At 38.0% G+C, this 72,089-nt stretch overlaps 1 long non-coding RNA gene across 1 annotated transcript; it reads left to right on the top strand.

The window, feature by feature from the left end:
- LOC110262903 lies at positions 24,448–48,565 on the top strand. The gene is made up of 5 exons (XR_002347915.1): positions 24,448–24,533; positions 36,368–36,372; positions 37,915–37,925; positions 38,153–38,157; positions 48,555–48,565. It is a non-coding gene; the product is annotated as an uncharacterized LOC110262903 (long non-coding RNA).

The following is a 72,089-nucleotide window of genomic DNA, read 5'->3' as shown; positions in this document are numbered from 1 at the left end:
TGGCCATAGCCTTAGCTATGGTCACGGTTTTGGCCGTGACCATAGCCTCTATGGTCACCCCTCACCAAAATCGTGACCATAGCCTTATCTATGGTCACGGTTTTGGCCGTGACCATAGCCTCTATGGTCACCCCTAACCAAAACCGTGACCATAGCCTTATCTATGGTCACAGTTTTAACTGTGACCATAGCCCCTATGGTCACCCCTTCCTTAAACCGTGACCATAGCCTTATCTATGGTCACGATGTTTCGCCGTGACCATAGCCTCTATGGTCACCTCACCTTGACCGTGACCATAGCTTTATCTATGGTCACGGTTTTCACTGTGGCCATAGCTTATCTATGGTCACAGTTTTTACCGTGACCATAGCCTGTTTTATGTTATGAGATTTAATTTTTTTAAATCATAATCACATCCCAAAATGATGATAATCACAAAATAAATCTAAAAATGAAAAATTTGAGAAATCCAAATCATAAAAGTTTCGTTAAAAATTAGATATTCATTACAACACTAATCAAAATAGAGTGTAATTTATCCATTACATATAATATCGGATAAAGTCTCTTATCAAAAAGTAAAGAACACATCAAAATAATACATTTAGATAACCAAACTCATTATAAGACCCATCCCATCTTATACAGGGTGCCACAACAACTAGTCAACTCCTTTTGTCTTTACGAGTCCAAAAAAATTATCCTGTATACAAAATAAAACAAAAAATTCCTCATAAAGAACATTCAAGAGTAGGTAAACAAAATAATCAATTAACAAATATTAATCCTAAATTAATACAAAATACAAAATAATTTCTATATTAAACTTCCTGTCTTAAAATGAGACATAATCAGCTTACCGGACTTACGATTAATCGAGAACACAGAGCAGCAACTCTAATATCCCTTCCAGCAAAATACAATCTCTTGGGTTGCTTTAAGCAACAGATAAATAAATATTATCTCTTGGGTTGCATTAAGCAACAAATAAGCAAACAAATACAAATTTTTTATTCTTTTAAAATTATTAAGTTCTATAATTTAAATATAAAAAATTATTCAATATTATAAGATTAAGTAAAATTTTTCATTAAATCATTATTAAGTTATTAAATCATTTTTTATGTTATTAAGTTTTAAATCTTTTTTTAATTTAAAATTAATAGTATTCAACTTAATTTTTTATTTATAAAATTAAATTTAAAATTTTAATATTTAAAATAAATCATATAAAATTATTATTAGTTTTTAATTATTAAAATTTTTAAAAGATAAAATATTTAAAATTATAAAAAATACATAAAAATTTTAATTAATTTAAACTCAAATGATTAAAATTGTGACTATAGACCACTTTAGGTCACCCCCAAAACCATGACCATAGACCATTTTAGATCACCCTTTTGAAAAACCGTAACCATAGACACTTTTTGGTCATTGTAAAAAATCGTGACCATAAACCCCTTTAGGTCACCCTCAAAACCGTGACCATAGACCCTTTTAGGTCACCCTTCCGAAAAACCGTGACCATATACCCTTTTTGGTCACTGTAAAAAACGGTGACCATAGACACCTTAAGGTCACCCCCAAAACCGTGACCATAGACCCTTTTAGGCCACCTCCAAAACCGTAACCATAGACCCTTTTAGGTCACCCCCCAAAACCGTGACCATAGACCCTTTTAGGTCACCCTTTTTTGAAAAACCGTGACCATAGCCCCTTTTTGGTCACTGTAAAAAATCGTGACCATAGACCCCTTTAGGTCACCCCTAAAACCGTGACCATAGACCCTTTTAGGCCACCCCCCAAAACCGTGACCATAGACCCCTTTAGGCCACCCCCCAAAACTGTGACCATAGACACTTTTAGGCCACCCCCAAAACCGTGACCATAGACCCCTTAAGGTCACCCCCCAACACCGTGACCATAGACCCTTTTAGGTCACCTTTTTTTGTAAAACCGTGACCATAGCCCCTTTTTGGTCATTGTAAAAAACCGTGACCATAGACCCCTTTAGGTCACCCCAAAAACCGTGACCATAGACCCTTTTAGGCCACCCCCCAAAACCGTGACCGTAGACCCGTTTAGGCCACCCTTCAAAACCGTGACCATAGACCCTTTTAGGTCACCCTTTTTTGAAAAACCGTGACCATAGACCCCTTTTGGTCACTGTAAAAAACCGTGACCATAGACCCCTTTAGGTCACCCCTCAAAACCGTGACCATAGACCCTTTTAGGCCACCCTTTTTTAAAAACCGTGACCATAGGTACTCTATGGTCACCCTTTCCAAAAAAACCGTGACTATAGCTTTTTTTTTGTCACCCTAAAAAACCGTGACCATAGAGGGTCTATGGTCACGGTTTTTTACCGTGACAAAAAAAACCGTGGCCATAGACCCAAAATATTGTAGTGAGAGAGGAGAGAACCTCTCTCTCTAAAAACTACATCTAAATCTTAAAATTGTAAATATGAAAGCTTAATTAGGAATGGATGCATTCTCCCACTTTATAGCCTCTAATCTGTGTTTTCTGGGCCGAGAACTGTGTCAGAAACAACCCAGAATTCGCTGGTTGCGAATTCAACATGCTGAATTTCCGTCACTGCGACACGGCCGCATGGAGCACGCGATCGCGTCACCTAGCATGAGAGAAACTATGGCATATTATATATCAAATCGAAGCCCTAGACGTTAGCTTTCCAACCCAACTGGAACTGCGCCGTTTGGACCACTATAGCTCAAGTTATAGCCGTTTGAATGCGAAGAGGTCAGGCTGGACAGCTTAGCAATTTCTCCAACTTCTTGTATTCCTTCCACTTTTGCATGCTTTCTTTCCATCCTTTAAGCCATTCCTGCCCTGTAATCTCTGAAATTACTTAACACACATATCAAGGCATCTAATGGTGATAAAAGAGGATTAATATTAGAAATTATAAGTCCAAAGAAACATGTTTTCAATTAAAGCACATAATTAGGAAGGCAAATGTAAAACCATGCAAATAGTATGAATAAGTGGGTAAAGAGTTGATAAAATCCACTCAATTAAGAACAAGATAAACCACAAAATAGTGGTTTATCAACCTTGCCACACTTAAACATTAGCATGTCCTCATGCTAAGCTCAATAGAAGCTATAAAGGAGTGAAGAGGAATGGTAGAATGCATGAAATGCAACCTATCTGTATGAATGCAACTACATGCAGAATATTTCTACCTACTTAGTTAAAAATAAATAAGTTTTCCAAGACAAACATAAATTAAATTTTACTATTTCAAATTATACAAAATAAAGTACAAGTAAACTTGTAAGAAGATAGCTCATGAAAGCAGGGAACATAGAATTTAGCACTGAACCCTTACTGGTAGTGTATATCACTCTAACTCTCAAGTGTCTAGGGTCAATCACTCTACTCTTCTCTAATCATGCTTTCTAAACTTTGTTCTTTATCTAACCAATCAACATTATTTGATGTACCAATGCAAGCATCATGAGGTCTTTTCAAGGTTGTAATGGGGCTAAGGTAAAGGTAAGGATATATGTATGGCCAAGTGAGCTATAATATGAATCTTTAATTAACCTAAACTTTCACCTAACATACATATACTCTTTATAATTTTAATTCATGCCTAGCTACCCAAGATTCCCACTTTTACATCACATACTCATGTATCAACTTTTTCTTTTTAATTTATCACATGTGCATTGATTTTTTCATTAACTCAACATTGGGGTAATTTTGTCCCCTTATTTATTTATTTAAACTAATTATGCTGGAAATATAAATTTTTATTTATTATTAATTTTTTTTTATAAAATAGAAAAAATAAGCATAACTTATCAATGCACATGGATTTTTAATTTTTCTAGTCTCACATGAGTAGGTACCCAAATTCCTAATATTTTATCATAACACATTCCTTATTAACCAATGTTCCCACAGTTTCCCCACACTTAGTTGAGAGACAATCTCTATCTTAAGCTAACCAAAGATTCAATTGGGGTATTTAATTATTTTTCCGCTTAAGGCTAGTGATGTGGTAAAATATAGAATAAATGGGATTAAAAGGCTCAAAGTGGCTAACAAGGGTGACATAAAAGGGTAGGCTTATTTGGGAGAAGTGAGCTAAAACAAGTAATGCCCTCAATCATATGCAAGCATGTAAATATACTAAATAGTGGACATATAGAATGGAACAAAGCAAAGATTGCAATCATAGTGAAGAAAACACACAAGAATAAAATTCATGGTTTAAATAGTGTAACCATGTAATTAGGCTCAAAATCTTACGGGTTGTGTGTTCTTAGCTTTTTAAACTATGTTCCAAATACAACTTCAAACAAATTTAATAAAAAAATTTTCAATTTAAATTAGTGAAATACTATAAAAATTTCTTGAAAAAGAAAATATTACTTCAACCAAGTAGTAACTAAATGCATAGAATCAAACAAACATGCAATCAAATATGAAAATGCAACAATGAACAAACAAAGAAAATAGAATATTGGTGTTGAAAAGAAGGTAACTAATGTAACAACCCTGATTTTCGAGTACGCGAGATCTTTTCAAAAGGCACGGATTTCTACGGAAGATCAGTAAAGAGAACACCTCTTCTATATCAACAAGTATCTCGATACTCATTGTCATTATGTCATCCTTAAGCTAGAACCTTTTCTGAGGCAAGCTCGATAACGCGGTCACGAAGAACCTAGTTTTCGAATTGTATCGGTTGGCAGTTTTGATTCTGATTTTCGTAAATAGTCTCAGTTTGACGAACCGGACTCGATTTATGAGAGAAGAGAGATAATAGGATGATATTATCATTATATTAGTATTAGAAGCTTCTTGAATAATATTATAAGGTTACCTGGTCAGTTTTAGTTAAAAACAGAAAATCGGTTTAACCGGGTTTACGGTTTACTGGTGCAGCTTAGCATCAACACTCTCTGATGAATTTAGCAATGCTAAGGCCTCATTATACATATACTATTCTCATAATAAATATGTTACTAGTGTCATTTATGCTAGTAGCTCAGAAAATAATTTTTAGAGATGTTTTTACGAGTGTTCCGATACACCTAGTTTTAGTAGTTGTACACCAGAGAAATTTTAATATTATTTTAATCCACCTCCAAGACAACCAATCACAACTCACCTTACACCCCCAAGACCTCCAAGGCTGTCTCATTTCATCATTTTGGCCGAAAATAACAAGAGAGAAAAGAGAGAAACTTTCATGAACACTTAATCTTCAAAGCTTGATTTCTTCTGAACTAAAACTCAAATCAAAACTCCGATTTCACCAAAATGATCCTCTCTTCTTCCTCTACATAACCATTGACTTATCAAGGCTGGAAATAAGGTGAGATGGCTGTCTCCCTCCCTCTTCAATTCAGTTTTCAAGGAAAACCATGCAAAACATGTGTTTTCTTGATGTTCTTCCTTAGGAATCGTGCTTAACTTGACTTGAGGGCCAAGAACCGTTAATTTTCAGCAAGTCCAAGGTGAGATATCTCTTCCTAACATACTGAGTGAGATTTGGTCAGTTGAGAGTTTTTGGATTTAAAGTTGTTCTTGATGTGATTTAGGAGGAAAAAGTGCTTAAGGACCACCTGAAAGTTTAACCGAATTAGGAGCAGCAAAACCAGGTAGGGATTGACGAATTTAATCTTGATTGATCATGTTTGAGTTGTGTGATTATGATATGGTTTGGCTGTGCTTGAAATTGATTGTTTGTATGAGTAATTCTTGTTGAAATTTTGGTGAAAATTTGATGAAATTTGATGAAATTCAAGCTATGAATGTGTGTTCTTGTGGCTGCTGGAAAACAAAACCCTAGAGCTTAAATTGAGGCTCAATTTGTGTTGAAATCATGTAGAAAAGATGGGGTTTTAGTGGCTGCTAATTTATTATGAATTATAGTAAAAATCGGTTGCTGAAAAGACTGAAAAACGGGTAAAAACAAAGAAAGAATCTGAAGAATTTATGAAGAACATGAAGAACACTTTTAGTGTGATGGAGAACAATGAAGAACACCTTTTTGATTCATGAAAGGGCAAGGAAGTAATTAATTTGGTGTTTGGGGGAGTTATTTTGTAATTTCTGAAAGTTAGGGTGGTTAAAGTAGAAATATTAAAAGTTACGGGTGGTAAAAAGTGAATTTTTAAAGGTTAAAAGTTAAAGTGGGGTAATTTTTGAAAATATATTAATAAAATAATAAATAATAATAAAATATTAAATAATAATATTTAATTAAAAATAATATTTTAATAAAAATAATAAAATAATACAAAAAATGCAGTTTTCTGTAAAAGTTTTAGAAAGACAACTTTAAGTGCAGAATCTCATAATTACCTTCATAAAACACTTAGGGAGTGGTAATAACATGATAGTGAGGCAAAGATAAAGGAAAGATAAAAAGTTAAAGAAAAGATAAAAACCAAAGAAAAGTCTGTAAAGTTTTAATGACAGAAATTAGTGAACGAACTAGGGCAACATAGTTAGTCCTTGAGTTGCGGCTAGGGTTAGGTATAATATTGAAAGTTAAACTGTTTTAGTATAGACTTAATGAACCTATACCTGGGACAGGCTAACTATTCATACCGAAATTTACATAAGCTTTAAATACAAACAGAGAAATCAAAGCAGAGTAAAGAAACACAGAGAACAGAGTAACCAGAGAAAAGTAAAGAGATACAGAGAAAAGAGTAACTAGAGCATAATAAAGGGATACAGAGAAAAGAATAATTAGAGCAGAGTAAAAAGACAAAGAGAAAAGAGTAACATGATAAAGAGAAATGGTTTGAGTTGAAATATTGTAAAAGTAAGAGCTATAGAGTTTGTATAGCATGATTGAACAGATAAAGAAAGAGGTACTGCAGAGAAAGAAAGAGGTACTGCATAAGAATGTGAAAATGATGATGAATAATGAGAATGATGATGAATGATGATAATGAGAATGATTATGTAAGAATCTGCTGCAGAGAGGCAGTCAGATAGATGGTGGTACGACCACTGAGAACGCTTTCCTGGGATACCTTGCTATAATGCTTTGCTGTAAGACAGAGGTTGCTTACAGAGGTATCGAGATTAGTGTGCTCCTGTAAGACAGAGGTTACTTGCAGTGAGTGTGTTGTTGCTCCTGTAAGACAAAGGTTGCTTACAGTGAGTATGTTGTGCTCCTGTAAGACAGAGGTTGCTTACAGTGAGTGTGTTGGGTGTATATCGGCTAATAAGTGTCGCCTTGCAAGACAAAGGTTGCTTGTAGTGGTTACCCTGCAAGACAAAGGTTGCTTGCAGTGAATATTGCCAACAGGAAAGCCTTATCTAGACAGAGGTTGTTGGATAACGTCGGGAGCGGGTTAGTAACCGACAGATGAGCTCATTACCTGCGCTAGGGCTAGACATGCATCATACTTGGTTGCGCATTTCCTTTGTTATGATTGTGGTATGAATGTATGCTTTCCTTGTTTGTATTCCATTCTCTGCGCTTGTTTTATGTTTTTTGTATTCTTTTGTTTGTGTTCTGCTTTTTGTTTTCTCTAATTTCTCTATTTATCTGCATCTTCTGTTTACTACTTCACTATATTCTGCTATTCATCTGTGAAATAACATAGAATTAATGAACGTAACTAATAACCTCGGCCCTACTAAGAACTCCCCAGTTCTTACCCCTTCTCTCTCCCTTCCCCCTTCAGATGGAAGTAAGAGTACCTTACCATAGTTCGCTGATGACTGTTCGCAAGAAGAGGATTCTGATCTAGATAGTCTTCTGAGTCTAGGGTGAATATCGTTCTCTGATTATATGTATATACTGTGAGACCAGCCAACGTCTGCACCCCGTTCGTATGCGCACTTTAACCTAAATCCTGTGTACGAGATTCCTATTGTGTGGCTACTTCATGAGGTACCAGAGAGACGTCCTGTGGAAAAGTCTGATCGTGCAGAGGAGTAGCAGATGATGTTCTATCTTTTGATGACGTTCCACCTTACTTGAGTTTTGAAGACCTATAACGTACTTTCCCTCGCTTTAGTAGTTTAGAGGGACTAGGTGAGTATAAAGTCTGGGCTAGCCTAAGTGCCAGCTTAGGGACCTCTTGAACAGGTCAGGGCCTGGGATGCTGTATGTATATATATGTATATAGATATTATCTAGCTATATCTAGGGGTGTTCTAACTAAAGGTCTATACTCTAATAAAGGCTGGATAACTGAATGTTGCTAGCTACTTGTGATGTATTTATGTGTGGTTGCTTATAACTGTTTTATCTATTATCAGCTGTGAGTTGATCATGAATGATTCCGTCTATTAATCCAAATGTTTTCAAAAAAAAAAAAAGTACCTCGCTAACTAACTACGCTTTTAACAACGAATCAGGCTCATATAACAAATAATAGATAATATATAGGATGAAAAATTGGTAGCACTCAGTTTCTGGTATGTCCTAGGTGTACTGAAAATTGGGTCGTTACAACTAACCCCTGGAAGTCAGTATCGACCTCTCCACACTTAAAGATTGCACCGTCCTCGGTGCATGCTAAGATGTGCAAGTGGACGGGTTGCGAGCTATAACTGCTGCTCTTTCTCTAGAGAATGTGCAGATGGACTTGTTTGTTATCCCATATAGAAGTTTCTCCCTTTTTCCTTTCTCGGTGGCCAGTCTGAAAGAAGAGGAAAAAGAAGAAAAAGTAACCCAGAAGTAAAGAGAAATAAAGTCTGGGTGGGTTAATGCCAAATAATGAGGGTCTCAATTACATGGTAGCTACAACATGCAAGTGAGAAAACAATAGAAGCACATGGCATACCAGTGGTGCAAAATTTGTAATAAAGGGGAATAGTGTGGGTAATGAAAGTATCAATATAAGTTCATGTCAATGCAAATAGAGTGCAAGTATCATAAAAAATTGGCACTGGCAGATAATTAATATCATCCCACAGTGTAAAACAAATCACTAAGAACCAAAATATTTCAAGAAAAGATGCAACATTTGAATAGGAAAATTTAACACCAATGGAAGAATAATAAATTTAGAGAAGAAAATAAAAATATGCACAAAATTAAAATGCAATGAATGAAAGTATGCAAATAAATTAAGTAAAATAGAATGAAAGTGAAGAAGGATGAGAAGTTAAAGAGATGAAGTAAGAAAGAAGAAAGAATAAAGAAGGGAGAAGAAAGAAATAAGAAAGGGAAAGAAAGAATTAGGATTTGGGGGAGAAAAGATAAGATAGTTGGCGCTGATCTGGATAAGTTGTGCGTTCGCGTGGGTGACACGGTCTCGTGGGAGGCTCTTTTTCGCAAACGACGTGAGTGCGTCATTGACGTGGTCGCGTGGGCATGGTTATGCCTAAGGCACGCCTCCAGCCACGCTTTCGCATGACTTTCTGTTCAATTCTCTTTTCTTAAGAACGCACCTATGACGCGGACGCGTCAGCAACGCTTACGCATTGCGTGCATTTTTTTTTATGCAGAATGCGAATGCAAATGTGAATGTAGACTATATGCAAAGATTATGAATGAAAAAAATAAAATAAAATAAGATTAAGAATAAAAAAGGAACGATTATACCATGGTGGGTTGTCTCCCACCTAGCACTTTTAGTTAAAGTCCTTAAGTTGGACATTTGGTGAGCTCCTTTTCATGGTGGCTTGTGCTTGTACTGATCCTTGAATCCCCACCAATTTTTGTAATTCCAATTGCCTCCGGGATCCCAAACTAGGTGCATACAGCCGTCAAGCAATCTAAAGTAAGTGACAAGGCCCCATGAGTGTTGATTTCTAGACTGAATTAAGGGCTTCCAAACTTTGCTTTTGCACCCGTCTTCTTGTTGACCATCTTTGTTCCAACCGGGTGGTAAGCAATCCGAATTCTCACTGAGGCATCCAAACAGCTTCCTAGACCCATACAATTTAGTATTCTTCCAACCATGATAATTCAGCCGTGAGCTTCCTACCATAATGAACCTAGGATTGTGTTGCCAACCACTAACTATCTCCCTCTTACTCTTAAAGCCACAAAGAGCTCTAAGCTGACCATCTGTCTCAAGTAAAGCATATTCAAGTGAGCTAATTAAGCTTAGAGAGGAAAGATTTACCCACTTGAATGAAGGGATGGATGGTGAAGGCTTTGGGGGAGAGGTCTCCAACAACCTTGGCAAGGTGATTTCCAGTTCCATTCCCTTGGGTTCTTCCTTGACAACATCCACCTCTTTGTAAGCTTCTTCAATATCAACCTCTTCCTCTTGGAAGCTTTCTTCCAATTTGATCTCTTCTTCATTGTCCACTAAGGGAATGGGAGGTTGTGCTTCTTCTTCTTTAATCTCCATATCAAGTCCAATGGGAGAGGATTCAATTGTAGATAAGAATTCATCAATGATTGAATCCATCTCTTGATTATCCCCTTCAAAGTCTTCAACCATGATATGCCTCGGAGGTTGTACACCCTCCTCAACATCAATTTCAAACGTCTTTGAAGGAGGCTTTTTAACTTGACTTTCCCATGGAGGTTCAGCATCTCCTAAGTCTTCAACCAATTCTTCTTCTTCGATAATTACAGCTTCCTCCACTTGTTCTAGTACAAAATCATGCTCCGTTCTGTCCACTGAAGTTTCTAATATCTCCTTCATGCTACGTTCTTCATTAGATTGTCCACATGAAGCCATGGGGGTTCCTTGAGTTTCCGAACGTCGGCAAGGTAATCGATTTATCGCTTGATTCAATTGGTGAAGGGTTGCATGAAATTTATTCACTGTTTCCTTGAGACGCTCCTTTGATTCTTGGGTTGATGGATATGGACATGGTGCATAGGGAAGTGGTGGTTCTTGGGAGTAATTGGGTTGGAATTGAGGTGGATAAGAGTTAGGGTCATATGGAGGTGAATGGTGGTAGTTGGCTTGTCAGTGTAATGGTTCAAAGCTATGTTGAGGAGGTGGTTCATTGGCATATGATGGAGCTTGTTGGTAACTACAAGGGGGTCCACCATATTTATCATCTTGGTACGCACCTCGGAATGACTCTTGACGATAGTAAACTGGTGGGGGTTTGTTGTCACGAGAAGGTCCACCATAACTATTGTATTGGCATGCATTGTGAAATGGTCGTGGTCCATGGTATCTTGGAGGGTGTTGTTGCCTAAAGGGTTGATCAGATCCTCGTGACTCCTTCCATCTTTGATTGTTTTGACCTTGATGCATGTTCCTGTTATAGCTTCCATTCCTTTTAACAGCATTAGAACCAAACTCAAAGCGATGGGGCTGAGAACTCATAGTAACTAATAAAAAATAAAAACAAAAACAATAAACAAGCAAAGGAAAATAAAATAAAATAAAATAAAATAAGAGAAAAGGTTTGAAAAAGATTTTTAAGATTAAAAAAAAAGATAAGATAAGTTAGGTAAGAGAAGATAAGTTTTTAAATTAAAAGGTTTTGAAATTTAAATTTTTGAATTTGAAAATTAAATTTTGAATTATAAATTTTGAAATTTGAATTTTGAAAAAAGTCAACAATATAAGATAAAGATTTGAAGAAGATTAAAATTTTGAAAAGGTTTGATTTTTTAAATTTTAAATTTAAATTTTGAATTTTGAATTTGACATTTAATTGAAATTTAAAATTTGAATTTGAAAAAGATATGATTTTTGAAAAATATTTGAATTTTGAAATTTAAAACTAAGATAAGATAAAATAAAAAATTTTAAAATAAAAATCTAAATTTTTTTTTTCGAAAAAATCAATTTAAAAGTAAATATTTACAATAACCAATAATAAGGTACACGCTTGCAATTCCCCGGCAACTGTGCCATTTTGATGAACTGATTTTCCACTAGTAAAGAAATTTTAATAAAATTATAATCGCGTTGTAAGTATAGTTTCTAAACCAGCAAAAAATCGTTTCGTACAAAAACTTTGGTTGTCACAAGTAACAAAACCCAATAAAATTTATAACTGAAGTATTTAAACCTCGGGTCGTCTTGTCAAGGAATTTGCAGGGAAGTGTGATTTATTATTGGTTATGAGTTTTCTAGGGAATTTGGAGTTTGGGCAATGGGCACAGATATAATTATAAATTAAAGCAATAAAAATAAATAAGTGATTTTATGTAATTAAATTAAAAGCGTTGACCCGGAAAAGATTAATTGGAGGTTCTATCCTTGTTGGATTTCTCAAGATTAACAGTAATAGGTTGTTGTTTCTACTTGGTTATCCTTTACTAAATAAAGGAAAATTAAGTTGGGAGCCAACTTCTGTTCACAAGTCCTAATCCTCTCCCTTGGGAAGGATTAGCGTTAGTAACTAGAGTGCTAGCCAACAACTTCCAATTACCAATTAATTCTTGAGTATTCCAACTCAAGGGTCTCCAAATATTAATCAACTCCAAAATCAAGTTGGGAGCCTACTCCATTGACATGGACTCCAATTTCATAAACCATAAAAGGGAATAAAAAGGGAACACTGTAATTAAAATTCAATTGGAAACAATTAAACAAATAATAGATTTAAATGGTAAAATACTATGGAATAAATGCAGAATATAAGAATCTTAAATTAAAAGAACATTGAACCTGGAAATTGAGAAGAAGAAATTCTAATCATAATAGAAATCCTAAATCCTAATCCTAATCCTAAATCATAAGAGATATGAGAGAACCTCTCTCTCTCTAAAACTACATCTAAAACCTAAAATTGTGAATTATTGAATTTTGTATGAGTTGTTGTATTTTTTGAATGGATGGATTCTCCCACTTTATAGCCTCTAATCTGTGTGTTCTGGGCCAAAAACTGGGTCAGAAACATCCCAGAAATCGCTGGTTGCAAAATCTGCCACGCTATTTTTTGTCACTTCGACACGTCCGTGTGAAGCACACGTTCGCATCAACTAGATGTATGGCCACTACAGCAAATTATATATCATTTTGAAGCTCTGGACGTTTGCTTTCCAACGCAAGTAGAACCACCTCATTTGGACCTTTGTAGCTCAAGTTATGACCGTTTGAGTGCAAAGAGGTCAGGCTAGACAGCTTAGCAATTTCTTCAACTTTTTGTATTCCTTCCACTTTTGCATGCTTCCTTTCCATCCTCTAAGCCATTCCTACCCTGTAATCTCTGAAAATACTTAACAAACATATCAATACATTGAATGGTAATAAGAGAGGATTAAACATAGAAAATTTAAGAGCAATGAAGCATGTTTTCAATCATAGCACAAAATCAGGAAGGAAATTGTAAAAACCATGCAATTTATATGAATAAGTGGGCAAGGACTTGATAAAAACCACTCAATTGAGCACAAGATAAACCATAAAATAGTGGTTTATCACATCTCATAAGTGCCAGATGTATCAGTTCGACTGGGATATCGTACTTGGAGTTATAGCCCATCCTGGTAGCAAGTGGATCTACGGGCAGCATCGTTCAAAACCCAAGAGCATCTCCGCCCAGTCACTCACCCTGGAGGCTCGCGTGTGGGAAGAAATTATGTCCCACTATGTCTTTCCGAGCACTCACGAGTCGACCTTCACAGCAGACATGGCTGTCCTCATCTGGTGCATCCTGACAGAGCAACCCCTCAACCTGCCCCGACACATCTGGCAAGCCATGGGACACGTACAGATAGCGGGTAACCTGCCTTTCCCCGACTTGGTTTCAGATTTAGTCTCTGCAGCAGGTGTGTCCTCTCGGGCAGGCGACACGAAGGTCATCATCCCTAGAGACGACCAGTATGTCCCGAATGGGAAGTACATCAGGCTGTCAGTTCCCTCTGTGAGCTGGCCTGCAGGTTCATCTTTAGATACTCCTCCTTCTTCTGCTCCACCATCATCCACACCACAAGCACCATCCATCCATCAGATGTTCCTACAGATCCTTCAGAGGTTTGACCGGCAAGACCGGCGAATGGCGCAAATGGAGCGCCATAACAAGCGCCGATACAACTACCTGAAGGACCTCATAGTTGGTACACACCCACCTCCAGAACTAAAGGACACCCCAGACTCCCCTTCATCCAGTAGCGCAGGCAGCCAAGGCAAACCAGACACTGGAAGCGACGCTTCCAACCCTCCCTTGCTCCTTACTGATGGCACGGAGGACCGTGCCAAGCTTTAACTGTGGGGAGGTCAGTCCTTGACTTCCGGAGGTAACTTTTTTCTCTTAACACCAATATTTGACTTTTTCTTTTGTTAGACCGGATAGATTGCATGTTAATAATTGTTTGCATGTATGTTTTGCTTGGTTAAAGTAATGAGTCTCCTTTCAAGACCCTTTTTATAGCATTTCACTAATTTAAATTGATAAATTGTGTTAAACTGGTTTGAAGACTGTAAATTGGAACATGAATTATAGTCGGTGAGATTTGAGCTTAATTACATGGTTACACTATTTAACCATAATATTTTATTCTTATGTGTTTTCTTCTCTATGATTGTAATCTATATTTTGTTCCATTCTATATGTCCACTGTTTAGTATATTTACATGCTTGCATATGATTGATGCCATTATTTGTTATTAGCTCACTCATCCCAAATAGCCTACCCTTTCAATTACTTTTGTTTGCCACTTTGAGCCTTTTAATCCCCTTTTGTTCTATATTTTACCACATCACTAGCCTCAAGCGGAAAAATAATTAATTACCCTAAGTGAATCTTTGGTTAGCTTAAGTTAGATATTGTGTGTCAATTAAGTGTGGGGAACTGTGGGAACTTGGGTTGATGAAAGTGTTGTGTTGTATTGACAAAAATATTGGAAATTTGGGTACCTACTCATGTGAGACCAGAAAAAAAAAAAATCCATATGCTTTGATATGTTATGTTTGCTTTTATATTTTTAATAAAAAAATTCAGATAAACAAGTAAATAAATAAGGGTACAAAATTACCCCAATGTTAAATTTAATAAAAGATCAATGCATATGTGAAAAAAATTAAAGAAAAGTTGATGCATGAGTATGTGATGCAAAAAATGGGAATATTGGGTAGCTAGGCATGATTTTGGAATTACATAGAGAGTGTGTGTGTTAGGTGAGAGCTTAGGTTAGTCAAAGATTCATATTATAGCTCACTTGGCCATACATATATCCTCACCTTTACCTTAGCCCCATTACAACCTTGAAAAGACCTCATGATGTTTGCATTGATATACTAAATTTTTGTTGATTGGTTAGATGAAGAACAAAGTCTAGAAAGCATGACTAGAGAAGAGTAGAGTGATTAACCCTAGACACTTGAGCGATTAGAGTGCATATACACTACCAGTGAGGGTTCAATGCTTGATTCTATATTCCCTGCTTTCATGAGCTATCTTCTTACAAGTTTACTTGTCTCTTATTGTATGATTTGAATTAGTGGAATCTGATTATGTTTATCTTGAAGAGCTTATTTACTTTTGACCAAGTAAGACAGAATCATCTCATGATATAGTTGCACTAATAGGTTGCATCTCATGAGTCTTACTTTCCTCTATTCATTCTTTTGTCTCCTTGAGCTTAGCATGAGGACATACTAATGTTTAAGTGTGGGGAGATTGATAAACCACTATTTTATGGTTTATCTTGTGCTGATTTGAGTGGCTTTTATCAAGCCTTTGCACACTTATTCATACAATTTGCATGATTTTACAATTCCTTCCCAATTTAGTGCTACAATTGAAAACGTGCTTCCTAAGCCCTTAAATTGTATATTTTCAATTCCCCTTTATACCATTTGATGCCGTGATCTGTGCGTTAAGTGTTTTCAGGCTTTATAGGGCAGGAATGGCTTAGAGAATGGAGATGAAGCTTGCAAAAATGGAAGTAGCACAAGAAATAAAGAAGACAACTAGCGAGGAGCGACGCGCACGCATGGCTCACGCGTGCGCGTAAATTGGAGTTCGCACAACGACGCGTGCGCGTGCGTGATGCGTACTAATGATTCCAATTCACACCCCCATTCAAAGATGGTGAATCAGTTCTTTTTGGCAAGCGCACCAAAATTATCGTCAAGTAATAACCCACAATGGAGTGGGATCGTTTCACAGAGATTGGAAAATTCAAGCAGTTTTAATTGATTGATGAATTAGTCAAGCGGAACAAGTAGATTGCAATTGTAGAATTATAAATGGCTGAAATGTAAATGGCTAGAATGTAAAGGAAAGAAATAAAGTGCATAAATGGAAATAGCAAAATGCATAGTGCAGAATTATAAATGACTTGAATGTAAATGGGAATGTGAAATTGCTGAATGTAAAAGTAAACTATAAAGAAAGGGATAGATAAGAATGGGGAAATTCATTGAGATCAGGAGATGTTGTCTCTTTGGATCAAATTCATCTTATATCCTCTTCAATCATGCAAGTCATTGACCTCTTGGCAATCATGATTGATTGAGCCCCAATCCCTTGGTGACTCAATCTCTCAGATCTTGATCAATAGCCAATTCCTTGGTCTAATTGCTCATGAAGAGAAATATGCTTGGTCCCTGATTATACCACACATCATCATAGGTCCAAGTAGAGGGAGGATTATATGTCACCATATCCAAACACCAAAACCCAGATCCTACTCATGTGCGAGAAGGGATTTCAAGCATGGTTTCATGTTTCCTTTCCCAAGTTTCCCATGAAACCCAATTTGCATTCAATCTCTTTTCCAAGATAATTGAACACTAAGCATTAGAAACAAAATTCCTTCTAGCAAATCAAAAAGAAGATGAAGAGAAGAAGAATTTCACTATCATCAATCCATTAAGTATAACAGAGCTCCCTCTCTCAATGAGAGGGAATTTAGCTACTCAAAGCTAAATGAAGAGTACTCCAAAGTGAAGAAGATGATAAAGTGTAAAAGTGAATCCAAAACTCATCTCTCTAACTACTTAACCCCCTCTTCAGTACTTCTTGGGGGTATTTATACTACTCCTAGCTAAAAATAAAAGAATTACAAAAGTGAAAAAAGAAAATTACATTTTGGAAGGAAAAAGGAACTCAATAAGCCTGACTTCCCAGCTGGCATGTGGTTGGCGCTCCAGTGGCGTGTCACATGCTTCCTCAATTCTGGCTTGGCGTGCCACGCCCAGTCCTTCAAGTGGCACACCCTTCTTCAATAACATCCCTGGCGTGCCACGCCTTCGAGCTCAAGTGGCACGCCCAGGGTCTTTTAATGCCCATGTAGCATGGCGTGCCACGCCTTCGAGCTTAACTGGCACGCCCCAGCCTTTTTCCACTTCTCTTTGCCTCTGAAAATTTGAACTAGCGTGGCATGCCCAGGGTCTGGCGTGCCACGTCCTTGTTGCGCGCTTGATCAAGCTCTTTGGAAGGTTGAACTAGCGTGGCATGCCCAAGGTCTGGCGTGCCACGCCCCCTTTTTGAACAAGTGACTCCTCTGTTTGGCATGCCACGCCACGAACTCAAAGTGGCATGCTTAAGTGAGGAATAGTGGATGGCGTTCCATGCTCTCGACACCAAGTGGCACGCCCCATGTATTTGGCCTCCTTCATCCTCTTTGGAAACTTGTACCAGCGTGCCATGCCTAGAGGCTGGCGTGCCACGCCCTTGATCTTGCCTTGGCTTCAGCAACTGGCGTGCCACGCCCAGCATTCAAGTGGCACGCCATAGTGAGATTCCCGGACTCGCGATCCATGCCTTCGATACCAAGTGGCACGCCCAGCTCTTGCTTTGGCCTCTTTGTGCATTGGTGTGCCACGCCTGGTTGCTCAAGTGGCACGCCAAAGTGAGAATGATAGCCTGGCGTGCCACACCTTTGACCTCAAGTGGCACACCCAAACCTCTATGGCTTTCAACCCCCTTCTCTGGAATTTTGTACCAGCATGCCACCCCATGCTGTTCAAGTGGCACGCCCATACATTTGTGGACTTCTCAAGCTTGGCGTGCCACGCCTGGTTCCTCAAGTGGCACACCCAAGTGACTTATTGGGGTTGGCGTGCCACGCCTTCGATACCAAGTGGCACGCCACAGTGATGGTTCTTCTGGAGTGATGGGCTGGCGTGCCACGCCCTTTGGCTCAAGTGGCATGCCCATAGTAAGTGATGGGTTAGGCGTGCCACGCCCCTTTTGTGTCCTCCATTGTTGCTCTCTGGAACTTTGTACTAGCGTGGCACGCCCAGGGTCTGGCGTGCCACGCCCTTGTGAATACTTGAGAATTCTTCTCTGGAATTTAGTACTGGCGTGCCATGCCTAGCTCCTGGCGTGGCATGCTAGTTCATTTTTGTGGTGCTTGCTCCAAGTGGAACGCCAGTTTTACATGCTCAGCTTCTTTGTTGCTTTCTTCCCATTTTTGATGTTTTTTTCACCTGAAATTCAGCACAACTCATCTCAAAGTAATGTACCATAATGTTCATCAAATAATGCATGAATTGCAATGATCAAATGAGATTTGTGCTCTTTTATGGTCCTCTTTATGCAAGAAAGAGGGGTAGATGATGCAAGTCATCACAACACCAAACTTAAGTTTTGCTTGTCCCAAGCAAATCAGTGTGAGTGGGTCTTTCATAAATTGAGGCCTTGGCCTTGAATGAATGAAACATGAATAAGGGTAAGACTAAGTTTTCAACACATGTATCAATGTTTTAATGTCATGAAAAACTCTTAGGTCTTTGAGGGTTCTTTTAAGTATAGGCTTTAGTGGTCCTTTCTATTGATTGTCACCTTGAAGTAGTAAGAGTTGTTTTGCTTTTTCTTTGGTTGTGCTTTCTTGACCACGACTCTAAGTGTTTTGTCTCAAGACAACCCTTTAATTAAGCTTTCAATTAGCACTCCCAAAACAGTTGGTTTTAGGGTACTGGGTATTGAAAAACCCCTAAGAATCTACTTGCCCAGGTCTCTTCTTGACAACTCTTCACCACAAGCATCTACTAGGATCTTTAACTCTTTTTGGAGCTTTTTTGGAGCTTTTATGTTTCTTTCCCATCCCAGTAGTTGATACTCAGAGCCTTGGGTCTTTATTACTTACTACTTCTTGGTTCTATGGATATTCAAGGAACACCCCTTAACCTTTTCTTGTTATACCTTCTAAGACTAGTTGCTTTCCATGACTCATTCTCTTTTTAGTTCATTCAAGGTTCTACACTTAGTTTCTTGTTTCTTAGTCTGTTGAATGATCTATCTTGGCCTTGGTTTCTCTTGCTTCCTATTTTTGTACAACTCACAGTAACTCTTATGGAAACAAGCTCTACTTTGTTTATGTTGAAGTTGAAGACTTGAAATACATTGCATTTTCTTTCTTGTAATCTAAAGGACTCATAAAGACTTCAAACATGAAATAAAACTAAGCAGAAAGCATAAACTATCCTAGCATGATTATTTATTCTGACAGAAAGTAAATCAAACAAAAGCTTAAACATGATTTCAGAAATTAGAGAGTGTCAACCATGGGACTCAACAACCATGAGCAGCTTTATCTTCAGTTCATTGGCTCCTTTCCTTTGTCCTTCTTCTTGGAAGGAGAGGAGCCACCTTCATCTTGCTTGGAGGAACCTTCTTGTGCCTTAGCATCCTTGGGCTTCCAAAATCCTAGCCTTCTCATGTAGGATTTCACATTTTCCTTGTGCTGGTATGCTATTTCTTCCTGCCTTGTGCCGAGTTCCTCCAGTTTCTGCATATAGGTAGGGTATTTGGGGTTCATGTTAGCTACTGCATTGCACAGGTAGCTTAACTTTTTTTGTGCATAGCAATCATATTCCCCTATAGCTACAGTTCTTGCTTCATAAAGGTGTCTGAATTCAGCAAGGCTCCCCATTTGTTGTAATTGTCATTCCAAAATCATTCCCAGGCTGCCTTGCATCTCTCCCCAGTTAATCTGGTCTTGCTGCTCCTTGAGGTTCTCAAAACCCCCTTGGAGTTGTTGTATGTTTTGGTTCACTTGGCTCCAATGTTGTTGCTGAGTCTCCTTGAGTTGATTGACATCTTCTCTTAGGTGATGTAGGTCTCCCTTCATTTGGTGTACATCTCTTTGCAGTTGTTCCCAGTTAAATCCCTCTGGAAATTGTTGGTATTGGTAGTGTGGTGGTGGTGGTGGTTGAAGTGCTAGAAAGTGAGGTTGCTCTCTGCCTCTTCTTCTTGTTGTTGTTGTTGCACATGTGGCCTATGAGCATGAGCTCTTTGTTCTCTGGCTCTCTGAAGTGGGTTAACAGCTACCACTTTGGCCATCTTCTTGGCAGTTATGAATTTGTCTTGCTTCACTAGAACCTCATCAATGATCTTTTCAACTCCAGCCTCATCACATAGTGTAACGACCCAACTTCCAATACGTCATGATCGTACCAAAAGTAAGGCGTTACTGACCTGTTTTCCTTATTAACTATTTACTATTAAGCCTTTAGTTCGATATCGCGATTCAATTTTAGTAAAAATACCAGAAAATTTTTTGTTTTTATTAATTAAAATCATATAGCAAACATCACCAAGTAATAATAATCACATAATTATTAATAATAGTAATATTATACAAAAGAATTTAAATAAAATTCAGGTACAACTCCTATCCCTCTGCATAAAATAAAAACCTTAAGCAGTATGGGCGAGGGAATTCTATGAAAAAATCTCAAGTCATAAAGTTAACTCGTAAATAAATTCTAGAATTGCCCGCAACTTTAAACTGAGTCTTTGAACATGTGTCACTGAAAGGGTGGAAGATTTGGGGTGAGAACAAACCACACGTTCTCAGTAGGGAATGGGAATGCCGTAAAAGTAATGAAATAGAATGCAAATAATTAACATATCCCAGGAAACTATATCTTTATATGAACTTTTTGAAAAATGCTCTTGGTTTTACTTTAGCTAATTAATTACGCCTTTCAAAATTGCTAAACTCAACAAATTTTAAATATAAAACTAGTCACATTAACCATCTTTCAACCACATAATTAATTATCAATCAAAAGTCGATTCTTAATCACTTTAATACTTTCAATAACTAATAGTACAAACAAGAGATTCAGTTCAACATACCAGTAAATCACAATAACACAACCACAGATAAGCAAAACAAGGAAACACAACCAAATGCAAATGCACAAACAATATGATGCATGTCTGTCCTAAGCAGGCCATGAGCTCACGTGTCGGTTTACACCCTGCAGCCCGACATTACCTAGGAACAAGTCCCAGATATGGCTTCCCTTTGTGTCCTTAGTGCATATATGTCGGTGGTAAGAATACCACTCCTTTGTGACTACCGGCAGTCGGAGCAAAGCCCGACCCCATAATATACGCACAAGGGGAAACAGTGATGCTCAGTTCGTGGGCATCCCCAAGATCAATTCACAAACAAAACAGAGATCTTCAGTTCGTGGGTTATACCCGAGATCAATACACAATAACATAGCGATCTTCAGTTCGTGGGTTATACCTGAGATCAATACACAGCAAACATTGATCTTCAATTCATGGGCTATACCCGAGATCAACATACAACAATTCATGGGTTATTCCCGTAATCAATGATTATCAGTCCATGGGTTTTTCCCGCATATAAAACAAATAACAATCTATAGGTTTTCCCCAAGATCAATGATCATTCAGTTCGTGGGTACTTCCCGAATTTTACCAATTATCAATTCATGGATTTTCCCCGTAGTTAAACAACTAGCAATTCTTGGGATTTTCCCGTATTTTATCACTTTTCATTTTCCTTTCTAAAACTCAACAATCCATATATCAGTTCCCCATTCTCTTTTCCCTTTGAATCCTTAACATATTTTCTTAAACCTTTCTTAACTTTCTCAAGCATTCGTTCGCAAAAATCTCAATCATCAATTCAGTTCATAATCTCTGCTTTAGCAACCTTGAGTCAAGCTAACTTTAAAACTATTTTTCAGTTTAGTCCTCTATCAAAAGACTCAAGAAAATCATTTATTTTAATTTCATTAAACACCTTTCAAAACATAACCTCTCATTAGAAGTAACCAAATAAAACTTAAATAATCATTTTTCAAATCCAAATCTTCTAAAATAACTTCTCAAATAAAACCTCAAATTTTATAAAATTTCGGCAGCACCTCCCCTAAAACTCGGACTTAGCCACCCTTACGGGTTCCCTCTTTCTCAACAAGTCTCCCCTTTTCCTCAGCAACTACCAAATAAGAGGTTCTCAAATCAGTCAGAAAATTCACAATTTACAATAGCCAACAGTTCGGTCATAACCCACAATTCCCACATAACCCATCAATTCAACTTTCACCTCATCAATTCGTAACTAACTTTCACTTATCATAGGATTCTTTCAAAATTAAACTCAATAAACTAGTATTCCAAGAAACTTGGTGTTGAGGTAATTTGGTCACAATAAAAACTTGTACCATCTCTCTTAAAATTCTGTTATTGTTTCCTAAGAAAATGCAGAAAAACAGCAGCAAGTAGTAAGTTTGATAAATTCCTTAAAAATCCAGTTTTCACCCAATGCTTTTCAAAATTCACGACCTCAAAGAAGACTCTTTTAGCTTTTTATTGAATCAAATTCCAGATTAATACCATCTCATATGAAAAAGTTATGAAGTGAGAAACACAGCCATGCCTTTTAGAATTCGGTTTCGAAAATCCAGTGAGTTATCCATACTCTTTTCAACATATCTACTTGGTTAAATAGGATATTGACATGAAATTTAAAATGAAGATTGTGGACACAGGAATCTTGAAAATGTCGTTAGTTTCAGCTCAAATACTTACCAGAATTGAAAGTTAAGTGAGTTGAAAGTTGGTGCTTCTGCAGTAAAGAAACAGAATTTTCTGCAGAAACCATCAATCTTCAAAAATTCATTTCTCCCAAAATACTCATCAATAAATTCTGAATTTTTTATGAGATGCTCAAAACACAGTAAGGTTTCATGCAAAAATAGTTTCATTCATGTATATGACATGGGATGCTCCCAGAAATTGATTCTTTCTACTGTCATGTATGCAGAAATTCTGCCTTAAGCATTTTCAACAACCTTACTTATCAAAAACCACATTTGAACTTATAACCCTTCCAAAATCACACGTTTAACCTCTTTCCAGTTATTCAAAATTGTCTTCATTGCCAACACAGCCCAAGAACCCAGAATCAATAATTCACACGATGTCAAGTACTTAAGCATCATCAAACCTTTTCTTTTCTACACTATGCCAAGTATAATTTTCCATATACACTCATCATCATTCAAACACACAATAACTCATCAATTCACACCAGCAAGCTCAGCAACAAAAGTAACACCATTTACTCTATCCCTTACAACATACAGTACGCACAATCATCAAATCAATCACCAACTACAGTTATAATTCAACTGAATTCCATCCATATCAGAGAAAACAATATCAATTACAACTTCAAACACTCACAACAAAGCCCAAAGACATTCGTAGCCTTAACCTGAATTCAATAATCCAATTGAAGCACTAAAACATCATCAAACTTACTCCAAATTTCACAACCTCAAACCAAGCTTATTTCTATCAATTAGTCTCTCATAACAACAAAACTAATTACATTCACAGCAATAATCAAAACTCAATTCATCAGTTATCCATACCACAGCTTTTCAATAATTAACTCGGCATATTTCAATTTAATAAACTATACTAAATTAATCATTATTCACAACAGCATCTAAATTTAATCACAGCTCAGAATAATCACAACAACTGACTAAGTTCAAGTGCATTTCAAATCATTCATGTCAATTAAGAAATTCTTAACCATTTGCACTTATCCAAATAACTTTGTAGGCATTCTAAATTAGAAACGTTAAATCCCCTACCTCAAAGTGTCGAAATTTGCAGAATTTAAATGCGACACACCCAGTATTCCAAATCCACAGCAGCAGCGGTAGTTTTGGCATCTCTAATCGACAACAGCGGCATTGTGTCAGACTTTGGCACCCGTTCTGTTCCTATGGCAGCCATAGTGGTGGTCCTGAGCAGCTCCGGTGGCAGTGGAAAGCCTTAGTGTCAGCCAAACAGCGATGGTAACGGCTCAGAGTGGATCTAGAGCAAGGACAGAGCAACAAAACCAACAGTTCCAGTAGTGGCGGTGGCTTCTTCTCAGATTCCAGAAACTAGAAGCAGAGGTAGAACTGGCGAGCCTTCTTCCTCTAGCAGCGGCTTGGTGAGATGCAGCAGCAGCAGGGTGCAACAACGGCGGCACTGCAGCTCAGTAACGGCGACGCGGTGGCAGCTCGCAAGGATGGCGACGGCAACCCGCAGCGCTGACAGCGACAAGCTGGTCGCGGGCTTCTCTTCCTGCGTCTCTCTCTCTTCGCGATTATGTTTCCTCGACTGAGGCTTGTGGACGGATCGGCAGTAACGCAAGCTTGTGGCTCCGTGGACGGGACGGCGCTATGAAGTAGCTCGACGGCGAGCTCTAGGGTGGCGACAGCGACGGCAGACAACATCTCTTCTCTCTCGGACGCAGGCTCTCTCCTTTCTACCCTTCACGCTTGAAGGCAACCACTCAGTAGAGGCGACGGCGCAGGCAAGACATGGTGGTGGCGACGACGGTGGTACCAGGCCGGCGACACTCTTCTTCCCTTCCGCCGGCGCTATCTCTTCCTCCAGTCTCCTCTCTGCGCGTGTGTGTTTGTTGCGTTGAGGGAGGGTAAGGCTGCGGCTACGTGGTGTAGAGGAGGGGGTTAGGGTCTCTGATGGGGAATTTAGGGTTAGGGTTTCCAATTTGGGAAATTAGGGTTTCTGAGGTTGATTTGGGAATTAGTGTTAGAAATTAGGGATTTTATAAAAGAATATGGATAGATATGAATAGAAATTTTGATAAAATTGGAGGGTAGGATAATTTTAAAATCAAATATACTCTCTTAAAAATATTTAGGAACATTATTTATCAACATATTGCTAAGTTCACTCAATTATTTCTAATTTACATTATAAAATGAACAAGTTAATTATATTTTGTAAAGTACAATTTAAATTCAAATATCAATTTTCTAGATTAAATCATACAAATCTCTATTATTTTTCTATCTCTGAAACTTTAATTTCAATTTATAAAATAATTAATTATAATAAAAATGGTACATAAATATTAATTGACGTAAACTTAAAGCATTTATAAAAATCAAACTAATCATTTCTAATAAATTAATTTCTAGGAGTTCAAATTAATAACATAATTCATTAAAAATAGAATTTATTTAAATTAAATTATACAATTCTTTCTTATTTTTCAATTACCAAAATTATAATTTCAATCATACCAAATATCTAATAAAGTTTATATAAAAATTCTAATTAATTTAAACTTCAATTATCATGAAACTCCATTTAATTACCTTTAGTAAAATAATTTTCTTAATATAAAATTATCAACAAATAAAATAAATCACAAATAACTATTTTATTTGATTTTCAAAAACTAGGGTTGTTACACATAGCCTCTATATAATACTGGGGAATGCCAACTTTGTGTTGTCATTGGTGTTTTTCAACACTTTGTTAATGTTGTTGGCAATTAGTTCCCTCACATTGACATTCTCACCTCTCATGATGCTGTATATGAGCATTGCTCTCTCCTTAGTCACCTCTGAAGTGTTGGATGTGGGGATTAGGGACCTCCTCACAAATTCCAGCCATCCCCTAGCTTGGGGGCTTAGATCTCTTCTTCTCAATTGGTTGGGTACCCCATCCTTATCATTTATCCAATGCACATTAAGCACACAGATCTCATTCAGGATTTTACCAAATCCAGGGTCTTGCTGCTTCATTCTTTCTTCATAGCTCCGGGTGGAGCTTGTCCTCTTCACCATTAGCATCCTCTCTATGCTGGAGGGACTATAGTCAATGGACTTCCCCCTCACATAGCTAATGTAGCCATAGTGTTGTCCTGGTTGAGGCACAGCGTTAGCATAAAACTCCCTCACCAAACTCTCTACTACCTTCCTTGGTGGGTTGCATAGGAGTGCCCAGCCCCTATTGTTGATCTCAATGTTAATCTTAAGATGCTCATTCCTCCCTAATTGGAACCTAACTTCTAGAATGATCTCCCTCTCACTCACCCAACCATTGAATTAATTTTGGTTGAATGAGGAGAGAAACTTGTATTCATTAAAAGATGAGCTTGAGGATCCAGAGGTTGGTTCCTTGGTTTTTCTTTTCTTTGAGGCTGAGCTTTTTGGTGGTGCCATTAGGTTGAGAGAGTGTGTTTGAGGTTGCAAAAAAAAAATTGGGGAAGGGGAAGTTGCAAGAGAGAGCAAGCAAAACAAGGTTTTGCTCCAACACCAAATTTAGGACTTGATTGTCCCAATCAAGAAAAAATATAAAAAGAAGTAGGGGAAGAGGGAGGTAATGGCAGCCAAAAAGAAGGGGAGAAGGAGGGTGTATGAATTCTCTTTTGTGTGCGATTGAGGTTCTGAAGTGGGAGAAGAGTTGGGAAGGTGAGGCTTTTATAAGGGGTGAAGGGTGTGATTTGAATGGTGGGAAATAAAAGGGTTAAATATTTTTCCACTTGGGGAGTGGCGCCTAGCATGGGAAGAGGCGCCAACTCTTATCTCACTATGCCTTCTGCATGTATTGAGTTCCAAAGTGTAAGTACACTTTGACTTCCTTGCTTCACCATGTGGGTCCCATCTTTTCTCCTGAAAATGAAACTGAAACCCATTAGTAATGACAAAAGACTCCTTCACATTCCTTCTTATCATGAGTGATACGTATTGCAACTGATGGGTGTCCCTTGGGATACCAAACTTAATCCTTTAGCATCTTAATAAATTGGTTCCATCATTGTGTATTTAATATGTTCATAAGGATGAAATAACTCCAATCTTTTCATTTTCTTTTGTTTCCAACTTCTTCTGAACACATTAAACCACGTTCATGCTTTTGCCTAAAACATTAAGTGCTTTCAAATTGGGTGAAATTGGGCTTGCTAGGTGATCCTTGGTGGTGGCCACACCAAACTTAATCTCTAGGCTTACTCTTCAAAATTAAGTTATCAGAATGGCTGTAAGCCTAGATTAAGTGGGTGAGTGGCCACACCAAACTTAGCATTTTAGCTAGTTCTCAGCCCATTTACTCATCATTAGTAATGCATTCATCAAGTTGCAATTCCAAAATAAAAAGAAATAAAAGGGTGTAAGAGTATTCTAACTACCAAAGCTAGTATTAAACTTCCTAACCTACTATTGCAGCCTAATTCTAATTGGTAATGTAACATAGATGTGAAACTGAAACTTAAAATATCTAAAGCAATGAATTTTAAACTACTTCTAAGAAAAATAATAAATCAAAAAGGATAAAGTGTTGGGGTGCCTCCCAACTAGCGCTTCTTTATTGTCACTAGCTTGACACTTCTCCATTTTTAGTTGAGCTTGTAGCTCACTCTCTGCTCCTCTAAGGAGCCTCCCAAGTAGTGTTTAAGTCTATGGCCATTGACAGTAAAAGTTCTCTGAGTCTTGTCCTTCAGTGAACTCCCTTCTTGCTATCTTTTGATCATGCCACCTTTTTGTGTTCTCTTTGTAGATTTTTGCATTCTCATATGCTTGATTTCTAGATTCCTTCAGCTCATTGAGTTGCATTAGTCTTCTTTCTCTAGCAGCTTGCTCATCATAGTTTAGCATTTTTAGAGCCCAAAATGCTCTATGCTCAAGCTCAAGTGGTAAGTGACAAGCCTTGCCATATACCAGTTGGTATGGAGACATCCCAATGGGTGTCTTGTAGGCTATCCTGTAGGCCCATAGTGCATCATCAATCTTTTCTTGAGCTTCCAACAGTTTTTTCAAGAATTCTTTTTAGCTCTCTGTTTGAAATTTCAGCTTGTTCGTTGGTTTGTGGATGGTATGGAGTTGCCACCTTGTGCTTGAATCCATACCTAAGAAGGAGTGTCTCAATTTGTTTGTTGCAGAAGTGTGTCCCTCCATCACTAATGAGGGCTCTAGGAACTCCAAATCTGCTGAAGATGTTCCTTCTCAAGAAGCTTATCACCACCTTGTTATCATTGGTTGCAGTGGCTATGGCCTCTAACCATCTTGAGACATAATCAACAGCCACCAATATGTAACTATTTGAGTATGAGGTTGGGAAGGGTCCCATGAAGTCAATCCCCTATACATCAAATAGTTCAAGCTCTAGTATGAATTGCTGTGGCATCTCATTTCTCTTGGTTAGATTACCAGCTCTTTGGCACTCATCACATCTTGACACCAATTCCTTGGCATCCTTGAACATTGTTGGCCAGTAAAATCCGGATTGAAGCACTTTTGCTGCTGTTCTTTCTCCACTGAAGTGACCTCTTTATGCAGATCCATGGCACTGCCACAACACTTCCTGACCTTCTTCATAGGAGATACACCTTCTCAAGATTCCTTCAGCACACTTTTTGAACAAATAGGAGTCATCCTAGATGTAGTGTTTGGCATTTTTGACTAGCTTTCTTATGTATTTGTTGATGTTGGTTGGTAGTTCCCTAATAGCCTTGAAGTTAGCTATGTCTGCAAACCAAGGGGCTACTCGGATCATCATCAACTACTCATCAGAGAAGCTTTCATTTACTGTAACTTGGTGTGTCTCTTCTTCTTCTTGTGGAATCCTTGAGGGATGGTCAGCTATCTTGTTCTCTGCTCCACTCCTATCTTTAATTTCAATGTCAAATTCTTGGAGCAGCAGAATCCATCTTATTAATCTGGGCTTAGATTCTTGTTTGGTAAGCAAGTATTTGAGTGCTGCATGATCAGTGAATACAATTACTTTAGAGCCAACAAGATATGATCTAAACTTATCAAAAGCAAAGACTATGTCTAAAAGTTCTTTCTCCATGGTGGTGTAGTTCCTTTGATTGTCATTAAGGACCTTGCTAGCATAGTAAATAACATGTACTAGCTTGTCTTTCTTCTGTCCTAGAACAGCACCAACAGCAAAATCAGATGCATCACACATTAGTTCAAAGGGAAGATCCCAGCTTGGTGGTGCTATAATAGGTGCAGAGGATAGTCTCTTCTTAAACTCATCAAAGGCTACCATGCACTCTCTATCAAAAACAAAGGGAGTATTTGAAACAAGTAGGTTGCAGAGAGGTTTTGCAATCTTTGAAAAGTCTTTAATAAACCTCCTATAGAACCCAGTGTGTCCCAAAAAGCATTTGATTACCTTGACATTGCAAGGTGGAGGCAATTTCTCAATTACTTCCACCTTTGCCTTATCTACTTCTATGCCATTTTTTGAAATCTTGTGACCAACGACCACCCCTTCAGTTACCATAAAATGGCACTTTTCCTAGTTCAAAACCAAGTTGGTTTCTTGGCACCTTTTTAGCACAAGGGCAAGATGGCTTAGGCAATCAAAATATGAGTTTCCAAACACAGAAAAGTCATCCATGAATACTTCTATGAGCTTCTCAACCATGTCCGAAAAGATGGAGAGCATGCACCTTTGGAATGTTGCAGGTGCATTGCACAATCCAAAGGGCATTCTCCTATAAGCAAAAACACCATATGGACAAGTAAATGAAGTTTTTCCTGATCCTTAGGGTCTACAACAATTTGATTGTAGCCCGAATACCCATCCAAGAAGCAATAATATTCATATCATGCCAATCTTTTAAGCATCTGGTCCATTGATGAGCGGATAATTTATACGCTTTTTGACACTGTTTTTACATAATTTTTAGTATGTTTTAGGGCTTGTTTGGGTGAGCTTTTGAAAAAAGATCTTTATTCGAGTTATCTTTTTTTAAAAGATCTTATAGAGAAGTAAAAGTAATTTTATGTTTGGATATCTCATGTAAAAAGGTCTTTTTATCTGTCAATTATGTTTGGGTATAACAATATAAAAGTGCTTTTTTGTTCATTTATTACATGAAAAACATCTTTTTTTTAAGAAAAAAAAAAGATCTTTTAAAAAAAGATGTAAATTACAGCTTCTCAAAAAAGATCTTTTTTTGATTTTACTAGTGCTTTTACTTTTACTACTAGAAATTTGCCAAACACGTTAAAAAATAAAAAAAGATCTTTTTTCATTGAAAAAAGATCTTTTTTTAACAAAATAATGGCGCCCAAGCATGCAGTTAGTTAGTTTTTACAATGTTTTTATTAGTATTTATGCAAAATTCACATTTCTGGACTTTACTATGAGTTTGTGTGTTTTTCTATAATTTCAGGTATTTTCTGGCTGAAATTGAAGGACCTGAGCAAAAATCTGATTCAGAGGTTGAAAAAGGACTACAGATGCTGTTGGATTCTGACCTCCCTGCACTCGAAAAGGATTTTCTGGTGCTACAGAAGCCCAATTGGCGCACTCTCAATTGCGCTGGAAAGTAGACATCCTGGGCTTTCCAGCAATATACAATAGTCCATACTTTGCCAAAGCTGAGATCACGCAAACTGGCGTTTAACGCCAAGTTTCTACCCTATTATGGCGTTAAACGCCCAAACTGGCACAAAAGCAGGAGTTAAACGCCAGGAGCAGCCTATGCACGTGAAAGCTACAATACTCAGCCCAAACACACACCAAGTGGGCCCCAGAAGTGGATTTCTGCACTTTCTATCTAAGTTTACTCGTTTTCTGTAAATCTAGGTCACTAGTTGAGTATAAAAACTACTTTTAGAGATTTATTTGGTTCCTCATGACATTTTACATCAGAACATGTATTTTCTATGGCATGAGTCTCTAAACCCCATGGTTGGGGGTGAGGAGCTCTGCTGTGTCTCGATGGATTAATGCAATTACCACTGTTTTCCATTCAATCACGCTTGTTTCTATTCTAAGATATCCACTCGCACTTTAACATGATAAATGTGATGATCCATGACACTCATCACCATTCTCAACCTATGATTGCGTGCCTGATAACCACTTTCGTTATACTTTAGATTGAGTGTGTATCTCTTTGGTTCCTGGTTCACGCGTTTGATTAAGTCTCCTGACAACAGAGCATTCAAATCTGTGAGATCAGAGTCTTCGTGGTATAAGCTAGAATAAATTGGCAGCATTCTTGAGATCCAGAAAGTCTAAACCTTGTCTGTGGTATTCTGAGTAGGATCTGGGATAGGATGACTGTGACGAGCTTCAAACTCACGAGTGTTAGGCGTAGTGACAGACGCAAAAGGATCAATGGATCCTATTCCAACATGAGTGAGAACCGACAGATGATTAGCCGTGCTGTGACAGCACATTTGGACAATTTTCACTGAGAGGACGGATGGTAGCCATTGACAACGGTGATCCACCAACATACAGCTTGCCATGGAAGGAGCCTTGCGTGCGTGAAGAAGAAGACAGTAGGAAAGGAGAGATTCAGAAGACAGAGTATCTCCAAAACCTCAACCTGTTCTCCATTACTACATAACAAGTATTATTTACTTTATGTTATTTACTCTTCATAAACCCAACCATTTTTTATTACTAATTTCCTGACTAAGAGTTACAAAATTACCATAGCTTGCTTCAAGCCGACAATCTCCGTGGGATCGACCCTTACTCACGTAAGGTATTACTTGGACGACCCAGTGCACTTGCTGGTTAGTGGTACGAGTTGTGAAAAGTGTGATTTACAATTTCGTGTACCAAATTTTTGGCGCCATTGTTGGGGATTGTTCGAGTTTGGACAACTGACGGTTTATTTTGTTGCTTAGATTAGGAAAAATTTTTGTTTTTAGTTTAGAGTCTTCTATTATTATTTCTGGTTAAAATTTTTAAAATCCTTATTTTATTTTTCTTAATTATTTTTGAAAATTTTCAAAACCAATAACTTCATAATTTAGTCTTCTGTTTGAGTCTAGTTTTATATTTTAGTTGCATAATTTTATTTTTCTTTCATTTTTTCGAATTATTAGTGTTCAAAGTATAAAAATTTTTAAGTTTGGTGTTCTTGGTGTTCATCTTGATATTCAAAGCTTCTTTGTTTGTTTTCTTTGTTTTGATCTAAAAATTTTAAGTTTGGTGTCATTTTTACTGTTTTTATCTTTCTTCATTAAATTCAAAAATATCTTCTCTCTTTATTTTAATTGATTTTCGAATTCTGCCTTTAAAAATTTAGATTTTCATTTTAAAACTTCTTATTTTATCTTATCTTAGTTTTGGAATTTTAAAATTCAAATCTTTTTCAAAAATCATATCCAAGGTTTTTCAAATTTTCTAAATTAATCAACGATTCTAGTTTTCGAAACTTTTATTTTATTCTCCATTTATTTTATTTTATTTTATTTTATTAGGTTGCTTTTAATTAATTAAAAAAAATAAATAAAAATATAATTTATTCGCAATCCATATCAATTCCCCTTTCAACATTATGGACATAAGTAGAAATGAATAATCCTGAAGGACTTTGGGGTCATATGCTAACCCTATTACCGCTGCATACGGGAGTTGTATCTGTATACCTCCCATCAAAGTAAGCAGTTTTGAGCTAAATCCTCAGCTCATTGTCATGGTGCAGCAAAATTGCCAGTATTCCGGTCTTTCACAGGAAGAACCTACTGAGTTTCTAGCGCAGTTCTTGCAAATTACTGACACAGTGCATTACAAGGAGGTAGATCAGGATGTATACAGATTGTTACTATTTTCATTTGCTGTAAAAGATCAAGCTAAGAGGTGGTTAAATAACCAACCCACAACAAGCATAAGAACATAGAAACAATTATCAAACAAATTCATGAATCAATATTTCCCTCCAAAAAGGATGACACAGCTGAGGCTGGACATCCAAGGCTTTAAACAAGAGGATGGTGAATCCCTTTATAACGCCTGGGAGAGGTACAGAGGGATGCTAAGGAAATGCCCCTCTGAAATGTTTTCAGAGTGGGTGCAGTTAGACATCTTCTACTACGGGCTTACAGAAAAAGCTCAGATATCTCTAGACCACTCAGCTGGTGGATCTATACACATGAGAAAGACTTTTGAAGAGGCTCAAGAGCTTATTAATACAGTTGCTAGAAATCAGCATCTGTATATAAGTAGTGAGTCCTCCATGAAAGAAGAAGCTAAGGCAGTATCAACTGACTTTAGTCCTTAGAAACAAGTTGCTGAACTCAATCAGCAACTATCTTCTATAACAAGGCAGTTAGCAGAATTTAAGGAGATGCTACAAGAAACCAAAAACGCTAACAAGGATATGGAATCACAATTGAATCAGACAAAACAGCAGTTATCAAAACAGATAATGGAAGAGTGCCAAGCAGTTCAATTAAGAAGTGGAAAAACATTGAATACCTCAACTTAAAGCAACAGAAAGCCAAGAAAAGAACAGCTGACAGAGGACGAGCAACCTGCTACCCAAAATCCCTCTGAGGACAGTAAGATTCCAGAAAGGAATAACTATGGCATTCAAGCGCCAGAAAGGGGAGGGAATCTTGCGTTAAATGCCCATCCGTCTCCCTATCCTGGCGTTCAAACGCCAATGAGGGATCAGACACTTGCAAATGCTGATAATAACTCCTTCAAGAAGGCTTCTCAACCTGCCTCTGTAGGAAATAAACCTGCAATAACTAAGGTTGAAGAATATAAAGACAAGATGCCTTATCCTCATAAACTCTACCAAGCGGAACAGGATAAACAATTTGCCCGCTTTGCAGACTATCTCAGGACTCTTGAAATAAAGATTCCATTTGCAGAAGCACTTGAGCAAATACCCTCTTATGCTAAGTTCATGAAAGAGATCTTAAGTCATAAGAAGGATTGGAGAGAACCTGAAAAAGTTTTTCTCAGTGAAGAATGCACTGCAGTCATTCTAGCAAGCTTACCAGAAAAGCTTAAGGATCTCGGAAGCTTTATGATACCATGCACATTAGAGGGTACTTGTACCAAGACAGCTCTATGCGACCTTGGGGCAAGTATCAATCTAATCCCTGCATCCACTATTAGAAAGCTTGGCTTGACTGAAGAGGTCAAACCAACCCAGATATGTCTTCAACTTGCTGATAGCTCCATTAAATATCCATCAGGCATAATTGAGGACATGATTGTCAAGGTTGGGCCATTTGCCTTTCCCACTAACTTTGTATTGCTGAAAATGGAGGAGCACAAGAGTGCAACTCTCATTCTAGGAAGACCTTTCCTAGCAACTGGACGAACCCTCATTGACATCCAAAAAGGGGAGATAACCCTGAGAGTCAATGAGGATGAGTTTAAGTTGAATGTTGTCAAAGTTATGCAGCATCCAAACAAATCAAAAGACTGCCTGAGCATTGATATTATTGACTCCCTGGTGGAAGAGGTCAATATGACTGAGAGTCTCGAATCAGAGCTAGAGGACATTTTTAAAGATGTTCAGCCTGATATGGAGGAACAAAAGAAAATAGAAGAACCTATGAAGACTCCTCAGGAAGAGGAGAAGCCTCCTAAACCCGAGCTCAAACTACTACCACCATCCCTAAAATATGCATTTCTGGGAGAAAATGACACTTTTCCCGTGATTATAAACTCTGCTTTAGAGCCACAGGAAGAGAATGCACTAATTCAGGTGCTAAGGACACACAAGACAGCTCTTGGGTGGTCCATAAGTGATCTTAAGGGCATTAGTCCAGCCAGATGCATGCACAACATCCTATTGGAGGATGATGCTAAGCCAGTGGTTCAACCACAGAGGCGGCTAAATCCCGCCATGAAGGAGGTGGTGCAGAAAGAGGTCACTAAGTTACTAGAGGCTGGGATTATTTATCCTATTTCTGATTGCTCCTGGGTGAGCCCTGTCCATGTTGTCCCCAAGAAGGGAGGAATGACAGTGGTTAATAATGAAAAGAATGAACTGGTTCCTACAAGAACAGTTACAGGGTGGCGTATGTGTATTGACTACAGAAGGCTCAATACAGCCACCAGGAAGGTTTATTTTCTTTTACCATTCATAGACCAGATGCTAGAGAGACTAGCAGGGCATGAATACTACTACTTTTTGGATGGCTATTCAGGTTACAACAAAATTGTAGTAGATCCTCAAGACCAAGAGAAAACAGCATTCACATGTCCATCTGGAGTGTTTGCCTACAGAAGGATGCCATTTGGTATGTGCAATGCACCTGCAACCTTTCAGAGGTGCATGCTCTCTATCTTCCCTGATATGGTAGAGAAATTTTTGGAAGTCTTCATGGATGACTTCTCAGTATTTGGAGACTCATTCAGCTCCTGTCTTGACCATCTAGCACTTGTTCTGAAAAGGTGCCAAGAGACTAACTTAGTTTTAAACTGGGAGAAATGTCACTTTATGGTGACTAAAGGAATTGTCCTTAGGCACAAAATTTCGAATAAGGGAATAGAGGTGGATCAAGCTAAGGTAGAGGTAATTGAAAAATTACCACTAGCTGCCAATGTTAAAGCAATCAGAAGCTTTCTGGGGCATGCAGGATTCTACAAGAGGTTTATAAAGGATTTTTCAAAAATCACAAAACCTCTGAGTAATCTGCTAGCTGCTGACACACCATTTGTCTTTGACACAGGGTGTTTGCAGGCCTTTGAGACTCTGAAGGCTAAGTTGGTCACAGCACCAGTCATTTTTGCACCAGACTAGACATTACCATTCAAATTAATGTGTGATGCCAGTGACCATGCTATTGGTGCAGTATTGGGACAGAGGCATGACAAGCTTCTGCACGTCATTTACTATGCTAGCCGTGTTTTAAATGATACGCCGAAAAATTACACAACCACAGAAAAGGAATTGCTTGCAGTGGTTTATGCCATTGACAAGTTTAGATCTTACTTAGTAGGATCAAAAGTGATTGTGTACACTGACCATGCTGCTCTAAAATATCTCCTCACAAAGCAGGATTCAAAACCCAGACTCATAAGATGGGTGTTGCTTCTGCAAGAGTTTGATATAGAAATAAGAGACAGAAAAGGGACAGAGAATCAAGTAGCTGATCACCTGTCCCGGATAGAACCAGTAGCAGGAGCGTCCCTCCTTCCTACTGAGATCTCTGAAACCTTTCTGGATGAGCAATTGTTTGCTATTCAAGAAGCTCTGTGGTTTGCAAATATTGCAAACTATAAGGCTCAGTAATGTCAAGCTATTGACAGTAAAGGAGCGCTTATTGGGAGGCAACCCAATCTTATTTATCTATGTTAATTAATTTTTCATTTCATTTTCCATTGTTATTTTATGTTTTCTTTAGGTTGATAATCATGTGGAGTCATAAAAATAGTTGCAGAATTAAAGCATAATCAAAAATAGCATCAAAAATAGCACACCCTGGAGGACAGACTTATTGGCTTTTAAACGCCAGTAAGAGTAGCAGAATAGGCATTAAACGCCTAGCTTGGCACCATTCTTGGCGTTTAACGCCAGAAAGAAGCAACAAGCTGGCGTTTAACGCCAGAACAGAGCACCATGTTGGTGTTAAATGCCAGAAAGGGAAGAAAAGTTGGCGTTAAACGCCAGAAACAGGCTGCAACCTGGCATTTAACGCCAGAATTGCACTCTAAGGGCATTTTGCACACCTAAATAGAGCAAGGATGAGAAGTCCTTGACTCCTCAGGATTTGTGGACCCCACAGGATCCCCACCTACCTCACCATTCAAATTCAAACCATTCGTCTCCCAAACCCACCCATTCACACACCTCCATCTCCTCCACTTCTCCTTCTACTCCCTTCTTTCTTCTTTTGCTCGAGGACGAGCAAACCTTTTAAGTTTGGTGTGGAAAAAAAGCGTTGCTTTTTGTTTCTCCATAACTATTTATGGCACCTAAGGCCAGAGAAACCTTTAGAAAGAGGAAAAGGAAGGCAGTTGCTTCCACCCCCGAGTCATGAGAGATGGAGAGGTTCATCTCAAGGGTCCATAGTTCAGTGGTAGAACATTTGGCTGCAGATCAAAGAGCCATGAGGGAGGAGCAACAAAGGCAAGGAAGAGACATAGAGGAGCTCAAGAGCACCATTGGTTATTCAAGAGGAAGAAGACGCCACCCTCAGTAAGGTGGACCCATTCCTTAATCTCCTTGTCTATTTATTTTTCTGTTTTTGGTTTTGAGCTTTATGTTTGACTATGTTTTGTGTCTAGTGTCTATGCCTTAAAGTTATGAATGTCCCATAAATCCTTCACCTTTCTTAAATGAAAAATGTTCCAAATCACAAAAGAACAAGAAGTACATGAATTTCAATTTTTATCTTGAAATTAGTTTAATTATATTGATGTGGTGGCAATACTTTTTGTTTTCTGAATGAATGCTTGAACAATGCATATTTTTAATAGTGGAGTTTATGAATGTTAAATTTGTTGGCTCTTGAAAGAATGATGAAAAAGAGAAATGTTATTGATAATCTGAAAAATCATAAAATTGATTCTTGAAGTAAGAAAAAGAAGTGAATAACAAATCTTTCCAAAAAAAAAAGAGAAAAAGAAAAAAGCAAGTAGAAAAAGCCAATAGCCCTTAAAACCAAAAGGCAGTGGTAAAAAGGATCCAAGGCTTTGAGCATTAATGGATAGGAGGGCCCACAGGAATAAAATCTTGGCCTAAGAGGCTAAACCAAGCTGTCCCTAACCATGTGCTTGTGGCATGAAGGTGTCAAGTGAAGAACTTGAGACTGAGCGGTTAAAGTCATGGTCCAAAGCAAAAAGAGTGTGCTTAAGAGTGCTGGACACCTCTAACTGGGGACTGTAGCAAAGCTGAGTCACAATCTGAAAAGGTTCACCCAGTTATGTGTCTGTAGCATTTATGTATCCGGTGGTAATATTGGAAAACAAAGTGCTTAGGGTCACGGCCAAGACTCATAAAGTAATTGTGTTGAAGAATCAACATACTTAACTAAGATAATCAATAGCAATATCTGAATTCTGAGTTCCTATAGATGCCAATCATTCTGAGCTTCAAAGGATAAAGTGAGATGCCAAAACTGTTCAGAAGCAAAAAGCTACTAGTCCCGCTCATCTAATTGGAACTAAGTTTCATTGATATTTTGGAATTTATAGTATATTCTCTTCTTTTTATCCTATTTGATTTGCAGTTGCTTGGGGACAAGCAACAATTTAAGTTTGATGTTGTGATGAGTGGATAATTTATACGCTTTTTGACACTGTTTTTACATAGTTTTTTAGTTAGTTTTTACTATATTTTTATTATTATTTATGCAAAATTCACATTTTTGGACTTTACTATGAGTTTGTGTGTTTTTCTGTAATTTCAGGTATTTTCTGGCTAAAATTGACGGACCTGAGCAAAAATCTGATTCAATGGCTGAAAAAGGACTGCAGATGCTGTTGGATTCTGACCTCCCTGCACTCAAAATGGATTTTCTGATGCTACAGAAGCCCAATTGGCGCAAAAGTAGGAGTTAAATACCAGGATCAGCCTATGCACGTGAAAGCTTCAATACTCAGCCCAAACACACACCAAGTGTGCCCCGAAAGTGGATTTCTGCACTTTCTATCTTAGTTTCTCATTTTCTGTAAATCTAGGTCACTAGTTGAGTATAAAAACTACTTTTAGAGATTTATTTGGTATCTCATGACATTTTACAACAGAACTTGTATTTTCCACGACATGAGTCTGTAAACCCCATGGTTGGGGGTAAGGAGCTCTGCTGTGTCTCGATGGATTAATGCAATTACTACTGTTTTCCATTCAATCATGCTTGTTTCTATTCTAAGATATCCACTCGCACTTCAACATGATGAATGTGATGATCCGTGAAAGTCATCACCATTCTCAACCTATGAACGCGTGCCTGACAACCACTTCCGTTATACTTTAGATTGAGTGTGTATCTATTTGATTCCTGGATCATGCGTTTGATTAAGTCTCCTGACAACAGAACATTCAAATCTGTGAGATCAGAGTCTTCGTGGTATAAGCAAGAATCAATTGGCAGCATTCTTGAGATCTAGAAAGTCTAAACCTTGTCTGTGATATTCTGAGTAGGATCTGGGATAGGATGACTGTGACGAGCTTCAAACTTGTGAGTGTTGTGCGTAGTGACAGACGCAAAAGGATCAATGGATCCTATTCCAACATGAGTGAGAACCGACAGATGATTAGCCGTGCTGTGACAGCACATTTAGACCATTTTCACTGAGAGGATGGATGGTAGCCATTGACAACGGTGATCCACTAACATACAACTTGCCATGGAAGGAGCCTTGCGTGCGTGAAGAAGAAGACAGTAGGAAAGCAGAGATTCAGAAGACAGAGTATCTCTAAAACCTCAACATATTCTCCATTACTACATAACAAGTATTATTTACTTTATGTTATTTACTCTTCATAAACCCAACCATTTTTTATTACTAATTTCCTGACTAAGAGTTACAAAATAACCATATCTTGCTTCAAGCCAACAATCTCCGTGGGATCGACCTTACTCACGTAAGGTATTACTTGGATGACCCAGTGCACTTGCTGGTTAGTGGTACGAGTTGTGAAAAGTGTGATTTACAATTTCGTGCACCATCCATGAAGGGCAGGGGAAAGTGGTCTTTCCAGGTGGCTTCATTAAGTTTCTGGTAGTCAATGCACATACGCCATCTGGTCACTGTCCTTGTGGGTATCAATTCATTCTTCTCATTTGACACAACAGTGATCCCTCTCTTCTTTAGGACTACTTGCACCGGGTTTACCTAAGGGCTGTCTGAGATGGGGTAGATCACCCCTGCTTGCCATAATTTCAACACTTCTTTTTGAACCACTTCATTCATAGTTGGGTTCAGCCTCCTTTGTTGTTGCCTTGATGGTTTGGCATCTTCTTCAAGTAGAATTTTGTGCATGCACATTAAAGGACTGATCCCTTTTAAATCTGCAAGTGTCCAACCTATGGCATCCTTGTGTTTTCTCAGCACTTGGATAAGCTCCTCTTCTTGCTCCTCACTCAGACTTAAATTTATGATTACTGGGTGAGTGTTGTTGGCACCCAAATATGCATATTTCAAGCTGGGTGGTAAGGTTTTCAATTCTAGTTTTGGTGCCTCTACATCTCGGTTATCTGTGGTAGTTGGCATGATTGAATTCTTCCTAGTTTCTTGTGGTAGTTCTCCATTTGATGTTGGTTGTTCCAGCTCCATAGTTCCTTCACATTGTTCTTCTTCCAAAACCCCTTGAACTATCTGTTCCATGGTGTCTACCATCATGCATTCTCGCATGGATTCTTTGGGGTAACTCGTTGTTTTAAAGACGTTGAAGACCATCTTCTTTTCATGCAATCTCAAGACTAGTTCCCCTTTTTGCACATCAATAATGACTCCAGCGGTAGCTAAGAATGGTCTTCCTAGGATGACTGATGTGTTAGTCTCTTCTTCTATTTCTAGCACAAAAAAATCAGCTGGGAAAATGAATTCCCCTACTTTTACTAACAAGTCTTCCACCACCCCAAGTGGAAACTTAAATGTTCTATCAGCCAATTAGAGTACCATTCTTGTTGGCTTGGCTTCCTCAATCTTCATCCTTCTCATCATGGTTGAGGACATGAGATTTATGCTAGCTCCCAAGTCACACAAGGCTTTCTTAATAGTGATATCCCCTATGATTCAAGGATTTGGAATCTCCCTGGGTCTTTCATCTTCTGAGATAGCTTCTTTTGTATGATGGTGCTACATTCCTCAGTTAGTACTATGGTCTCCTTTGCATCCCAATTCCTTTTTCTTGTTATAAGCACTTTCAAGAATTTGGCATAGAGTGGCATTTGCTCCAATGCCTCAGGAAATGGTATGTTGATTTGGAGCTTCATGAAGAACTCTAGGAACTTAGAGAATTGGCCATCCTTCCAATCTTTTCCCAGCCTTTGTGGGTATGGTGCCTTTGGCACACCGGGCTTCAGGACTGGTTTTGGTGAAGATGGAGCAGGAGTCTCTTCTTCATTCTTGTTCTTATGATTTTCTGCAACTTCTTCTTCATGGTTGCTGATAAACCCTAATTTTGTGGTTTATCTTGTGCTTAATTTGGGAGATTTTATCACCTTTTCCCACATTTATTCAATAAAATAGCATGGTTTTGCAATTCTCCCTTGATTTGTGCTTAAATGTGAAAACATATTTTTTTAGGCCTTAAAATAGCTAAATTTAACTCACTTTAATTTCATTCGATGCCTTGATATGTTTGTTAAGTAGTTTCAGGTTTAAAAGGCAAAGATTGGATTGAAGGAATGAAGAAAAAGCATGCAAAGTGGGAGAACTCATGAAGAAATGAAGGAACCGTAAAGCTGTCAAGCCTGACCTCTTCGCACTCAATCGACCATAACTTGAGCTACAGAGGTCCAAATGAGACGGTTCTAATTGCGTTGGAAAGCAAACATCCGGGGCTTCAAAATGATATAAAATTTTTCATAGCTAACTGAGGTTTAGGGGCGCGCACGCACCATGTATGCGTGCACGCCGATGGACCACGTGGTTCACTAAAGTAAAATCGTGGCCAGTGATTTTGCAGCTCATTTTGGGCCCAATCCAACTCATTTCTGATGCTATTTCATGCAGAATTCAAGCTTGGGCAAGGGAGGAGCAATTGTTTTCGTAGTATAGCATCATGTAGGTTAGTTTCTAGAGAGGGAAGCTCCCTCTTCTCTCTAGAATTAGGTTAGGTTAATCTCTACTAGATCTAGGTTCAATCTCATCTTTTCATCTTGTTTCCTTTATGATTTCATGCTTCTACACTTTCATTCTCTTAGTTTGTGATGTTAATTTTGCTTTATTGCTTCTTTTATGTTCATGGAGTCATGTTGGATTTGGATCTCTTTAATGCAATTTAATGTTTGATATTCTTTTAATTGTTGAATTGAGTTGTGATTTACTTTCCTTGCAATTGGTAATTGTTAGTTTTTACTATTTCTTGCACATTTACCATGCTTTCCATTTGTACCCACCAAGTGTTTGACGAAATGCTTGGTTGGGCTTTAGAGTAGATTTTGAGCATTCTTGGCTTGGGAAGAGTAATTGGGCAATCTTGAGTCATTAATATCCAATTTAGATTGGTGATCTAGAGTTGTTAGTTAATATGATTTTCATTGACTCTAATCTCTTGCTAATTTCATTAGTAAGTTGATTAGGACATTTGGATTGAGGTTAACTAGTCTTGTTTGACTTTCTCTAATGGAAGATGACTTACACCTTCTTCCAACATTGGGGATGACGAAATAAGATAAATTCTTGTTAATTATTGTTATGATTAATGACTAGGATAGAAAGCCTATGATCTCAATTCTTGCCATGAATGTCTCTCTTTATTAATTGCCTTCTTTAATTGCTCTCTTTACTTTTTTTGTCATTTATTTTATTGCCCCTTTTATCAACCAACTCCTCTTTATTCTTCATAGCCAATAATTGACCATTTCATTGCAATTCCTTGTGAGACGACCCGGAGTCTAAATACTTCGGTTAATTTTCATTGGGGTTTGTTATTTGTGACAACCAATATTTTTGATGTGGGAATTGTTTGTTGGTTTAGAACTATGCTTGCAACGAGAATTCATTATTGTGAAATTCTAAACCATCGAGCAAATCTCATCTATCAGTTGCCTTTGCTTGATGTTCCTTCTTCCACAACTTTCCCACTTCTAAGTGTAATCGCCTTGCATTCACCTCTTGGGTTGGCCATGGTATCACCGGAAAATGTGTGTGTGGACATTGGAATCTGCTTGGATAAGATCCCCACTTATGCTTCCAGCTTTGAGATTGCTGCGCCTTGATTTTTCATATTTGACCTGTATTCCTCTTGATTGGCGTCTATCCTTCTATCAGTCTGTGCTTGTCTCTCCATAAGGGTGGAGACTTCTCCTGCAAGCTGTGATGATAGCTGTGCTATTGCAGCTTCCATCCTCTCAAAGTTGCTCTTGATTTTACATGGTTGCATAGTTGAGGGTGGTGTGTCTTGATGATGGTTGTTGTGTGTTGGTTGGTTGACAGGGTATGATGTGTTTTGTGAATTATGGTAAGGTCTATAGTTGCCTGTTTGATGGTTGGGGTTGTGAGAGTGATAAACCCATATTTTATGATATATATTGTGCCCAATTCAAGAGATTTATTCAATCCTTCACCCACTTATTCATGTAAATTGCATGGTTTTACTTTTTCTTCCTTATTATATGATATATGTGAAATACATGCTTCCTATGCTTTGAAATTATTTATTTTAATTACCTATTATTACCATTCGATGCCGTGATTTGTGTGTTGAGAAGTTTCAGATCTTCTAAGGCAGGAATGACTTAAAGGATGGAAAGGAAACATACAAAAATGGAAGGAAAGCACAAAATGGAGTTTTTGAAGAAACTGGCAGCGACGCGAACGCGTGGAGGACGCGGCCGCATGCACAGTGCGAAAAGACAGCGACGCAAATGCATGACTGACACGGACGCGTGCCTTAAGCAGAACACAGATGATGTTGATGCATGACCGAAGCGAACGCGTGACAAGGAAAACTCCAGATGACGCGACCGCGTGACCCACGCGGATGCGTGACAGACACCACGCACCAGAAATTACAGAAAATGCTCCAGCAATTTCTGAAGCCCTTTTTGGCCCAGATCCAATTCCAGAAGGCACAGATTAGAGGTTATAAAATGGGAGAATGCATCCATTCAAAGGGAGATCTCCAATTATTCACTCTTCACAGTGTAGATGTAGTTTTTAGAGAGAGAGGTTCTGTCCTCTCTCTTAGGTTTTAGGATTAGGATTTCTTATTATTTCAAGTTGGTATTCCAACTCTTTATCAGGTTCAATATTCCCTTTTTAATTACTTTGTCAATTTAATTTATGAACTCTTCCATGTTATATATGGTTCTCTTAATTAATGTTATTTGAGGTATTTCAGTTTATGATTGCTTTCTTTTATTTATGTTACTGTTGCTTCCAATCTGAAGACATTTTTATTCGAGTAAGTTTACTTTTTCCCTTTTGGTTTTGGTTGATTAATTGGCAACTCTTGAGTTATCAAACTCAACGTGATTGATAATTGTTGTCTTTGCTAATTGAATTGAACTTCAATAAACTCCAGTCCTTTCTTAGGAATTGACTAGGACCTGAGGATCAAACTAATTAGTCACTTGACCTTCCTTTACTTTAGTAAAGGCTAACTAAGTGGGATTAAAACTTAATTCTCATCACCATTGATAAGGATAACTAGGATAGGACTTCCAAATTTCTCATACCTTGCCAAGAGTTTATTTTACAGTTATTTATTTATTTTACTTGTCATTTAAATTACTTGTTCCTTACTTTCAAAACCCCAATTTACAAAACTCATAACCAATAATAAGAACATACCTCCCTGCAATTCCTTGAGAAGACGACCCGAGGTTTAAATACTTCGGTTATCAATTTATTTAGGGATTTGTTACGTGTGACAACCAAAACGTTTGTAAGAAAGGACTTTTGTTGGTTTAGAAGCTATACTTGCAACGAGAATTTATTCTGAATTCTAGACCACGCAAAAGTACCTCTCTTCAAAATGGCACCGTTGCCGGGGAACTGCAATTGTGTGGCTTATTATTGGTTATTGTAAATATTTTTCTTTTATTTGTTTAATTATTTTTGTTTTTCCTTTTTACCTCTTTTAGCTACTATGAATTCTCACCCCTCTCGCTTTGAGTTTGGTTCTAATATTGTTAAAGGGAACAAAAGTTATAGCAAGAACATGCATCAAGGTCAGAGAAATCAAAGATGGATGGAGCCAAGAGGATTTGATCAACCCTTTAGGCAACAACACCCTCCTAGATATCATGGACAAAGACCATTCTACAATGCATACCAAGCTAATAGATATGGTGGACAACCTTGTAACTACCAACAAGCCCTACCCTGTGCCTATAGACCATCCTCTCAACATAACTTTGAACCACCACACTCACAAGCTCCTTTTCACCATTCACTACCATACGATTATTATTTACCCCAATTCCAATCCAATTACTCCCAAACACCACCACTTCCCTATGTACCGTGTCCAAATCCATCACCTCGAGAATCACAGGCTCGTGATAAACCCCGATTTTGTGGTTTATCTTGTGCTTATTTTGGGGGATTTTATCACCTTTTCTCACATTTATTCAATGAAATAGCATGGTTTTGCAATTCTCCCTTGATTTGTGCTTAAATGTGAAAACATGCTTTTTATGCCCTTAAATTGGTGATTTTAATCCACTTTGATTCCATTCGATGTCTTGATGTGTTTGTTGAGTGATTTCAGGTTCATAAGGCAAGTATTGGATGGAAGAAGTGAGGAGAAAAGCATGCAAAGTGGGAGAACTCATGAAGAAATGAAGGAACCGTAAAGCTGTCAAGTCCGACCTCTTCGTACTCAAACGACCATAACTTGAGCTACAGAGATTCAAATGAGGCGGTTCTAGTTGCGTTGGAAAGCTAACATCTGGGGCTTCGAAATGATATAAATTTTGTCATATGTTGCTTTGCGTTCAGGGGCGCGCACGTGCCGATGTTGTCAGTGGCCCACTTTATTGAAATCGCCCCCAGCGATTTTGCACCTCATTTTGGGCCCAATCCAACCCATTTCTGATGCTATTGAACCCAAGGATTGAAGGGGGAATGAACCAAGTAGTCATAGTTTAGTTTTTCATCATGTTTTAGGCTAGAATTCTAGAGAGAGAGTCTCTCTCCTCTCTCTAGATTTAGGATAGAAATTAGGGTACAATTAGGTTAATCACTCTCAATTTCATCTTTCAATTATTGTTTTGATTCAGTTTTCTCTTTTAATTTCTTGTTGTTACACCTTTGTTCTTCTAGTTCTTGTTGTTAATTTCCCTATTTTTCCATTTTTATGTTGATGAATCATTCTTGGATCTTAATTTTTCTTTAATGCAATTTTATGTTTCCATGCTCTTTTATCTTGATCTTGATTGCTATTGTTGATTTCTTGCTTATGGGGGAGTTGCAATGGTGTTGTGTTATTGGTTATTGTATATATGTGAATAGTGTGAATATTTTTTTTTCTTTATTTGCTAGTTTTTGTTAGTTTTATTTTGCTTTTCCGCTATGAATTCTCACCTTGGCTATGAGTTTGGTTCTAATCATGTTGTAGGAAATGTGAACTTCAATGATGACACTCATTATGGATGGAACCAACAAAGATGGGAGGAGCCTCAAGGAATTGATCACTCTTATTGGCAACAACCTCCGGATTCTTATGGGTATAACTCTCATCCTAATGCATATCAATCTAATGGATATGGTGACCCTTATTATGATTGTCAACAACCACCACCATATGCCTATGAACCACCTCCTCAACATAATTTTGAACCACCTTACTCACAAGCCCCTTTTCACTAACCACCTCCATATGACCCCAACCCATACCCACCATACCAACCACCATGTGAACCATATGAACCATATGAAGAACCACCCCAATTCCACCACCAATACCCTCAAGAACCACCACCTCACTACCCTTACCAAGATGAATCACCTCCCATGTATGATAACTTTCAACCACATAATGAATTTCCCTTTCCACCACAACCCTCCAAGGAAGAACACCCACATCCATCCATCCAAGAGTCAATGGATTGTCTCAAGGAAGAAATGGATCGGCTTCAAGCAATAATCCATCAAAAGGAGCAAGAGGAAGCCCAAAGGAGGAATTATGAAGCTATTGAGGCTAACCTTGCCAAAATTAAAGCCAACTTGGACTCATGGGACTCATGCAATTAGCAAAGCATCTCCACGGATGAATGTGAGAAATCAACCGAAGGAAGGAGCATGAAGGAGATTTTAGAATCTCAACATGAGGACAAGGAGATGGGGTATGTCTTGCAACAAGTGGAGAGTGAAGAGATTGTTAATGAAGAAGAAGTGGTTGAAGAGCTAGGCAAAGTTGAACAAGAGGTGGATTCCAAGTTTGAGAACACTTCCACACCAAGTGATGTTGATGATGATTTTGTTGAAGTTGTTAAACCTTCTTCCGTTGAGCTTGAATTTGGTGTTGAGGAGGATAATGCGCAACCTCCTAAGCATATAATAAATGATGAAGAATTGGAAGAAGGTGAGCAAATATCAAATTCTCCTCTTAAAGATGAGCCCACACCAACACATGATCCTTTGGTATTTGAAGAATCTTCTCCTCTTGAAATTGAGGTGGATGTTAAGACAAGTTCCACATTACCTCTAAGTCATGATATGAAGAATAGAGAAGAGCTAGAAGAGGTTGGTGAGGAAGTAATTGAACATGAAGAGCCTTGTCAAGAGGTGAACATGGAAGAAGCTTGCCAAGAGGTGGAGGTATTCAAAGAAAAGCACAAGGGAATGGAACTTACAAGACCATTGGAGACGTCCCTTCCTAAGTCACCATCCAACACAACATTCAAGTGGGTAAAACTCTTATCCCTAAGCTTTAATTTCTCACTTGAATATGGTTTGCTTGAGACGGATGGGCAACTTAAAGCTCTTTGTGGGGTTAAGAGCAAAATAAAATTGAGTAGTGGGTGGAAATGCCAATCAAGGTTCTTTATGGTTGGAAATTCAAAGTTCAAGTGCAATGATTGGTATAATTCTCAACTAAAAGGGTCTAGGAAGATGCTTTGGTGTTCACTTGAGAATTCGGATCACTTCTCACCCAATTGGAATTGTGATGATCAACTTGAAGATGGGTGTAGAAACAAGATTTGGGATCCGGGAATAGATGAAAATCAATTTTGGAAGCCCTTAGCTTGTATAGAACTTCATCAAAGCTTGGTGCCATTAGTTTTGAATTTTGGAGCTTACTTGAAGTCCAAGCATTGGTGGAGGTATCAAGATGAGTACAAGCACAAGCCACCATAACAAGGAGCTTCCCAAATGTCCAACTTAAGGACTTAAACTAAAAGTGCTAGGTGGGAGACACCCCACCATGGTAAACTCTTTCCACTCTCTTTTAGATTTGGTTAATAAGTGATTGGAGTTGCCATTGTAGGTAGTTCTTCTTATTTTCTATACTCCTATGCATTTTTCTTTTTTTGATAGGTTGTTTGTTACATTCATGCTTTGATTAGAATAGTTGTTGTTAGGTTACATTTTGCTTGTAGTATAAGTTTTGTTTCTAGTGTATTTGAAAATTTTTCAAAAACCAAAAAGATTTGTTGTTAAATTTGATTTTTGATTGCTTTAGAATGTTTATAGATTAGGAGAGTATTAAATTCTGTTTTTGTGCTTCTTTGAAAAAAAAAAAATGGGAATCGGCGCCCAAGCGCGCAGTGCGCGCGCGCGCGAGTGGTGCATATCACACTCCTGGTACAAAAACTAGAGAGTTGTGCCCACTTTATGCCTACTTTGTGCCGGGCGATCCGCGCGTAAGCACGCATGGCGCGCGCGCGCCAATTGTCCCTGTCGCATCCGCGCCCAAGCACGCATGGCGCGCGCGCGGATTGTACCTGCTGCATCCGTGCTTAAGCACGCATGGCGCATATGCACGGATTTGCACCCTGTTTTCCTCCTTTCTCTTTTCTCCTTCTTTTTTCTTCTCTTCTTCTTTCTTTCTATTTTTTTCTTCTTTTTCTTTTTCTTCCTCTCTTAAAATTTTTTTTTAAAAACAAAAAATTTAAAATTTAAAAATTTAAAAAAATCTTGTTCTTGCATCAAGTATTAGTTAATATGCCTTTGCTTGAATTACTTTCTCACTCACATGTTGTAGCTACCATGTAGTAGAGAACCATGCTCTTATTTGGCATTAGCCCCCGCCTATGCTCTATTGCTTTGATATCTTTGTTGTAGGCTTAATTTCCTTTCTTTCTCTTTCCTTTTAGGTTGGCCACCAAGAAGGAAAGGGATGGAAAAGCGTCTAAATGGGGCAACAAACAAGTCCACCCGCACAACCTTTTGAAAGAGCTCATCAATTGTAGCAACCCGTCCACCTTGCTCTTCTTTGCATGCACCGAGGACGGTGCAAATTTCTAAGTGTGGGGAGGTCGTCCGACCGACCTCCATGGGTAACCATTTTCTTTTTTCAACACCAATTTTTTAATTTTTGTCTTTGTTAGATTAGTTGTTGTATTGCATGATAGGTTGCATGTTAGTTAGAATTTGTATATATTCTATCATTTCTTTTTATGTTAGGACTACTTGGTTAGGGTGATGATTTCTTTCCCAAGAAAAATTATTTTTAGGGCACCCTACCAATTTGAAAAATTTTTTTTATTGAACTTGCTTGAAAGAATTTATTTTGGAACATGGTTTTTGAGCTAAGAACACAAGCATGTGAGTTTTGAGCCTAATTGTGTGGTTACATCTTATAACCACTTATTTTCATTCTTGTGTGCATTATTCTCCCTCTATGATTGTAATCTTTGATTTGTTTGATTCTTTATGTCCATTATTCCATGTATACATGCATTTATATGATTGAGGCCATCATTTCATATAGCTCACTTAGCCAAATAGCCTACCTTTCATCAACCATTGTTAGCCAAATTTGAGCCTATTTAATCCCTTTTGTTCTTAATATTAGCACATCACTACCCTTAAGTGAAAAACAATAAATGTCCTTAATTTAGATCTTTGATTAGCTTAGGCTAGTGAGAGTGTGTATCATTTGGGTATGGAAAACTTGAGACATTGGTTGAGGTAAAAGTGTATTTTGTATTTTTGTTAAAAATATTGGGAATTGGGTACATATTCATGCACTATATGTAAAACCATATGCATTGGTACGTTTGTATATACTTAAAAAAAATGTGTATAGAAAAAAAAAAGATATAAAAAAATATAATAATAAAGAAAAAAACAATAGAAAAAAAAAAGAAAAAGAAATAAAAAGGGACAACAATGCCCCAAAGTAAAGTTCAATAAAATCAATGCATATAGAATGTGAATTAAAGAGAATGCATGAGTATGTGAAAAAGTGGGAATCATGGGTAGCTAGGTTGTGTATTAGAATTGCATAGGTTGTTATATGTGTTTAGTGAGAGCTTAGGCTAATCAAAGATACAAATTTCAAGCTCACTTGACCATATGCATCCCTACCTTGACCCTAGCCCCATTACAACCTATGAATAAGTCCTCATGATGAATGTATGCATGCATTGAATAATTGTTGATTGTTAGATGAAAAATAAATCTTAGAAAGCATGAGTAGAAGAGAATTGAGTGAATCGACCCTATACACTTGAGCGACTAGAGCGGATACATTTTCGGTGAGGGTTCGATGCTTAATTCCTTGTTCCTGGCTTTCATGAGCTTTCTTCTTGCAAGTCTATTTGAACTTCATTTTGATATTTGAATTGGTAGAGTTTGTGAGTCGTCATATGACCTTTTCCCTACTTACTTATATATTTTCTTGGGGAATGATTTACTTTTAACCAAGTAGGTAGAATCATTTTGCATTTAGTTGCATGCATGTAGATAGGTTTATATACATATGTTGCTTTGCGTTCAGGGGCGCGCACGCGCACTTTGTGCGCACGCGCCGATGCTGTCCGTGGCCCACTTTATTGAAATCGCCCCTAGCGATTTTGCACCTCATTTTGGGCCCAATCCAACCCATTTCTGATGCTATTGAACCCAAGGATTGAAGGGAAAATGAACCAAGTAGTCATAGTTTAGTTTTTCATCATGTTTTAGGGTAGAATTCTAGAGAGAGAAGCTCTCTCCTCTCTCTAGATTTTAGGGTAGTTTTAGTTAATTCTTCTTGGATCCAAGTTTTAATTCTTGTTTTGATTTAGTTCTCCCTTTTAATTTCTTGTTATTACATCTCTATTCTTCTAGTTTTACTTGTCATTTCTTTTATTTTGTTGCTTTTATGTTTATAAACAATTGTTGGATCTTAATTTTCTTTAATGCAATTTTAAGTTTCCATGTTCTTTTATTGTTGATTTGAGTTGTGATCTTGTTTTCTTGCAATTGGTAGTTGGTAGATTTTACTATTCTTGCTCATTTACTAATCTTTCCATGTATGCCTTCCAAGTGTTTGATAAAATGCTTGGTTGGATTTTAGAGTAGATTTTTGAGCATTCTTGGCTTGGAGAGAGTAATTAGGCAATCTTGAGTCATGAAAACCCAACTCATGTTGGTGATCTAGAGTTGTTAGCTAATATTGTTTCCATTGACGCTAATCTTTTGCTAATTTAATTAGTGAGTTGATTAGGACTTTTGGAATATTGTTTCCATTGACGCTAATCTTTTGCTAATTAAATTAGTGAGTTGATTAGGACTTTTGGAATATTGTTTCCATTGACGCTAATCTTTTGCTAATTAAATTAGTGAGTTGATTAGGACTTTTGGATTGAGATTAGCTAGTCTTGTTAGACTTTCTCTCATAGAAGATAATATGATACCTTCTTCCAATGTTGGAGATGACGTAATAAGATAAATTTTTGTTATTATTGTGGTATGATTGATTAATCTTGTTTGACATTCTCCCTATTTGTTGGAGTTAACTAAATAAGATGAATTAATCATTGCATGACTAGGATAGAAAGCCTATGATCTCAATCTTTGCCATGAATGTCTCTTTTTATTACTTGCTTTCTTTAGTTACTTGCTCATTTTACTTTATTGTCATTTAATTTCTTGCCCTCTTATCAAATCAAAACCCCCCTTGATCTTCATACCCAATAATTGAACACTTCATTTTAATTCCTCGTGAGACGACCCGGAGTCCAAAATACTCCGGTTATTTCTTATTTGGGGTTTGTTACTTGTGACAACCAAAATTTTTGTATGAAAGGATTCTTGATTGGTTTGGAAACTATACTTCACAATGAGACTCCATTAGATAAATTCTAAACCGTCGAGAGTTCATTCATCAGCTCGCCTCAAGAAAACAGTAGATCAACTTCATACAACCCTTCATCAGCTGGAGCAAGGAATACATCAATTGTCTTCCAGACGTTTAGACACTCAAGGAACTCCAATAGCTTTATATGGAGAATCTAATGACGAACGTAGCATGAAGGAGACACTAGAAACCCCAAAGAGCAGTAATGAGCATAACTTTGTTCTGGAACGATTGGAGGAAGCTCAAATTACCCAAGAAGAAGAAATACTGATTGAAGATTTAGGAGATGCTGAACCTCCATGGGAATCCAGAATTGTGAAAAATTCCGTCAAGGACGTTACAATTAATGCAAAGGAGGATAGTGCACAACCCCCAAAGCAGGTGTTTCATGAAGAACTAGACGGAATAACCCAAGACGCACGTTTCCTTGATGATCATTGTCTCAAGTCAAGTTCTCCTAGTAATGAACTTGCATCCGCAAGTGAATTCTCTGAGATTGAAGAACCTTATCCAAGTGAATACGAAGATGATGTCGAGGTAGATTTTTCTCAACTTCCAACTTATGACTTGAGTGATGCGGAAGATGTCGAAGACTTTGATCAAGACGTGGTTGCATTTGCAGAATTTTTCAAAGAAATGGAGGAATTCACAGAAGATTACAAGGGAGTAGAACTTACAGAACCACTGGAAACACCTATCCCAAGGCCATTACCAACCAATACAAGCTTCAAGTGGGTACAATCCTTAACCTTTAACTTTATTTTTCCACTTGAATATGGCTTGCTTGAAACAGATGGCCAGCTTAGAGCTCTCTGCGGCATTAAGAGTAAGAGGGAAATGGCTCGTACTCAGAGCTGGTGCACAAGGTTCAATAAGGTTCCACGCTTCAACTCGAAGTGCCCGGATTGGTATCATGTTCAATCGAATGAATCTCGGAAAACGTTTGGTCTTCTTGGTGAGAATCTAATTTCTAAACTACCCGGATGGAGAAATATAGACCAAGACGAAGGCAGATTTAAAAGCAAAGTTTGGGATCCTGGAAAATATTCTGATATTCGTCATCTTGGGAGCCTGAAAACCTATTTGAAGCTACTCAAAGGGGATTTAAAAAGCTCAAGGGGGGATTTAAAAAGCTAGTAATGTGGTTTATAGAACAAGAGGGGATTTAAAAAGCTCAAGGGGGCTAACAAGGGTGATGTAAAAGGTAGGCTAATTTGGGATAAGTGAGCAAATATTTCAAGCAATGGCCTCAATCATCTCTTAGTATGTATCTATATTCTATATTGGACATATAGATTAAAACAAAGCAAAGAACATCAGAATAAAAAAGAAGGGCAAAACACACAGGAATAAAAATTATGGTTTGAATGTAACCATACAATTAAGCTCAAAACTCACAGGCTGTGTGTTCTCTAGCTCATATATCAGTTATACATGTCATGCAAGTAGAAATTAAGGGTTCCCATTATTCTCAATGTAAAATTTCTTGGGTGGCTTTAAAGTTTTAGTGTTCCTCCTTGATGAAATGTTGTTAACTAACTATCATGTTATGTTCTATATACAAGGTGTGGATTGTTTTGATTATGTTAAAGTTTCTAGTTTACTTCCTTTTTATTTTCAATTTAAACCAAACTATCATATGCTAAAAGGGTAAACTATACTAATTAATCCACATATTCTATAACTAACAAGTTAGAATTGCAACTAAACTAAATGGCTAGAATATGAACTAAGGTGCAAAATGCAGAAATAAAGGTAAAAACACATGAAAAGAACAATGTATAAGTACTGAAAGATAAAAAAATAAAAATAAAGATAAAAATACAGAAAAATAACCAAAATAAAATAAAGGAGTCTATAGTGGTTCACCAAAAAAATACGCCAGAGATGGCGACCTCCCCACACTTAAAATAAAGCATCGTCCTCGATGCTCACTCAAGCCGGGTGTGAAGGAGTGTCATCATTGGAAGGATGGGCTGCTGGAGTCTCGGTAGTGGCCTGAGAATAAAAGAGGGGCAGTAGAATTAAGTATGCATTAAGATAAAAAGGAGCACAAAGTGGCAAAGGAGCAGTAGAATTATGAAATGAGTTGAATAATTGTGCATTTTGGATTGTTTCGGAGTTAAAAAGCTGAGATGAGAAATTACAATCCAAAATATGTTATAAGTAAAATATCTGTTAACTAGGAAAAACAATAATCATGCCATGAAGTAAAAAGTTGAAGGAGTTAGTTAAAAAGCAAAGAGGTAAGTTTAGAAAGTTAAAAGTGGTTAAATTTGAAAAAGATGTTAGAAAGTGGAAATCAGTGAGTTAGTAAAAAGAAAGTCAGAGTAAGTGGCATGATGATTGGTTTCTAAGCAACAAGAATTTCACAATTTTAAGCAACAGACAACTCATATTCAAGCAAGGAAATCAAGTTGTTGATGATTCATATAGATATAGAAATAGCGAAAAAGTGAAATCTAATCAACAATAATGTGATTTATTAACCCGAAAAATAGAGGAATAAGAATGCTGGCCCGTGCATTCATGAATTAGTTTGGGAAGAGCTAAGGAATGCAAAATTGAAAATGGCAGAACCAATATATGAATGAGAATCAAAATGATTTACAGAAAATTGGACAGCATTCCGGCTAAAATTGGATGTTCCCGAGTAATAAACAGCAAGCAGAATAGTTCATATGAATTAAAACAAACTGCAAATAGATATAAATAATATGAACATGAAAGAGCAGTCGCAATAGCAGCATGAACAGTAAGAACATCATATGAACAAAACTAACATCACAGCAACAGCAGAATTGCAAAAATTATAAAACAAGTAGCAAGAACAGCGTAATTAATCAGGCCTAAATCCATTAACCACATCTTAGCTACCTAACCACCTAGAATCCACTACAACATACATCTCTAACTATCCTAAATTTAAACATAAACTGAAAAAAATATGCAAATAACTATGAATGAAAGAAAGGTGGCGTTTGGCGGAACCTGGTAGGCGTATGAACTAAGCTCAGGAACTGAGAGATGGCGGGGATGTGGTTGTGGTGGTGCTGCGGCGGCATAGGATGGTGCAGCGGCAAACCTTGGTGGCGGCAGGGATGGTGTTGTGGTGTTGGGTGAGGGCTGGGGTGCAGGGAGGGGAGGTTAAGGAGGAAGGAAGGGAGGGGGTGGTGGTGGTGGTTGGCGGGTGGGTTGTAGAGAAGAAAGGAAGAAGAAGGGGAATGGGGGGGCGACGAGTAGGGTTTTGCGTCACTGGGGGTTAGTAAATTTGAATCCACGCGAACGCGTGGGGCACGTGGTCGCGTGGCTAGGGTGGATGGGAAAATAAAACCATGCAATTTACATGAATAAGTGAGTGAAGGATTGAATAAATCACCTAAATTGAGCATAATACATATCATAAAATATGGATTCAATTGATGCTTATCTAACACACTTAATTAACACACTTTTGTGCTTTCTAACCTCTTCAAAATGGCGCTGTTGCCGGGGAACTGCAATCGTGTGCCTTATTATTGATTATTGTAAATATTTTCCTTTTATTTGTTTAATTGTTTTTGTTTTTCCTTTTTACCTCTTTTAGCTACTTTGAATTCTCACCCCTCTCGCTTTGAGTTTGGTTCTAATATTGTTGAAGGGAACGAAAGTTATAGCAGGAACATGCATCAAGGTCAGAGAAATCAAAGATGGATGGAGCCAAGAGGATTTGATCAACCCTTTAGGCAACAACACCGTCCAAGATATCATGGACAAAGACCATTATACAATGCAAACCAAGCTAATAGATATGGTGGAAAACCTTGTAACTACCAACAAGCCCCACCCTGTGCCGATAGACCATCCTCTCAACATAACTTTGAACCACCACACTCACAAGCTCCTTTTCACCATTCACTACCATACAATCCTTATTTACCCCAATTCCAATCCAATTACTCCCAAACAGCACCACTTTCCTATGTACCATGTCCAAATCCATCACCTCGAGAATCACAGGTTCGCCTCAAGGAAACATTAGATCAACTTCACACAACCCTTCATCAGCTGGAGCAAGCAATACATCAATTGTCTTCCAGACGTTTAGACACTCAAGGAACTCCAATAGCTTTTTGTGGAGAATCTAATGACGAACGTAGCATGAAGAAGACGCTAGAAACCCCAGAGGGCAGTAATGAGCATTACTTTGTTCTGGAACAATTGAAGGAAGCTCAAATTACCCAAGAAGAAGAAGTACTGATTGAAGATTTAGGAGATGCTGAACCTCCATGGGAATCCAGAGTTGTAAAGAATTCCGTCAAGGACGTTACAATTGATGCTAAGGAGGATAGTGCACAACCCCCAAAGCAGGTGTTTCATGAAGAACTAGACGGAATAACCCAAGATGCACGTTTCCTTGATGATGATTGCCTCAAGTCAAGTTCTCCTAGTAATGAACTTGCATCCGCAAGTGAATTCTCTGAGATTAAAGAACCTTATCCAAGTGAATACGAAGATGATGTCGAGGTAGATTTTTCTCAACCTCCAACTTATGACTTGAGTGATGCGGAAGATGTCGAAGACTTTGATCAAGACGTGGTTGCATTTGAAGAATTTTGCAAAGAAGTGGAGGAATTCACACAAGATTACAAGGGAGTAGAACTTTCAGAACCATTGGAAACACCTATCCCAAGGCCATTACCACCCAATATAAGCTTCAAGTGGGTACAATCCTTAACCTTTAACTTTATTTTTCCACTTGAATATGGTTTGCTTCAAACAGATGGCCAGCTTAGAGCTCTCTGCGGCTTTAAGAGTAAGAGGGAAATGGCTCTACTCAGAGCTGGTGCACAAGGATCAATAAGGTTCCACGCTTCAACTCGAAGTGCACGGATTGGTATCATGTTCAATCGAATAGATCTCGGAAAATGTTTGGTCTTCTTGGTGAGAATCTAATTTCTAAACCACCTGGATGGAAAAATATAGACCAAGACGAAGGCGGATTTAAAAGCAAAGTTTGGGATCCTGGAAAATATTATCATATTCGTCACCCCAGGAGCCTGAAAACCTGTTTGAAGCTACTCAAAGGCTTTGATGTGTGAAAAACGATCCAACACAAAACTCACCGGTAAGTGGACTGGGTCTTATCAGGTAACAATAACTCACATGAGTGAGGTCGATCCCACAGGGATTGAAGGATTGAGCAATTTTTAGTTTAGTGGTTGATTTAGTCAAGAGAATCAAGTATTGGTTGAGTGGTTTATAATTGACAGAAGCTAAATTGCATGAATTGTAAAGGGAGAGGGAAGAATTGCAGTAAATCTAAAGAGAACATAAAATAAAAGTGCTGAATCTTAAAGAACAAGTAATGTAAATTGCAGAAACTTAGATTGCATGAAATGTAAATGGCTGAATCTTAAAGTGTAAGAAATGTAAATTGCTTGAATTATAAAAGGAATTGGGAATTGGGATTGCAAAATTTAAGCAAGGACAAGTGAATTGCAATTAAACAGAAGAGTAGAAGGTGAATTGAAGTAAAGTAGATCTAAATAGAAAAGTAGAAATGCCAGAGGAATTAAAACAGAAAGTGACTGATGCTTAATTGCAGCAATTTAAAAGAAGGTTGAAGATCTCAGGAGTGGAAGAGACTAGAAAACAAGTCTAGATCTCAAATCCTTCTTTGATCCAACAAGAACAATTGCAAAAGAAAATGAAAAAGTAAATTGCAGAAGAGTATAAGATGAAGCAGTAAACAGAAATTGAAATTCAATTATGCAGAACATTAAAGCAAGAGATCTCAAGGTGAGATTGAAATAGAAGTTCTTCAATTCTTCACCCAAGATCCAAACAAAAAGTAAAGAGTGATCAAGCAAGAACAAGGAAGAAGAGAGATCAATTCTCCTTCCCAATCCTCTAAGATCCAAATTTAAAGTAAAAGCTCAAAATTACAAAAATGGAAATTCTAGGAAGCAAAAATGTAAAAGTTTAAAAATGAAGTAAAAGGTGCATTCTAAATCAAACTAGCTTCTATTTATACACTTTCTATTCTTGGATTTAAGAATTTGGGTGGGCTCTTTAATTTGGTGAAGAGTTGTATTTAATTGGATTTTTAATTAAATTTCCAGCTCAAGTGTTGCTCCCAGGAGGATGCTCTGCTCTTGTGGGGAGCGGAGCATTGTGGCTTGTGTTGGAATCTTGTGCGCACCAAGCTCCCTCTGCCCGTGTCATGTTGCGCAAGTAATGAGGAGTGTGGGAAAGTAGCGCTCTGCTCTTGGAAAGAGCAGAGCATCCCTTGCTTGTGTTGGGCCTTGGCTTGGTCCCTTAAAATATTTCGCGTGCCAAGTCTTGGATATCATCAGGGTAGCGCTCAAGTGGTGCTAAGAGTGCAGCTTCCTTGCTTTGTTAGTGAAGCCTCTGTGTTCGAGACTTGCTGGGAGCATTTTGGCCAATTTTGGCTTATTTTCCTTGCAAGGAGCACTCCTTCCCTCCCTTGGGTCATGGGTTCAAACCTTGTAGCCTTCATTATCAAACTTTTTTCTTGGATGAAGCCCGATAATGCTCTCAAGGGGAGCGGAGCATCATTCTTCCCTCCTTTGTTGTGCCACACTTCTTTGTTGCATTTGCTACATTCTTTTCTTCCTTGGGCCACGCTTCTTAGGCCACGCTTTCTTGTTTTCTTTTTTTCTTCACCTACAAGTAATCAAAACAACAAATCAAAGTATCACCAAATTCACAAGGTTTATAAATCATTTAAAAATCAATTAAATTTAGCTTAAACCTCATGATTTAGTATCAATTAAATAGTGATTGATTGATTCAAAGAAACTATGCAATTCCATTCCAAATTACTTACTTATAATGCAAGAAACTGCATGAAACCTAATAAAACTAAAGAAAAAGACTAGTAAAACTAGGCTAAGATGACTTGTCATCACAACACCAAACTTAAAACTTGCTTGTCCCCAAGCAAGCATTAAAACATAAGAGAAGATAGAATGAAATAGGGAAGTATATATGTCCTTATTAAGCAGATAGTTGAACTAGGTTCATGGGGTTTCAAGCAGATCAAAAGTGGCTCATTTATTACTTGCTGTCAAAACAAACAATGTTTCCTTAAGGGTTCACTAAGGTTGCTGCTACAATGCCTTACATTTTGCTTGTTTGCCTTGTTAATTTTCTTTCTTCTTTCTTTTGTTTAGAGAGCTTATTACTCATTGAAGGCTTGGTGGCAAATGTTGTGGTGGCCTTTGGCTTAATTTCACTCAACATTTCTTCACCACAGACACATGGCTCACTTTGTTTCCTCCTAGGATCATTGATGTCCAGCATCTCTTTGGATAACTAAGTGTTTTGTAGCTAGGTTGCTCTTTATTGTGGACTTTCAGTTGGCAATCCCAAATCAGTTGATCTAAGTGGCCAAGTTTTGAAATACTCCTTAGAACTTACTTGTCCAAGCATATCCTAGTAAAAAAACACCACAGGCATGTGTCCTAGGGTCCAAGCTATTGGTGTCTAGCCTTATTATTTGTTTCTTTGCCACTTTTTTTGCTTTTTCTATTTCTTTTTCTTTCTCTTTTGATTTATTTTCAAGGGATTTTCATTAGTTGAAGGATCATAGCAGCAAACTAGCTTAAGCTTCAAGTAACATGTCATTATGCAGCAATTATTGTATGAGCTATCAATTGAATCAAGCACATACCACCACTAACTTTCATTCTAACTTTTGCAACATTGAACACTTACTTTTCTAAATCAATCATCTCTCTTTTACTCAAACAACATGGGGAACAAAACAAAATTTAAGCAAATGAAGGATGACAATTATTCTGCAGATAACTTTTTAAGCTAAGATTATACAAATAGCTTTCTTTAGCATGTACTTCCACTTGCAACTAAATGATCATTCCAGCCAGACATAAAGAAATTTCTGAATTAAATCATTACACAATAAACAAGGATCAAGTATAAATACAACCTGTTGGGTTGCAGCTTTCCATTCTTCCTTCCGTTTGCTCCTTGTAAGTCATAATGCAAATGTTCCTTGATTTGTTGGCTATTTTCCTGCATACTCCTCAAATGTTGCCGGCTTTTCAACTCCTTTAGGTATCCAATTAATCTACAAAGATTATGTGTGGGCTCTTGGACTTACTTTGGTGTGTGAACACCAAACTTAGTTCCTTGCCAATGTTTCTTGTGCAACAAATTATATGTGAAATCCTTTTCTTTTTCAAAAGCAATAAAACCAAAAACTAGAAAATAGCCGAATAGTTAACTAGTTTATCTAAATGCTTGAAGCTAGCATTATGCAGAAGGCAAGAATATGTTGATGCGCATAAACTTGTTATGCTACGATTTAGGAAATTGCACGATCGGCAAAATTCCTTCCGGCAAGTGCACCGGTTATCGTCAAGTAAAAACTCACAATAGAGTGAGGTCGAATCCCACAAGGATTGGTTGAGTGAGCAATTCGGATTAGAAGTGTGTTCTAGTTGAGCGGAATCAAGATTTAGAATGTTTTATGATGGGATTTTTGGTGGAACACTAAACTTAGAATCCTTCATTCTCCCTTATATTGTTCTAGTGTGCAACACCAAACTCAGCTTCTTGCGATATAAATAAAGCTAATTAACCTTTTTATTAAATAGCTATGAAAAGAAAACTACCTCAGGTTGGGTTGCCTCCCAACAAGCACTCTTTTATTGTCATTAGCTTGACATTGAGCCCCTCTTTTATCGTGGTTAATGACTGTAGTACCTCAGCTTGTCCCCCCCTGACTGTGAGCTTCTTCTTTGTTCCTTGATGCTCAATTTCAGCATGCTCCAGTGAGAGTATTTTGCTGACTGTTTAGTAATCATCAGTCTGTTGACTTGCTTCTAGTTGTTGATAGATCAACTGTACTTTATCACCTTTGGAAAGCCCTTCTATTGGAATCTTTTTGTTCTTCCAACCCTTTTTGATTTTTTTCTTGTTTTTCTTCCCTCCTTTTGTTGATCCTTCTTTTTTGACAGTAGGCTTCTCTTTGAGATTTCTCTTCCTAGTTGCTAACACTCCAATGTCTTCTTGAATTTCTTCATTACTCTGCATAGTCTCTTTCTCTTTTTGCCCTGCTGTATTATCTATTTCTTACTTTAGAAGATAGCTATCGATCGCCTTGTTGATTCCTTCCTTCCACTACAATTTTTCCTTGTCGATTTCCATACAGTCCTTCTTTTCATCAATGAACTTTATTTCTGGAAGTACATTCAAGGTAACACTTTCATCATGCATTCTGAGGGTCAATTCTCCTTGTTCTACGTCTATAATGGCCCTAGCAGTGGCCAAGAATGGTCTTCCCAGTATAATAGAATCACCTTCATCCTTATCTGAATCTAAGACCACAAAATCTGCAGGGAATATGAATTTGTCTACCTTGACTAGAAGGTTTTCAATCACACCCCTGGGACATATCACTGACTTGTCCACCAGTTCTAGAGACATCTGTACTGGTTTCACTTCTTCTATGCACAGCTTTTTCACTAGAGAGGAAGGCATTAGATTGATACTAGCCCCTAAGTCACACATTGCCTTGTTGATGGTCATACTACCAATGGCACAAGGTAGAAAGAAACTTCCAGGATCTTCAAGTTTAGGGGGGAGTCCTTTCTGGATTAATGCTCTGCATTCTTCAGTGAGCAGTATAGTTTCATTAACTTGCCAACTCCTCTTCTTGTTGAGAAGCTCTTCCAAGAACTTTGCATACAGGGGCATCTGTTCCAATGCTTCAGCCAGTGGAATGTTTATCTCCATTTTCTTGAAGACTTCAAGAAATTTAGGGAAGTGTTGGTCCTTAGTCTCTTTGCTGAACCTTTGAGGATATGGCAATAGAGGTGTGAAGTTCACTCCTTGCCTTTGGTCCTTGGGTGGTTCTTTCATTGCTTCTTTCCCTTTTCTTGATATTTGTGGCTGGTCTTCCTTTTCTTGAGCCTGATTCTAAGTTTGCTTGCTTGTTGTTACATCCTCATCATTGGCTTTCTCTTCTTCAGCTTGTTTCTTGTCACTTTCCTTTGGTTTCTTAGTTGTTTCTTCATTTTTCACCAGGATCTTCCCACTCCTTAGCTGTATTGCTTTGCACTCCTCTTTTGGATTGGGAATGGTGTCACTTGGTAGTGAGCTTGATGGTCTTTCGATGGTAATCTGCTTGGAGAGCTGTCCAATTTGCCTCTCTATATTCTTCATGGAGGCTTCCTGGTTCCTTGTTATCATCTCTTGGTGCTTCATCAATTTTTCCATTAAGAGCTCCAAATTGGTAATCCTCTGAGAGTCTTGTGAGACTGGTTGATTGTGGGGTGTTGAGGGTTGAGGGTAGGTATTTTGACTGGCTTGGTTATTGGATGGATGATGGTTAGAGTTGGGGTAAGTGTTTTGTGGTTTTCTGTATGTGTTTTGGTTATTATTCTGCTGGTTGTTTTGGTTTGTATTTTTCCAACTGTTTTGGTTTGAGTTTCTTTGCCATGGTTGTTGAGGTTGATTGTGATTGTCTCCCCATCTGAGGTTGGGGTGGTTCTTCTATGAGGGGTTGTAAGTATCACCATAGACTTTATTTGGCCCAGAATTTTGGTTGTGCATGTACTAGACTTGTTCTTGCTGTTGCTCCTCTTGAGTCTCTTCATTTTGCCCCCATGTGGTTGATGGTTGGCTTGTGTTGACTGCTGCAACTTGGAGATTGTCAATCCTCTTGGCTATTTGCTCAAATTATTGTTGAATCTGCTGCTACATCATTTTGTTTTGAGCTAGGATTGAGTCCACCCCTTCCAACTCCATAACTCCTTTTCTTTGTGATGGTTGGCGTTACCTTTGGTCAGCAAAGAAATACTGGTTGTTGGCCACCATATCAATGAGATTTTGGCCTTTCTCTGCAGTTTTCATGAGTTACAAAGAGCCTCCAGCTGAGTGATCTAATGCTTCCTGGGACTTCAATGTCAAGCCTTCATAAAAATTCTGCAGCTTATCCCACTCAGTGAACATTTCAGGAGGGCACTTCCTGATTAGAGCCTTGTATCTCTCTCATGCCTCATAGATGGGTTCAGCTTCCATTTGTGTGAATGTTTGTACCTCAGTCTTCAACCTAATGATCCTTTGAGGTGGGTAAAATTTAGCAAGGAACTTGGTTACTAGATCGTCCCAATTGTTGATGCTGTCTCTTGGGAAAGATTCCAACCATTGAGTAGCTTTGTCACTGAGAGAAAATGGAAATAGTAGTAGCTTGTAGCTGTCAGGGTGCACACCATTGGTTTTGACAGTGTCACAAATTCTCAAGAAGGTAGACAAGTGTTGGTTAGGGTCTTCAAGTGGTCCTCCTCCATAGGAACAATTATTTTGGACCAAGGTGATGAGTTGTGGCTTCAGTTCAAAGTTATTTGCATTAACATTTGGGGTAAGAATGCTGCTCCCACAATGTCTAGGATTTGCAAAAGTGTAGGAAGCCAAAACTCTCCTTTGTGGTGGATTGTTGTTGTTATGGGCTGCTCCTTCTGGTGGATTTGGTGGATTTGTTAAGTGTTCCTCCATGTCCTGGAATTCTTCCTCTGAATCTTCTTCGCCAACAATGTTTTTCCCTCTTTCAGCTCTCCTTAATCTCCTAAGAGTTCTTTCGTCTTGTTCACAAAAAGTGGGTATAACTCTCCTTGTACCTGACATACAATCAAAACAAAAAGAATCACACAAAACCCATTTCTAGAGTGAAAATTTTTTTTTGTTAGCTTAAGCAAAAATTCAAACAGTTAGTGTGTTAGTAAAAAAAAATAACGAAACAGAAAAGGAAAAGTGCTTGATCTAGATCTCCACTTCACTTAATCATTGTCAATCTAATTCAATCCCCGACAACGGCGCCAAAAACTTGATGTGTGGAAAACGATCCAACACAAAACTCACCGACAAGTAGACCGGGTTTCATCAAGTAATAATAACTCACATGAGTGAGGTCGATCCCACAGGGATTGAAGGATTGAGCAATTTTTAGTTTAGTGGTTGATTTAGTCAAGAGAATCAAGTATTGGTTGAGTGTTTTATAATTGACAGAAGCTAAATTGCATGAATTGTAAAGGGAGAGAGAAGAATTGCAGTAAATTAAAGAGAACATAAAATAAAAGTGCTGAATCTTAAAGAACAAGTAATGTAAATTGTAGAAATTTAGATTGCAAGAAATGTAAATGGCTGAATCTTAAAGTGTAAGAAATGTAAATTGCTTCAATTATAAAAGGAATTGGAAATTGGGATTGCAGAATTTAAGCAAGGACAAGTGAATTGCAATTAAACAGAAGAGTAGAAGGTGAATTGAAGTAAAGTAGATCTAAATAGAAAAGTAGAAATGCCAGAGGAATTAAAACAGAAAGTGACTGATGCTTAATTGCAGCAATTTAAAAGAAGGTTGAAGATTTCAGGAGTGGAAGAGACTAGAAAATAAGTCTAGATCTCAAATCCTTCCTTGATCCAACAAGAACAATTGCAAAAGAAAATGGAAAAGTAAATTGCAGAAGAGTAGAAGATGAAGCAGTAAACAGAAATTAAAATTCAATTTTGCAGAAAATTAAAGCAAGAGATCTCAAGGTGAGATTGGAACAGAAGTTCTTCAATTCTTCACCCAAGATCCAAACAAAAAGTAAAGAGTGATCAAGCAAGAACAAGGAAGAAGAGAGATCAATTCTCCTTCCCAATCCTCTAAGATCCAAATTCAAAGTAAAAGCTCAAAATTACAAAATTGGAAATTCTAGGAAGCAAAAAGGTAAAAGTTTAAAAATGAAGTAAATGGTGCATTCTAAATCAAACTAGCTTCTATTTATACACTTTCTATCCTTGGATTTAAGAATTTGGATGGGCTTTTTAATTTGGTGAAGAGTTGTATTTAATTGGATTTTTTAATTAAATTTCCAGCCCAAGTGTTGCTCCCAGGAGGATGCTCTGCTCTTGTGGGGAGCGGAGCATTGAGGCTTGTGCTGGATCCCTTTGTTGCGTGCCAAGGCTTGGGACAATCAGGTTAGCACTCTGCTCTTGTGGGGAGCAGAGCATTGTGGCTTGTGTTGGAGTCTTGTGCGCACCAAGCTCCCTCTGCTCGTGTCATGTTGCGCAAGTAATGAGGAGTGTGGGAAAGTAGTGCTCTGCTCTTGGCAAGAGCGGAGCATCCCTTGCTTGTGTTGGGCCTTGCCTTGGTCCCCTGAAATATTTTGCGTGCCAAGTCTTGGACATCATCAGGGTAGCACTCAATTGTTGTTAAGAGTGCAGCTTCCTTGCTTTGTTAGTGAAGCCTCCGTGTTCGAGACTTGCTAGGAGCATTTTGGCCAATTTTGGCTTATTTTCCTTGCAAGGAGCGCTCCTTCCCTCCCTTGGGTCATGGGTTCAAACCTTGTAGCCTTCATTATCAAACTTTTTCTTTGAATTTTTCTTGGATGAAGCCCGATAATGCTCTCAAGGGGAGCGGAGCATCATTCTTCCCTCCTTTGTTGTGCCACACTTCTTTGTTGCTTTTGCTACATTCTTTTCTTCCTTGGGCCACGCTTCTTAGGCCACGCTTTCTTGTTTTATTTTTTTCTTCACCTACAAGTAATCAAAACAACAAATCAAAGTATTACCAAATTCACAAGGTTTATAAATCATTTAAAAATCAATTAAATTTAGCTTAAAACTCATGATTTAGTATCAATTAAATAGTGATTGATTGATTCAAGGAAACCATGCAATTCCATTCCAAATTACTTACTTATAATGCAAGAAAGTGCATGAAACCTAATAAAACTAAAGAAAAAGACTAGTAAAACTAGGCTAAGATGACTTGTCATCAGACTTCACGCGCCTAGTTTTGGACCCCGGAGGCTGTTGGCATTCCAAACATTGGTGGAGATTTCTGGATGAATTTAAGCATAAGCCGCCATAAGAGGAAGCTCATCCAATGTCCAACTTAAGAACTTTAACTAAACGTGCTAGGTGGAGACAACCCACCATGGTATGATCGTTCGTGTTTCTATTTTATTTTGTTTTGTTTATTTTTATATTGTTTTATTTTCATTGAACCTGGATATTATTCATAAGCAATTGCATTAGCATTACATATTGCATAACTGCATAATTGCAAAAAAAAAAGGAAGGCGTGCGACGCGATCGCATTGTTAAAGCGTTCGCGTCAGTTGCGAAAAACACCCCACGCGTCTGCGTCATTCACGCGGCCGCGTGATTTGGAAATCGGCGTAAAAATCCAATGCTTAGAAATTTGGGCTGGAATCGTGCGGCTGTTGTGCATTTAGCACAAAACGGCCCACGCGTTCGCGTCCCTGACGAGAACGCGTCACTTGAAAAACAACCATCCCACGCGAAAGCATGAGCGACGCATTCGCGTCGCGTGGATTGCACAACACCCCAAATGAGACAGAGAGTTGCGCTGAAACGACGCTGGAATTGTCCGTTTAGCACAATTTCCAGTGACGCGGTTGCATACCTCACGCGACCGCGTCATGCATTCTTTTACCCATTCCATGCGATCGCGTCACTCACGCGATCGCGTCAAAATGATACTTATCTTAGAATAAAAGAGAATAAAAATTGATCATCAGCTGGAGCAAGCAATACATCAATTGTCTTCCAGACATTTAGACACTCAAGGAACTCCAATAGCTTTTTGTGGAGAATCTAATGACGAACGTAGCATGAAGGAGACACTAGAAACCCCAGAGGGCAGTAATGAGCATAACTTTGTTCTAGAACAATTGGAAGAAGCTCAAATTACCCAAGAAGAAGAAGTACTGATTGAAGATTTAGGAGATGCTGAACCTCCACAGGAATCCAGAGTTCTGAAGAATTTCGTCAAGGACATTACAATTGATTCTATGGAGGATAGTGTACAACCCCCAAAGCAGGTGTTTCATGAAGAACTAGACGGAATAACCCAAGACGCACGTTTCCTTGATGATGATAGTCTCAAGTCAGGTTCTCCTAGTAATGAACTTGCATCCGCAAGTGAATTCTCTGAGATTGAAGAACCTTATCCAAGTGAATACGAAGATGATGTCGAGGTAGATTTTTCTCAACTTTCAACTTAAGACTTGAGTGATGTGGAAGATGTCGAAGACTTTTATCAAGACATGGTTGCATTTGAAGAATTTTTCAAAGAAGTGGAGGAATTCACAGAAGATTACAAGGGAGTAGAACTTACAGAACCACTGGAAATACCTATCCCAAGGCCATTACCACCCAATACAAGCTTCAAGTGGGTACAATCCTTAACCTTTAACTTTATTTTTCCACTTGAATATGGTTTGCTTGAAACAGATGGCCAGCTTAGAGCTCTCTGCGGCTTCAAGAGTAAGAGGGAAATGGCTCGTATTCAGAGCTGGTGCACAAGGTTCAATAAGGTTCTACGCTTCAACTCGAAGTGCACGGATTAGTATTATGTTCAATCGAATGGATCTCGGAAAACGTTTGGTCTTCTTGGTGAGAATCTAATTTCTAAACCCCCCGGATGGAGAAATATAGAACAAGACGAAGGCAAATTTAAAAGCAAAGTTTGGGATCCTGGAAAATATTCCGATATTCGTCATCCCGGGAGCCTAAAAACCTGTTTGAAGCTACTCAAAGGCTTCACGTGCCTAGTTTGGGACCCCGGAGGCTGTTGGCATTCCAAACATTGGTGGAGATTTCTGGATGAATTTAAGCATAAGCCGCCATAACAGGAAGCTCATTGATAAACCACTATTTTATGGTTTATCTTGTGCTCAATTGAGTGGATTTTATCAACTCTTTACCCACTTATTCATAATATTTGCATGGTTTTATATTTCCTTTCTCATTTTGTGCTATGATTGAAAACATGCTTCTTTGATCTTATATTTGCTTATTATTAATCCTCTCTTATTACCATTACATGCCTTGATATGTGTGTTAAGTGATTTCAGATATTATAGGGCAGGAATGGCTCAATGGATAGAAAGGAAGCATGCAAAAGTGGAAGGAATACAAGAAGTTGGAGAAATTACTAAGCTGTCCAGCTTGATCTCTTCGCACTCAAACGGCTATAACTTTAGATACAGAGGTCCAAACAATGCGGTTCCAGTTGCGTTGGAAAGCTAACGTTCGGGGCTTCGATTTGATATATAATATGCCATAGTTGCCTTGACGCTGGGTGACGCGAACGCGTCATCTACGCGGACACATTGCAATTACGAAAATCAGCGTGGCAGATTTCTTCTCCAGCAATTTCTGGGCTATTTCTGACCCAGTTCTCAGCCCAGAAAACACAGATTAGAGGCTATAAAGTAGAGGGATTGCATCCATTCATAATCAGGCTTTCACATTCACAATTTTAGGAGTAGATGTAGTTTTTAGAGAGAGAGGTTCTCTCCTCTCTCTTAGGATTAGGATTTAGGACTTCTCTTAGTTTTAAGAGTGACTCTCAATCCCAGGTTCAATATTCTTTTTATTATTTTCCTAATTTTATTTATGAACTCTTCCATGTTACATTTGATATCTTCATTAGTGCTAATTGAGGTATTTCAGACTTATGATTGCTTTCTTTTATCTATATAAATAATTTGGATTTTTACCTTTTGGCTTTGGTTGAGTCATTGGTAACTCTTGAGTTATCAAACTCATTGTTGATTGAAAATTGGAATTCTTCAAGAATTACTTCGAGATCCAATAACTCTAACTTTTCCCAAGGAAAGACTGGGACTTGAGGATTCGAATTAATTCGTCCACTTAACTTACCTTCATAGTTAGAGAAAAATCTATTCTCATCACAATTGATAAGGATAACTAAGTCTGGACTTCCAATTTCTTATACCTTGCCAAGAGATTTTATTATTATTATTTTATTTTACTTGTCATATAACATATTCCCACCTTACTTCTAAAACCCCCAATTTACAATCTTCATAACCAATAATAAGAACATACTTCCCTGCAATTCCTTGAGAAGATGACCCGAGGTTTGAATACTCGGTTATCAATTTTAAAAGGGGTTTGTTACTTGTGACAACCAAAACGTTTGTACGAAGGGATTTTTGTTGGTTTAGAGACTATATCTACAACACGACTGTTTTTATGAAATTCTTTACTGGCAAAAATCCTAACGTCAAAATGGCACCGTTGCCGGGGAATTGCAAACGTGTGCCTTATTATTGGTTATTGTAAATATTAAAAAAAATATCAATTTTCAATTTTCAATTTTAAAAAAAATTCAATTTTCAAAATTTAAAATTCAAATTTTAAAAGAAAAAATTTTTTTTTTCAAATTTTAATCTTCAAATTTCAATTTTAAAAATTCAAAACTCAAATTTTAATTTTCAAATTCAAAAATTTGAATTTAAAATTTGCTTTTATTTTTGTTTTTAAATTTTTATTAACTAACTATGAGTTCTCATCCCTCTCGCTTCAAGTTTGATTCCAATGTTGTTGTTAGGAATGGAAACTATAATGAGAGCAGGCATCAAGGTTGGGAGAATCAAAGATGGGAGGAGCCACAAGGATTTGATCAACCCTCATGGCAACAACCACCTCCAATAGACTATCAACAACCACCACCATATGCCTATAAATCCTCTCCTCAACATGACTTTGGACCACCATACTCACAAGCCCCTTTCTGCCATTCACCTCCATATGACCCTAACCCTCAACCACCATACCAACCACCTTATGAGCCATATGAACCATATATAGAACCACCCCAATTCCAACCCAATTACTCACAAGAACCACCACTTCAATATTCACCATCTCCATATCCATCAATCCAAGAGCACTATGATCCTATTTATGAAAGCCGAGTGCATCAAGAGACAAAGGATCGTTTCAAGGAAACAATGGATCGATTTCAGGCAACCATTCGTCAATTGGAGCAAGCAATAAATCAATTAGCTTCCCGACGTTCGGACACTCAAGGAACCCCCATGGTTTCATGTGCACAATCTAATAAAGAACGTAGCATGAAGGAGATACTAGAAACTCCAGTGAACAGTACGGAGCATGACTTTGTACTGGAACAAGTGGAGGAAACCGGAATTATTGAAGAAGAAGAAGTGGTTGAAGACTTAGGAGATGCAGAACCTCCATGGGAAAGTCCAGTCATAGAACCCCCTTCCAAGACATTTGAAATTGATGCTGAGGAGGGTGTACAACCTCCAAGGCATATCACAGTTGAAGACATGGAAGAGGTTGATCAAGAGATGGAGATTCAAGAAGAAGAAGCACAACCTCCCATGCCCTTGGAAAGTAATGAAGAGGAGATTGAATCGGAAGAAAGCTACCAAGAGGAAGAGGTTGGTATTAAAGAAGTGTGCAAATAGGTGGTAATTATCAGAGAAGAGCACAAGGGAGTGGAGCTTGCAATTTCATTAAAATTACCTCCCCCTAAGTTGCCATCATCCTTCACAACATTCAAGTGGGTAAAATTCATATCCCTTAGCTTTCTAATTCCACTTGAATATAGGCTACTGGAGACGGATGGTCAACTTAGAGCTCTTTGTAACATTAAGAGTAAGAGGAAGATGGCCAGTGGTAAGAATTGTCCTGCAAGGTTCATCATGGTTGGAAGCTTTAAGTTTAAACGCAAAGGTTGGTGTAAAGCTCAATTGAATGGGTCTAGGAAGTTGTTTAAATGCTTCAGTGAGAATTCTAAAGCTGAATCACCCGGATAGAATCATGATAATCAACTTGAAGACGGGTGTAAAAGCAAGATTTGGGACCCCGGAATTCATTCGGGCAATCAACACTCTTGGGGCCTTGTAACTTGCTTTAACATACTTGAAGGATTTCTGCGCCTAGTTTGGGACCCCGGAGGCCATTGGAATCTCAAACATTGGTGGAGATTCCTGGATGAATACAAGCATAAGCCACCATAACAGAGAGCTCACCAAATGTCCAACTTAAGGACTCTAACTAAAAGTGCTAGGTGGGAGACAACCCACCATGGTATGATCGTTCCTTTTTCATTTTTATTTACTTTTATTTGTTTTCGAGTTTTATTTTATTTTATTATATTGAACCTGGAGTCTTGCATCACATTCATATTTACACTGCACTCTGCATTTTTTTTCAGATTCAAAAAAAAAAAGAAAAGAAAAAAAAGAAGCACGCACGCGACGTGGCAGCGTCGCTGACGCGTCCGCGTCACTAGTGCGTTGGGAAAAAAAAGTGAATAGAGAGTCACGCGAGAGCGTGGCTGGAGGCGTGCCAATGGCACAAATCGTCCCACGCGACCGCGTCACTGACGCGTCCGCGTCGAGTGGGAATACTGGCCTCCCACGCGACCGCGTTCCCCACGCGGCCGCGTGCCCATGTTTTCGACGTCAAAGTGGTGCACACCCGAAAGTTGTGCGAGAGTGGTGCTGGATTGGTGCTGAACGCATAATCCTTCCCACGCGACTGCATGACCCACGCGACTGCGTCATATTCTTCTAAAGCCCACTCACGCGATCGCATGCCCCATGCGATCGTGTCACTTAAAATTTGGCACTAATATGATTTTGAACAGAGAGTTGTGCAAGTGCGAGGCTACTCTCGCGCCATTAGCCTAAAACGGATCACACGACCGCGTGACCGACGCGACCGCGTCAATCAAGTTTAAGCGCAAGTCGCGCGACCGCGTGCCCCACGCGACCGCGTCGCTTGCACCGCACAGCTTATCCTAATTTGCCAAATATCTTATCTTTTCTTCCCCAATCCTAATTTTTCCTCCCTCCTTTCTTACTTACTTCTTCTTCACTTCTTTCCCTTCTCATTCTTCTTATCTTTTATTTTATTTTATTTTATTTATTTGCATACTTTCATTCATTGCATATTTTTATTTTTCTAAATTTACTATTTTACCATTGGTGTTCAAATGTTCTTATTCAACTGTTACATCTTTTCTGGTATTTTCTTGGTGCTTAATGACTTGTTTAATTCTGATTGAGTAATATTATTTAAATCAATGCCAATCTTTTATATCTGTATTGACATGAATTTATATTATCTCTCCTTCCCCACTCTCTTCCCCATTGTTGTACATTTTGTACCACTGGCATTCCATGGCTTCTATTATTTTCTCACTTGCATGTTGTAGCTACCATGTAATTGAGATCCTTATTATTTGGCATTAACCCACCCATACTGTATTTATTTTCCTATCTTTATTTCTGGGTTACTCTTCTTCTCTTTTTCTTTCAGGATGGCCACCCGAAAGAGAACCGGAAGACGTTTACATGGGGAGACAGGCAAGTCAATCTGCACAATCTATAGAGAAAAGTATCAGTTGAAACCACCCGTCCACTTGCACATCTTAGCATGCACCGAGGACGGTGCAATCTTTAAGTGTGGGAAGGTCGACACCGATCTCCATGGGTTAGTACCTTTCGGTTTCAACACCAATGTTTAAATTTTCTTTATTAAATTAGTTGTTGCATTTGCATGTTTAATTGCATGTTTATTTGATTTTATGCATTTAGTTACTACTTGGTTGAAGTAATATTTTCTTTTTCAAGAAATTTTTATAGTATTTCACTAATTTAAATTGAAAAAAAAATTTTTTTTTATGTTAAAACTTGTTTGAAGTTGTATTTGGAACACGGTTTTTGAGCCAAAGAACACACAACCTGTGA

Source organism: Arachis ipaensis, chromosome B05, assembly GCF_000816755.2.
Source record: "Arachis ipaensis cultivar K30076 chromosome B05, Araip1.1, whole genome shotgun sequence".
In the NCBI taxonomy this organism is placed as follows: Eukaryota; Viridiplantae; Streptophyta; class Magnoliopsida; order Fabales; family Fabaceae; genus Arachis; species Arachis ipaensis.
The sequence above is the reverse complement of the archived record's forward strand: the minus strand, read 5'-3'. Positions and strand labels throughout refer to the sequence as shown.